Source organism: Astatotilapia calliptera, chromosome 22, assembly GCF_900246225.1.
Source record: "Astatotilapia calliptera chromosome 22, fAstCal1.2, whole genome shotgun sequence".
Taxonomy (NCBI): domain Eukaryota; kingdom Metazoa; phylum Chordata; class Actinopteri; order Cichliformes; family Cichlidae; genus Astatotilapia; species Astatotilapia calliptera.
Genome location: NC_039322.1, coordinates 30,217,119 through 30,288,469, shown reverse-complemented (window position 1 = coordinate 30,288,469; position 71,351 = coordinate 30,217,119). Strand labels below are relative to the sequence as shown.

The 71,351-nt window shown below is 41.5% G+C and overlaps 4 protein-coding genes across 4 annotated transcripts in view; 3 read left to right on the top strand and 1 right to left on the bottom strand.

The window, feature by feature from the left end:
* Positions 1-3,324, top strand: part of irx1b (iroquois homeobox 1b) — a 3,730-nt gene extending 406 nt beyond the window's left edge. The window contains exons 2-5 of the mRNA XM_026156206.1: positions 622-864; positions 1,229-2,021; positions 2,300-2,360; positions 2,956-3,324. Coding sequence (XP_026011991.1) covers positions 622-864; positions 1,229-2,021; positions 2,300-2,360; positions 2,956-3,004 — 1,146 coding nt within the window. The 3' untranslated portion in view covers positions 3,005-3,324. The remainder of the gene's footprint in view (positions 1-621; positions 865-1,228; positions 2,022-2,299; positions 2,361-2,955) is intronic.
* A 15,201-nt stretch (positions 3,325-18,525) lies between these two features.
* On the top strand, positions 18,526-22,590 carry irx4b (iroquois homeobox 4b). Its single transcript, XM_026156351.1, has 6 exons — positions 18,526-18,927; positions 19,250-19,435; positions 19,636-19,748; positions 20,061-20,217; positions 20,400-20,553; positions 20,668-22,590. Exons 1-6 carry the CDS (start codon positions 18,883-18,885, stop codon positions 21,252-21,254), a joined length of 1,242 nt encoding a protein of 413 aa, XP_026012136.1. The 5' UTR covers positions 18,526-18,882; the 3' UTR covers positions 21,255-22,590.
* A 6,439-nt stretch (positions 22,591-29,029) lies between these two features.
* Positions 29,030-32,015, bottom strand: ndufs6 (NADH:ubiquinone oxidoreductase subunit S6). Its single transcript, XM_026157027.1, has 4 exons — positions 31,796-32,015; positions 31,436-31,489; positions 30,630-30,752; positions 29,030-29,169 (listed from the first exon to the last, which is right to left on the bottom strand). The coding sequence occupies exons 1-4, from the start codon at positions 31,937-31,939 to the stop codon at positions 29,101-29,103; spliced, it is 390 nt and encodes a 129-aa protein (XP_026012812.1). The 5' UTR covers positions 31,940-32,015; the 3' UTR covers positions 29,030-29,100.
* Positions 32,016-38,149: 6,134 nt separating this feature from the next.
* On the top strand, positions 38,150-58,432 carry lpcat1 (lysophosphatidylcholine acyltransferase 1). Its single transcript, XM_026156907.1, has 14 exons — positions 38,150-38,443; positions 45,183-45,322; positions 46,901-47,115; positions 47,379-47,491; positions 47,624-47,684; positions 51,709-51,767; positions 52,864-52,898; positions 53,287-53,341; positions 53,458-53,540; positions 53,613-53,738; positions 54,105-54,258; positions 56,567-56,665; positions 57,217-57,355; positions 57,878-58,432. The coding sequence occupies exons 1-14, from the start codon at positions 38,357-38,359 to the stop codon at positions 58,009-58,011; spliced, it is 1,500 nt and encodes a 499-aa protein (XP_026012692.1). The 5' UTR covers positions 38,150-38,356; the 3' UTR covers positions 58,012-58,432.
* The last annotated feature ends 12,919 nt before the right edge of the window (positions 58,433-71,351 follow it).

Genomic DNA, 71,351 nt, shown 5'->3' with positions numbered 1-71,351 from the left:
ACTTGAACCATTTAAATGGCGGGTTGTTCGCTTTTTTATTTGTTTTTTAAGATAATTTTTGTGAATTTTATTGAGATAAATTAATTATTAATAATTAATATTTAATTGTCTGTGTGTTGGAGCTATAAATACTTGGGTGAATTGCAAAGAACTGAATAGCCACATAACACAAATGAACGATCTCTGGTAGCGTGACACTAAACTTCAGTTTCAAATTTAATTTGAGGTCATGGTTTTTGAAAGCGTGAACATAATGTTGTTGTTTTTGTTTGTTTTTTGCTTTTTTTTCTACAAATGTGGACCTGTCTACTGTGGTAGGCTGCACGTTTTAGCATAAAGGCATTTATCAATATTGAATTAAATAAAAATCAAAACAAAATAATATGGTAGGCCTAGATCATAGAAATTTGCAAGCGACCTAAAAATGAAGGATATTTGTTGTGATCTGTGTCTGATTACTGATTTTTTTTTTTTTTTCAAACTTGTAAGTTTTTTGTTTTGTTTTGTCACGCAAAACGTTTTTGCTCCAAATTTCCATTTTTTCTGAACTTGAGGCGCAAATATCTTTGGAGTTGCTCAACAAGTTGCCCCCATTTTTTTTTTCTCCCAACAACATTCCAGGGCTCACAGTATGAGCTGAAGGACAGCCCGGGGTCCCACCCAGCTTCTCTACCTGTTCACACCGCCCAAGGCTTCTACCCCTACGGCCAGTACCCGTACGGAGACCCGTCAAGGGCCAAAACGGCCACAAGGGAGACCACCAGCACCCTGAAGGCCTGGCTGCAGGAACACCAGAAGAACCCTTACCCCACCAAAGGAGAGAAGATCATGCTTGCTATCATTACGAGAATGACACTCACACAGGTGGGCAGCGTGATATGTTTTCGGAGCTCAATTTGTATAAAATGTTTCAGTTCAGTGGTCTTTCTGGCACCTTACAAGCACAATTTGGTGGGCATCAGCCTCCAGGCCCACTTAAAATAAATCTCTAATCATTATTTTAAAGGTTTTATTCTTCATTTTAATGTCCTTCAATAGCACTGCTATTTGTTATGAGAACTCAGTTGGCCCACATATGACTGTTTTTAATACACCTGCAGAGGGAAAAAAGCTCAGGAATAATAAATAAAATCAGATGTCTTTTTAAATGTTTTATAATTCCCCATCTACAGCTTTCAAACCACAGCATCTGAGTAATAATGCTTAAAAACGCGCTTTTCTTTTACAGGTGTCGACGTGGTTCGCGAACGCCCGCAGACGCCTGAAGAAGGAGAACAAGGTCACCTGGGGCCGCAGCGCTGAGGACCGGGACGGCCGCATCTTCAGCAGCGACAACGAGGACGAGCACGGCAAGAACGGCAGCGACGACGAAGATGAAGAGGAGGAGATAGATTTGGAAACCGTCGATATCGAGAGACCCGAGGAGCAGCGCGAAGGGGAGCGTGGCTCCGCGAGGGGGGAGGCCGAGGCGGGCCTGTCCGCCGCCGAGCAGGCCTCTGAGTCGAAGAGCTCGGAGAGCAGCAGGACGCTTTCTGCGGAGGCCCTGAGAGGAGCCGAGGCGGGTGTTTCTCTCGGTAAATCGCCCAGTGTCAAGCTTCCCGCGGATCATTCGCCCGGCAGGCAGGAGTGCCAGAGACCAGCACAGAGCAAACCTAAAATCTGGTCTCTGGCTGAGACCGCCACGGCGCCCGACAGCTCTCACAAATCTCCCTCCGCGGCCCTTGCGCACCACGCGGCTTTGGCCTCCACCGGACACCCGGCCTTACTCCCGGGTCACGGAATATATACGTGCCAGATTGGCAAGCTGCACAACTGGGCCAATGCAGCTTTTCTGAATGCCAACTCTCTTTTGAACATGAGGTCGCTCCTGGCAGGGGCGCCGGCCGGACACCTGCCCGTCCACGGCGCAGTGCCGGCTGCGCGTCGTGACGCACGACCGGCAACGGTCGGCACGGGAACGTCGGGTACGGAAGACGACAGCGATCTAGAGTCATCAGGGAGCTTCAGTCCAAAAAGAGATGGTATGGGCCTGATTTCAACTTCTTCTTCTTCTTCTTCTTCTTCTTCTTCTTCTTCTTCTTCTTCTTCTTCTTCTTCTTCTTATTATTATTATTATTATTATTATTATTATTATTATTATTATTATTATTATTATTATTATTCATAGGACTTGTTCCGTTGAATCACTCAAATGGCGACAACAGCAGCTCTCCTTCCTGCAGGGCAGTTTCACTTTATTTTCAAAGGTAATTTCACGAACACCTTGTCACTCACTAGTTTGTTTTCTTTCCTTCCGCAGATGAAGAGAGCGACCACAGGCCCGATTCCCTGAAGTCCCCCTTTCAGATGATCACTGACAGGTGATTTCAAATCAATTTTGGCATTATAACACCATCAGCCTCGATTAAATGAACCTTACAGCAAGAGGTAAACACTGTTACACCTGACTGGTTGGGGAGGCAGAACTCGGTACATAAATCATACGATTGAGTCCCCACTTTAACGCCTCGTCAGGCAGGAGTCTGATATATTCTGCGCCTCTCCCTCCCTCTCTCCCCTCCCAGCCTGCCCCCCCATCCTCCAACAATGAGCTATCGCCACCAAGTCATTTAAATAATCTGCCGCTATTTATTCACGCCCCCCCCCCCCCCCCCCCCCCCCTTGAATGAAGCTAATGTATGTCAAAGAAAGCCCTGATGGCAACATCATGAATGAAGCAGAGCGTGAAAAGACATAAAACAATTTACCTATAGTGGGGTTTTTAATTTGCATAAATACAGCTTAACACCGTTTGAAGGAAACAAACTCGAAGTGTTAAAAAAGTTGCTTCATTAGTTTAAACGAAGGATTTCTTTTTAAGAGTAAAATTGCCAAATTTGTTTCAGATAATATAATTATAATGTCTAGACTTTATTCACCTCTGAGCAATAGTTTCCTCTTCTTCTCTTTCCTCAGACCTCACCACGGGACAGCAGCACAGCGAGTTCTGACAACAACAATATGAGAAGAGAAAGAAAAAGAGGAATAATTTTATTTAATGGAGAACAGTTTAACGAAGGATATTTTTTGGACTGGGAGGCCTGTTGTAGTATTACTGTTTAGCTTCCACATGAAAAAGAGATGTTCGCGTTTTTTGTTTGTTTGTTTTTTGTTTTTTTTAGTCTCTGAATCACTTGTATTTCTCTTTTATGTCCTCTTATGTCCCCCCTCTGTTCCTCTGTTGTGAATGGAAACCTTGGAAAAAAAATTGTAAATACAGGATATGAATTTGTCTTTAAAGAATATATTTTTTGGGAACTAAATAAATGTCATTATAGCGCTTTATTACTGAAGAAAATCCCACCACCTGTATTTAATAAGAGGGGACCAATTTCCAGCCAAAGAAATCAAAGAAACAAGGGCAGAATGCAGATTAAGAAGCACTGTAAACTTCCTAAACTAAGCACACATTATTATTAGTATTGTTATTTATTTTTTTTTTTAGTGCCTGAATTTAGGATTTTTATAACATAAATTTCCAATAAGTAACCAGTACAATACAGAGAGTGCAATTAATGTATGCAGAGAAATTCTCCTTCAAGAGCTCAAGTGGATTTGGTATTTTAAGGGTAATTATATATCTATATTAATATACATATAATACAAGTATTGCAGTTAATCTCCAGCTGACCTCGTCGTCCCTGTGTCTAGTTTGTTTCACACGAACCATGCAGTGTCAGCTCCTTTATTTTTTTAAACTACCAGGAAAGTCAGTTTTATTGAAACCTGCACTCTCGCCAACAAAGCTCGAAGACTTATGCCCGTGCCTTGGAAACCACTGCAAACGCTGCGGAAATTGAAAATTGAAGATTTCCAGGACCTTGTGAACCTGCGCTTGTGCTTTCAGCCCAGGCCTCCTCGCTTTAATGTTGGATTATACCCCTCTGTGCCACCACTGCTGCCTCTGAAATATGGATCAGACGGAGAGGAAAGGCCAGCAAGCCAGTATGGGGGCAGCAGCTCACGGGGGAGGCGAGAGAAGGGGTTGGGGCGGCGGTGGTGGGCTTGTGTGTCACTTTGTGGCATCCTTGACGTTCACAGGCCCAAAGACAGGGGGGTGCATAGAGAGAAAAAGAGAGAGAGGGAGAAGATGGTGGGGGGTCTGAGAGCTGCTAACGGCGACTGCTTTCAAAGCTGTGGTCCGATGCTTGGTTTAGCGGCACAGTTTGGGGCCTCTCAAGGGGCCCAGACAGCTCCAGGTTTACGTGCAGATAAAATTTAGATTGACGTGTTTGTTGAAATCTTTGCTGCAAGTCTTTGAAAGTCTGGTATTTAAAATTATTAACACTTACTAGTTAGATGGAAGAAGGGAAGTGGCCTTAGCAAGGTGCTGTTAAAATGTGGCCTGTAAAGTGTATGATGAAGTTTAAGCAGTGAAGTACTGCTGAAATCTATAGAAGTACAAATTTTGGAGTAAATTTGGTTTTAAAAAATTACATATATTCAAAGGTGGAAAAATCTATATGTGGCAATATGTTAGATAGCTGCTTTCTGCCATCCAGTAGCTTAACACCAACAGTTGATAACAGGACAGCAGCTTGTGCATTAACTTTGATTTCTTTGTTAAACTGTTTTGTGGAATGGAAATTAATCTAAATGAGGTCCAGATTGGGCATCGAGCAAAACTACAGTTATATGGTGATCTGAATGTAAATCGTGCTCTGGAAGGAGACGAAAATAAAATCAGAACCACCAGATTTGTGAATCTGGAGATTGGCTCAATGCTGCCACCTGACTCTCAGAGAAAGTAAGAGCACGGCTGCCCCCACGGTGGTGTCTGCACCACCTCTCAGGTACGATACGCAAACCTTTGCTGCGGGATCGGGTTTTGAAAGCCGAGCAGCTCCTGGAACTGTTGTTTGCAAAGAGCTGACATCCTGACAGCCATCCAATCGGAGGCGAAAAGAACTAATTTGGTCATTTTTTAATTTTATTTTGATAAACTGGAAAGGTTTTATCTGAGATATAAAATATATGAAGATACACTTTTTTCTTTTTTTTAATTGACTCTCCACTGGACTTAGATGTAAAGCAGTGAGGAGTAACCCTAAGCCAGGCATCAAATACATCAAATTGGTTTAAAATGGAGCACTGTAACAAAAATAATTTCCCCCAGGGATCAATAAAGTATTCTGATTCTGATTCTGATTCTGAAAAAAATACTACTTATTATGAACTCCAGTTCAAAAACACAAGCACTATAGTTTTTTCATCTTTAGGACCACAATCTGAACAAAGACCAAAATTGCCCATCGCCATGGTATATATATGTTTTTCGAAGTCAGACTGTCTTAAAAAAAACAAGTAAAATACTTTATAATCACATTATAATTCTAAAATCCTACATTTGATCTATTGTGCTCAAACATCACAGTTTGTCTCGTCTAACTTTATTAGATTATCCTAAAAATTTGATCCACATTTAAAAAACAATATAGGCACAAGTGATCAAAATCTGAGATTTTACATTAGTCCTTTCTCTAATTAATTTTTTTACAATTATCATTATATTAATGGTCCAGTCCAGTTCAGTTATTCTATTGTCTCCGCCGAGAAGCTTTCTCGGGCTGGCTCCCGACAAATCATCCCCACAAAGAACAACATGAAACAGCACACATAATCCTCCAATAAGAATCACTCAAATTTATATGTATATAAAAAACACAAAAAAACGAAACCTTTCATTTTTTAAACTGACATGTAGCAAATTTTTGCATTTTCCCCATAAACAGTCTTAAAGGAATATGTTAGCCGTTAGCTGACTCAAAATCTCCCTTAAAAAACATCTTTTCTGATTTTGCTTTCCTGTGGACAAAATTATAAAGTGCTTATTTCCCTCAAAGAGATGCTGGCAGGCAAATTTTGCCACTCCTGGACAAAGGCAGGACATTCTTTTAAACCTGATTTTTAAGGTAAGCTACCAGGCTGCCGAGTGTGGTTTCATAACGATGTTGGAACCTCGCCGTAAATCTGACGTGCGTATGAGGTGTGGGGAAAAAAAGAGGAGCGTCGTGACTTGTGACGCTTTCTCAAAAGTCAGCACGGCACTCGTCTGTCCCTCTGCTTTCCCACCCACGTACCCAGAGTGTCAGCAAACGAGGGACGAAAAGAGCAAATTTAAGTCTAAAGAAGGCAAATAAGGGAGGGAGAGATGATGCAGCGAGGGTTGTCATTGATGTGAGAGTGGCGTGGAAGGGAGCCAGACACTTGAGGCCATTTTCATTTCCTCTGCCAGCTCTGACAGACTGCCATCAGCACCGCTGAGGAGAATATCAGCCGCTCCTCTCGCTCGCACCCCTTCACTCTTTCGAACAATATGTTATTCTGTCAGAGTTGGAAATCAGTGAGCTTAGCATGATGGGGCTGAAAATGACATCAAATGGCCTTTTTATATCTGTTACACGGCGTGTCCAAAACATGTTGCGTTATGAAAGGAGTGGAAAATGCAGTGCAGATCCAAAATATGATTAGGTTTTTCTTTTTTTCTCTCTTTTTTTTTGTTGTGCCAAAGCAAACTCCATCAGAGTTTAGGGTCCAAATTGTCCTGAAACTTTTCGACTGGTAGAATCCAACAGTTTATAAAAAGAAACACAACACAACACAAGAGTCTCTGTGTGGAGTTTTAGAGTCATATCAACTCCTCAAACTCTCAGTGTGAGCAGAGTCTTTATTGGTGCTTTGGTATTCTGATATAGGCTCTTTGGTGAGTTCTAATCCCCATTAATAAGGCAGATTATGGAAGGGATTTGGCTTTGATTTGCGTGTCCCACTGCTCTTTTCTGTCAGCGTCTCACTCTCTCTATATATATCCTCGCGTTTCCTTTCTCTTTGCTCCTCTGTCGTCTTGATGGGATGTTCAGGGATTGAACAATGATCGCCTCCATGTGTCATCCCCCCTTGCAGCCCCCCCTCATCACTCTTTTGCCATCCTCCTGCGATTATGCCCACATGTATGAGGGCTCCCGGTCGCCTGAATAGATTTGTTAAAGGCCCCCAGTGGATGAGAGAGGTCCAAGCCTCGAAGCCTGGCCCTCGTGTGCAGGTCTATCCCCTTTTCGAGGGACTCGGCATGGGGGTGAAATCCCCACCGGTTGCCCCTTCCTCCTACAGCGGTTACCCCTCTGCTCCTCCGCCACGCAGAGATAATCGGGCTTATGTAAAGACGACGTGCTCTTTTGACAGTCATCAGCTCATCAGTGATCCAATCGAGCCCAAATCCGCCATTGTTCACCCCTCAAAGTGTCTCAAATCCGCTTGTGCAGGAGAGAGGGCCTGCACTCTTTATCCTGCCAATCACTCCTGACATTCCTGCCACAGTTGCCATGGCCTAGGGTCAGAGGTCGTGAAAACAGAGAGCATGAGCTGACTTGCGGAGAATGGCGAAGCGCAGAAGGAGGGACTCTCTGCTCAACGGCTCCATTGGTCATCCAACGCAGGGGGTAAATGTAGACAAGTTAGGACTCTATAGCCCCGCTGAGAGGGCCAGCCGGACAGAAAGGGACATGAGCAGGGGAGGAGAAAGAAAGGGGGGATGATGAGGCAGAGAAAAAGGCCATGGGAAGAAAAAGAGGGCAAGAGAGGTGTGTGGGGGAGAAATGAGAGTTAGGGAGGGTCAGTGTTTGATTGCCAAATAGGCTTTACAGAGCTTGACCTCAAGGGGCTTGGAGAAGAAAAGGACTGACACGCGGTTAAAGTCCCTGGAGAAGTAATAATTAACATGGTAGTTAATATTTGTGGAATTTTTAATGGACTTTCTGCACGTAAAACTCTTTAACACTGCAGCTCAAGACCAAGCTACAGAAAAAAACAACACAAAACAAAACGGTGTGTGTGTCTGGATGCTAACTGCTGAGCTGTAATTTGAAATGGAAATGTACCTCCCAATGCAATGAAGCTAATGCATGTCATCGCAGGATAAGCGGGGCACTGGGTTAAATCTGTTGTAATGTTGTCAAAAGAATAATTTTCTGTACCCAGTGTATACGTAAGTGAGCAAATGTTTAGCCTAGACAAGATATCATAGGGAATTTAGACCATTCACTGTTCCTCCGCAGGGATTAGTGGAATTAGGCACAAAAGCAAAGTATCAAAACTCATGGGTAATTCAACAAGCTCCACAATACTGAGTTTACAGAGTGCTGCTGCTTAGCCTGCTTTATTGTCGCGTTGCAGCTGCGAGTACGGTACAGACAAACAGCAAACGTCGCCACTGCCTTTAAAAAGCAGACAAATTTAATATACAGGGGGAAAATACACACAACAAATGCTATGAAAGAGTGGGAGTGATAAGTCTTTTCTCTTGTTGTCTGCCCATTCACGGCAATAATCTGAGAGAGGAAGCCGATTAGGAGCGAAGGGGAGGTTTGCGGTACGGTGTTCGCATCGATGGCTCTTTTCAGCCATTTTGAAACAATGTTTATCCACGGGTTTGTTATAGCGTCGAAACTTAGCTTAGTTTACTGCTGGGAGAGTCCTAAAGGCGGGCTGAGGACTCACTGCGTCTTTGTTCAGCATCCATTGAGGCACGCTGGTGTGTTAGAGAGGGCGGAGAAGCTGCCCGAAATATCAGATCTTGGGGATTTCTGTAATTTGCGCCGTTTTCAGAATATCTGGGAAAATGTTGCGGGGAATGCACTCCGCGAATGCTTGTTGAGGGTCTATGGACTCACTGACTGGATATCGCGAACACCATTAACCCATGATTTGACATTTTTTATGTGAAAAATTACTTTTTGTAGCATGCAAACAGTTAGAAAACTATACTAATCAGTTTTTGTTTATTAAGCCATGAAAGCCTTGTGTACTTACTAAGAGTTTGTAAGAAAGTAAAAATTCCAATACAAACAACTTATGTCTATCATATTCTAGACACAGCATCAATTTAAATGGGTCTAATACTAAACTACAGAAAAAAGGCATCTTTATGAGTTTTAATTACCCAGATATTTGGTTAAAAGGGACCTATTAGTTCGGTGGCCCAAGCAGATCAAATGCACATGAGCAAAAAGAGAAAAATGCTGGAAAAATACACAAAACACAACAGAAGTTGAATAAAACAGAAGTGTTTTTGGAAATTCATCAACGTGATGGAACAACTGAAGTGACAGAGGCCAAAAGAATCAAAGGTTTGTACTGAGACATGCTTTCTGTCTCTGAAATCACTTTTGTTATGTTTTGTGAAGTTTTGGGATTTTTTTTTTATTTTTTGAGTTGAGTTGAGCAGTGAGTACCCCACAGACCAGTTGTACCACATATTTTAACCCTGCCTCTAGCTGACAATATACTCTCTGCAGGTAAATGGGCACTCTGTAGCTACCAATGAACAGATGAGCTGCTAGGACAGCTGAACCATAATTTCCTCTTTAGCTGGATTTTGATAAATGTAACTGATAAGAGCAGTGGCGCACTCACCTGTGTGTGAAATAATTGAAACCTGGAGTATGGTGAACATTGATTTTTTGCTTTCCATGTCAACCAACCTTGGGCAGCTTTTGCCATACTACTGTGGCACATTTGTAGAAGACAATGCTAATGTGGCCAGCATTTTTATACAATTATTCTTATTCATTTTCCCCAATGGAGCTCTTGGCATCAAAGAGAAACAAAAACTCATGAAAGCTACTAACACGCTAATCTGTAAAATATTTACCTGGCAAACATTAGCATTAGAGGTGTTATTACCATGGGAATTAAACATGAAAAACCAGTGATTTAATATAATCTACTGTGACTTACATCCATTTCAATGACTACAGCACTACACAGCAGCCTCGGCTTATCAACACATTTTATGGCTAATTAAGGTTAGCTGACTAATGCTAGCAGCATTTGACTTGAAAGTCAAATGCTGTAGCCAAGAAAAGCTACATTCTGGTTGCTCCCTTGCCACAACCCTAATTAACCCTCAAACATAACACAAGAAACATAGCAAGTGTAGTTGGTGCACTGAATGCCACATATATCAGTCATATTTGTTCACACTGCTTTTAGACAAGTTACCTGTTATAAAGTAAAATAAAATGACTGAAGATATTGATGTTAGCATTGTTAGCATTGTTAGCATTATCACTGTGAACATGTTAGCATGTTTTACCTCAAACTGCGGCACTGCCAAGGAAACACATAGAAAAGCTTTCCATTACCTCTAAAGGAGGTATCTTGGAGGTATCGAAAGATTTTTAAACAACATATTTTTAAAAATAGCTTAAAAATATGTTTAAATTCATAATAGAATGATATCATGGTATATGGTAAGATACACTAAGACGGTGAAGCCCCCCTCCCCCCCGCTGTCTTTACTTTGTGAATAATGATAGATGGCTCATGGGTCACATATCTTCGCAGATTAATTACACTTGAGATGCATGCACGTGCATGTACATACACTGTATCATTCTACCACACACACACAAAAACGCACACAAACAGTTGCAGAGTAATGTGAGTCCTCATTCATTTGCCCAAGTCGTTTAGGGTAATAGAGCTTAATGGAGTGTATTAACCCTGTCCAGCTTGCATTTCCCCTCCTCAGATGTGTGTGTGTGTGTGTTCACGCACATGCACAGGGAAAGGGGAAACCTGCCAACTGTTTATCTGCAAGAGACACACACACACACACTGGGGGAGTACAGATCTGGTTTCCCACTGTCACAGATGCTTACCCGCCTCTCCATTAGAGATGTGATTGGAGTGGACATAGAAAACCAGCAGCCTTGTTCCCATAGGGGCAATCTGAGGAAATTATTGCCCAGCTCCTCTCCGGGGAGTGTCAGCGCTCCAGAAAGAAGCACTTAATCGACTGCTATCACATGCGACTTCTCTGTTGGCTGCATTGCATAGCTTTTTGAGGCATTTGGTGTGGATTTATACTAGTGAAATGCGTTTGATGACACGTGATCAGTCATGGCACACAGTAAGGCTCTCACGGGAGCTGCTGAGCTCTCTAGATGTGGAATGCAGAGATCAGACAGTTAGCAGCATTTGCTGGGAAATAGATGATCAGTGGAAATGAAGATTGATGCCTTAGTTAATATCTTTTGTCTACCTTAATCCACATTTCTGTTTGATATATGGATAAAAACTTAAGATAGTGTCATTACTGAAGAAGACTATTTTTTTAATATTATCCTTACTGTATTTATTGTTTGGCCTCCTGCACTTTAATAGCATGATATGCTAATTGGACAAAAATAATAATAATAAAAAAAATGGTGTGAGCTCAGCTGGGGTAGACGCTGCTGGTGGTCAAATTTCTTGGGAGGTCCATCCATGGATGTAACATGAAATCTGCAACCACACCCAAGTGAACAGCATGCAGACAAGTAGATCTACTGTGTCATCTTTAGTCACTCACACAGTTGTGGCTGACCTCCTCACCCTGGTCAATAACAACTGCAAACCGAGCCTGCTGCACCCTCAGGCTTATACCACCACACACAAGCAAATACACACACACAGGCACCACCAGCATTGTCATAAGGGTGTAATTCTCTAGACTGCCAGAGGATGGCAGCTGAGGTCTAAGCTGTGGAACTGCAGAAGCCGAAACACCAGGGAAAATGTGAAATAGTGAATCTATTATCATGGTATTCCCCCTCATCCATGATTCTAAGGTGGACACATCAGTGCAGACTGATTATTCTGTGATGTTCTGATTCATTCTGAAATTTAGCCTCGGTTATCTTGTTTACCATTGAAATAATAACCAATATCCCAGGTTCTGTGTAGCAGCTCAAAAATGCTTCTAATATTTTAATTATTCAAGGTTATCCCACTTTGGTTTGAACCAACCTAACACACAGCTGGATAAAAAATCACATGAAATGGCTTTCCTTCAAAAGAAAGAAAGAGAACCGAAATATTTAAACTGAAATATTTGATTTTTGCACAGTTTTGATAAAGACTGTGAGATCTGTGGTAATACCAAATAATAATAATGAGAGAGTAAAGCCCGTCTTTAGAAAATACAAAGCTTATTTCAGATGATACTGTCGGTCACATATAGGTTGAGTAATTGTTTTGAGACCAGTAGGGAGATATAAATGAAGACAAACCAAAGCAGTCCACGAGAGATAATGGACAAATAAATACAGGATCAATGGGCGAGTTAAGGCAGGTTAAAGTGTTTGTTAAAGGCTCTATCGGTCCCTGTGGACTGAGGCTTGCGGAGTTGAATAATGTATGTCCGCTCCCGAAGTAATGAAGTGGAAGTGATAGGGAGGAATACGGCTGGCCTCCCAGGACTCAACGCAAACTGTACACACTCTTAAGAGCTTCCTGTAGCCTAAACCTGTCTCGCTCTCTGCCTGTGTCTGTCTGTGTCTACCTCTTAGACTCTCTCGCTCTCTCACAAACACACACACACACACACGCACGCACACACACACACACACACACACACACACACACACACACACACACACGCACGCACGCACACACACACACACATGCACATGCTGCACATTGGCTAAGAGGGTTAGCTTGTCTCTGTTCCTCTGTCTTACATCATTGATGAGGAAGGCCAGGGCATTTATAGTATCTCACTCAGAGTTCAGCAGCTCCAGATCTTCCATGAGCCTCTTATTAGACAGGAGCAGAGAAGCAGCACGCACAGATAGCATGGCTGCTACTCAGTGGTCAGACAGGTTACTTGGTGTTGGCAGCCTTGTTTGTGGATCAGATCGAGCCTGGCTTGCACTTGTACTTGGTTGGTGCCATCGTGCTTAACAAGAGGCAGCCTCTGTAGACCGTGTCTTGTGGTGGAAAAGAAAGGGCTATTTTCTTTCCTCATGATCCATTTATTGCTTATCCTCTTCTGTCCTCTTCTTCCTCCCTGAACATTCCTGCTTTTTTCTCAAAGAGCAGTAGCATGAATGTGAGGTGGAAACGTTACCTCATTTCACCCTGGTCTTGCTGGTTTAACACTGCGAGACAAAGAAGTCTAACAGGAAAATTTATTTTATTTTTATTATGTTTTACTTAACCTTACAGTATCTCAAGTTTTCCTTTTTTAAAAGTGGTTCAGATAAAACATTCCATATGATACAAACAGTATGTAAAGCAGCAGTGGCCTTCTGTCAGGGCAAGCAAGGCAGCAGCATTTGCCCAGTAAAATCTAACACACACACACACACATGCACACACAATTGCACACACACATGCACACACACCTTTTTCTGAGCTCATTAAAAAATCACATGATGTATAATAAAACACTGCCCGTGTGAATTCTTTCATTGTGTTTTGTAGTTACTTTTACTCAATGATTTTTTTCCTTAGCACTTGCCATTGTTAGTTAATTGTGAATAAGCCAAGTAGTGCAGCAAGGTGAAGAAAAAAAAAAAAAGACAGGCAGTTCAAAATCATTAAAAAGGTATGTTTAAGTCATTATCTCTTCTTGCCTTTCTGTAAAAGTCACTGATGTAAAGAAACATTCAATTTTTCTGTCAAACTTGTGAAAAAGGCGTTAAAATAAACAGCCTAACATTCAATGAGTTGTTTTTTTCCCTTAAATGTTAGCCTATTAACTAAAACAATTAAGCTGGTGAGCTTAGCCTAACAAAAACACTAGAATCTATAAAATGGGGAAACAGCTAACCTTGCTCTGTCCACAGCCCAGTGGTAAAAATGTACCTACAAGTACATTTCAAACTAGCTACTTAGCATGTTTACGTAGCAAATTGTTCATGTGGTCACTTACTCTCATTGTTTGGCCATGCAAGCATGACTGACATGTAGATGTACACTATAAAGACTCATATACAGCATTTTCATGTAACTTGGAGCTGATTAAAACAATTCGATTGGTTGCTAAAATTATTGTGCATTAACTGTTGATAACACAAAAAGGTAATTACACCAGGGCAATATTCTCTCTTCAGATTCTGCCAAATATGGCAAAACGGATTAAACAGCGCTTCACAGTCCAAACGGATACCGCGAAAGCAACCCGAGTGTTTCTGAAGGCAAGTCAGTCACCTGATACCAAACAGAGCAGCTTTTCAGTTATTAAATACAAAACGGAAGGCAGAGAGCTCCACAAACAACAAATACTCTGACAGAGCATCTCATGGGAGGAAACACAGTTTGTTGTGACGACCATGAGTTCTAGCGTTTAGGCATTCATTGGCTGCAAAGGATCCATGTATTAAAAATATGGAAACTCAATAGATTTATACTTAAAATGATTAAAGTCTGCATTTCTGTCACATCTTTGATTTTTGGTAAAAATCCTTGATTATAAAAAGTGTGTGTGTACTTGCAGGATGTACTTAAAGGATATGATGAAATTATAGCTGCAGGTGGCAACTGGCACATTTTTGCATGCAATGTCTACACCATGTAACTTCGTTATTGTCATTTCATTGAAGTAAAAGAAACACAAAAACGGTTGGGATCAGTAATTTGTTTGTGATGCAGAAATTCACAGAAACAAAGAGGAAAAAATATATATATTAAAAGAATATTTTGAGATAAACACAGAAAATTAATGATGAAAATTGGTGTGGCATTTACATGCATTTTCATGACCCTGCAAACTAATTATTTTAGTTTTCACTGTGGCGTAAAAAAAATGGATTAGAGGGATTCTGATTTCATTCTGGGACCTTCAGCACCAACCACTGAGAGCTAAAACCAAGTCGAAGGCTCAAAAGCATCTACATGTTAAACAGCGATTAAAATTGCATAGATTTCATACTTTAAGGTGGAAAATGTTCAAATGGGACGCGCTGTGATTGAAAGAAGTTGTGATTGTAGTTGTTTGGCCCTCCACTGCAAACACTTTGTGCTGTACTTAGCCCTCCTCCTCTCACATTAACATGCTTCTATCATTAACCCCCACGCCCCACCTACTGCATAATAGCTAGAGCTGCATGCAGGAGGGAGGAAATAAGAATGTTTCCTTTCTTTTTTTTTCCTGCGGAGCATCTTGAATGAATGATTGATGTGAGGGGAACGAGATCAGAAAGATATAATCACGGTCTAACGAACGCAGAGCCTTAAGAAATGTATACCACAGGAATGCCATGAATTTATAAACAGACCATATATTAATATATAAGTAGGTGTTTGAAATAACAGAATCTGTTGTGTCTATCTATCTATGTGCAGTTCATGCTTTATAATCATTATTTGTGGAATACTCTGGTACAGAGCTTTGAAAGTTTAATTCAGGCTCTGCAGAGTCTCTTCATTCAAATAAACGTACAAGTTATTTCCTCGTGTACCATCCCAAACAAACATTAAACACACCCGTGTTCATTGTCAGCGGATAAACAAATTGCCATTTTCCTTGAGTGACGTATGTTTTGTGTGAAGACGTGCAACGCCAGAGCAGGGAGATAACTTCATTTCCGAGCTTTGAGCATAGATGAGGGCGAGACAGTTAGTCCGTGTTCAGTATATGAGCACCTTTCATGGGACAAATGGAATGTCAATCAAGAGCCGGTACACAGATGCTTTCTCCCTTGTGGGGACTGAGATGCTTTCTGGTGATGCAGCTCTGTTGTTCCAGCCTTACTCTGGGTGCACTGGGAATATTTTGTCCTTTTACCCCTCCACATCCCCTCGCTCCATTTCAGATCCCCTGACTATTAACGATTTCTTTAGCTCTCCAAGTTTGCCTCCTCTGGCTTTTCCTCTTCTCCACATCCATTTTTTCAAGTTGGATTTTTGCACGGAAAGTTTTTGTTTTTTTAAAACCTCTCCTTTCTCCCAGTGTTAGAGACTGTGGGAAAAGAAACAAAAAAGGTGAAAAACCTGAGATCGGCACTGAAGATCTTGACATTCAGAAAATATGTTCATATACAACCAATATGCACAACAAATATGTTTTAAAGGGAATCCAATTTCTTCTTCTTCTTAGATTTAGGCTGACATTTCTTGCAATCTGTATCTGAATCTGTGACCCTCATGATGCAACATTTTTCACCCTGATTTGCTAAGATATAATTTTCAGCATGCATAGAACAAATCTTCAAAGTAGCTCCAAGCAAACCATAAAGCTGCATGTGTACGTCCACAAGGAAGTAAAAATGAGACATAACTTTGTATGAAAAGCTACTTCTGTTATTGTTGCTATGAACTCTAGACCCAGTTTAAGCAAGGTGATATTCTGAATCATTTTTTTTTTAGAGAATGTCAATCTCCTAGCTTGAAAATGTCGCTATAAATTTTCAGTCTGGCTAAAAGCAATTAATGTGGGTAGAAGTAAAAATCTGTATTCAAAAAGTGGACATAAGTTCTGTGTCTGAAAACCAATGCAGTTGCTTTTACGTTGTACTCTTTCTGATGGCCAGAAGGGGGCGACACCTGTCACCACAAAATTCATCTATGTGAAAGCGACACCTAGCTATCTTGTTATGTAGCCTTCACAAACACTTTCCTGACCAGTTTGTGGACTCGTTCAATGCTAATTTGTACATTACAGTGAAAATCTTGAGCGTTCATGTGATGATAAATGGATTAGCACAGTTGTCTAACACAGCGGTCTCCAACCTTTTTTGCGCCACGGACCGGTTTATGCCCGACAATATTTTCACGGACCGGCCTTTAAGGTGTCGCGGATAAATACAACAAAATAAAACTAGTACCGGTACCGAAAAAAAGAAGATTTATTCATAACACACATGAAAAGACCCAGGAAAACTGAGTTAACGATAAAAACGATAACAAAATAACACTGAAAACCCTGAAAACCATACATTTCACACCTGAGCCTCAACTTGCGCGGCCCGGTACCAAACGACTCACGGACCGGTACTGGTCCGAGGCCCGGGGGTTGGGGACCGCTGGTCTAACACACCAGAGATCACTGGTTCAAGAATGGGAGGGGACACAAATCCCTGGAAAGGTTGTGTAAAGATTATCCTCTTATATAGGACTATGTGAGGAGGGTAGAGTGATATTTTTTCAGGCTGGTACTGATACTATTATTTGGTGATTTTAAAATTGAGTGTTCCGATATGTCAGCAAATATATTTATATTTTGTTGATGATGTTGCTGATGATCCTATATAAGCACCATTATATTTTTCTTTTCTTTCAGACACACAAAACATAAACCTAATAAACCCTAATATTTGTTATGTGCAGTTATCCATTTACTCACTCACCAGGTCAGATGGTTGTTGTGATTAAGGCGTTCCAAATACGTGTTGCTAACAGGGAAGATGAAGAGGTCATCTGGTGGCTGGAATATTCAACATCATCATTTCTAACACGGCTAAGGGGTGTTTCTTCCATCTCTTCTTTATGTTTTTAATTTTAATTTATCGGCTGACACAAATGCAGATACCAGTCGATTGGCAAATGTCCAATAATATCTGCTTGCCTATAAATTAGTCAGGTTCTGCAATTTTTAAAATAAAAATGTATTTATCAATTACATAAGAAGATATTATATGTGTGATGTCTGTAAAGTCCTAAAGTTGCAGAGATGGTTATACTGGTTGCATTTATTAAAGGTAGATTCAACATCAAATGTAAACCTGTCTCATATCACTGCATGATCATTTGCAACATTTTCTTTTAGAGAAACAAAAGAAGAAAACAGAAAACAAAGTCACCACTCTTTCTGCCCCTTCTCCTATCCTAATAATTTGCATACAGTCCCTAATATCTGTCCTCCTTTTCTTTCTTGTACATCAAAAACTTCTGTTCTGCCGGTGTGCCACAAATGTGTACCCAAATATTTTGGTACAATAAGCCTCTCTGTTATCCTCACAGCCCTTTCACACCTGCCCTTTTCCTCCTCCTCTATGATGAAAACCTTAAAGTGGGTTGAGAGAAAGAGAGAGGAAGGGGAAAAAACGTTTCCACTTCGTCGGGGCAGCTTAAGAGTTTGTTATTAAAAACATGACAACCCATTCAGCCACTAAAGGTGCTTACTCAAGGGAATGCATGGAATGTTTATTCTTTGATTAATTTGCTTGGAGGAGACCTGAAATTCCCCCACTCATGAATATATGGGTGACAGCGAGATTTCTCCGTGGTGACAAGTTATCTAAACAACAGGGCAAAACGATTATGCTAATATCAGGTTGTAGTCATCAATCATCGCGTGTCAATGTGGTGTCAACGCATCACGTTCCCGATCCCACCCCCTCTGGCCATGTGTGCCAGTGTAAATGCGTGCGTGGACGTGTGCAGCTGTGCGCCTGTGTTTATTGAGAGAGAGGAGAATTGATCACAACTCTCTTTACGCCTGGGGACTCTCGGGAGCATCGCTGCGCAGAGCTGTTCTCTTGGATAAGAGGCGAAAGGAAACTGGGAGGGAATTAATTAGGAGTGAGTTTCTTCATCTTGATATGAACACCGAGTTACACACACACACACACACACACACACACACACACACACACACACACACACACACACACACACACACACACACACACACTCGCGCGGAGTCCAGGCTGACGTCAGACAGACGCGCCTTAAAAACCAAAGAGCGCATCACGGAGAGATGCGTGGTTTGATCACACACACAAACTGGCGTTGGATTGTAAGAGAGCAGGGACACTTTAAAGAGCAGGAGCAGTCTGGTGGATGAGGTGGAAACTGCGGGTGAAGCCGAGAAGTTACTTCGAAAGTCCGTCAGCGCTTGTGCGTAAAATGAAAGCGCTGCGTAAATGTCCGCGTGTCCACTTTTGGACGAGATGGTAGATGAAATTCTAATTAAAAACAAAAAAAGCTGCAAAGTTGACCGGAAAGTATCTCTGAACTAGTGTCAGGGCAAAATAATTTAAAATAATTTTTTAAAATCTGCGTTTGGTACGGATGCTGCTGGAAGTCGCTCCACATCTGCACTCCACTTATTTCCTCTTTGGTCACATTTGAACCATGGCTTACTCTCAGCTGGGATACTCCTACTCCACCACGCCACAGGTACGGGTAGTATATTGTTTTGTCTTTGATGTTATTGATGAGGGCCTGAGCTAAATAAGGAGGATAAATAGATTTTAACTGGTCAAAAAATAGTCCATCAACAAGTCCACAATGGAGAAAATGTGACAAAATCAGCACATCGGTGCTGTTTTATTCCAGCTTTTGTTTTGCTTTTGAGAAAATAACTGAGATTAAACATTTGCTCCTTTGTGAAAGTAAGGAGACATTTAAAGCGCCAGTGTACGTAAGAGAGTTTCTATACACACCAGATTCCCTTTCCTTTATGGATATCAGTGAGTTCGTTTCATACATTTTTCCTTAGTTTCTGATGACTTCAGGCTCCCTGGCCGGTTGCTTGGAGCCGGGAACCCCCCCGTCCCACCCGGTGCTGCGCTCACCGGGCCACCAGCTCACCCCAGGAGCAGGCATCGGAGTCTACAGCGGCCCTTATCCCAAGAGCCAGAGCTATTACAACACCTGCGCTACGGACGCCGCTCTCTATTCCAGAGTGAGTGTCACACTTCACTTCTAACTCTTTAATTCTCGGATTTCAAAGTGTTCACTTCCGGATTTTTTTTCTTATTCGTTTTGCCCTTACAGTAAAAACGTGTAAAGATTGTCTCTTGTGCAGGAACATTTCTGAAAACACATAAATAAATAAAAGTTTGTTTAACCTTGATTAGGCATTAATTTCTTCAATATTTTCAGGGGCCACTAGATCACAAAGAAGGAGCTGCATCTGTGCATGTGGGGACATCTCAGACTCCTGCCTATTATCCTTATGAATACACATTTGGACAATATCCTTATGACAGATATGGGTAAGTGAACAAGAATGTTTTCACTGCTCTTAAATTAAAACATATTTTTAACATGATAACTGTAAAATATCTGTGTCAGCATTATCATTTACTTCAGAATGATGGGAAAAACCTGTCTGTAGCAGGTTTATGGAGTCAGTGTTATACTATAATAAGATTTATTATATTTATAGTGTTTTATTGTAATTTACTCAAATTTAATTGTAATTTATAATACCACATTCTTACGAATATCGAGTTTTCTTTCCCTCTGTTTTTCACTTACTTTTGGTATGAGCTAACTGTTTATTTGATTCTCATAATCTGGCTCAGTTATTCCTGCTCAGACGGCGCTTCGCGTCGTAAAAACGCCACCCGAGAGACCACCAGCACCCTTAAGGCTTGGCTGCAGGAGCACCAGAAGAACCCCTACCCCACTAAGGGGGAGAAAATAATGCTTGCCATCATCACCAGAATGACGCTTACGCAAGTGGGTTCTTGTAAAATATTTGATGTTTATCGGGAAATTTTTGGGTTCTGTTGCATGATAATGTGTCTGATTTTCACCTTTTCCTAATTCCATACAAATAGTACATTTTCCCACATTTCGACTTTCCTTCTCCTCCTTTTCTAACTTTAAATTCGCTTCTGATTTCTCCTTCCTTCCCTCAGGTGTCTACGTGGTTTGCAAATGCACGCAGGAGATTGAAAAAGGAGAACAAGGTGACGTGGTCACCGCGGGCTTGTAAAAGCTCAGATGACCGAGGCTGTGAAGATGACAGTGATGAAGCTGAGAAGCCACTTAAAAGTGACAAGGAGCTTCCTGGTATGCAAGTCCTAAATCAGTCTGCCAGCAAAGTTTGCTTTGTTTCATGGTTTTCCGAGCTTTGACTGTTATGCACAGACTCTTTACTGTCGGTGTCGTTTGTTTTTTTCTCAGAGCAACAGTGCGCAGACCTGCAGAGTGATCTTGAGGACTTCGATCTGCTGGAGTCTGATGCTTCTGATTGTGATCCAAAGCCACAGTTTCTACCTGAGGACAATGAAGTGAACCCAAACACAGAGCTACCCCACGTGCATCTCGCACACAACCCAGATACACTGCACAGAAAAGAGAGACTGTCCCCTGACTGCCCCAAACTCACACCGGTCCAGCACCAAAGCAGCTCCTTCTATCTTAATGCAGACCTTCGAAGCACAGATGCCAAACTCAAAATCTGGTCCATCGCTCACACTGCTGTGTCTTTGGATGCCAGCTTGCAGTCTGAGTACCCGCCATGTATGCTGTCATCAACCGGTACTTCCTCGTCACCCGGGTATCCGACCAACATGGCACTCACCAAGACAGAAAGGCAACAGGAATCTCCAGTCGCCACACTCAGAGAATGGGTGGATGGCGTTTTCCACGGCCCTCCTTTCCAACAGCCCAAACCGGCTGAGGTATGGAAAGGCCTAAACGAAGCTACGATAGAGAGCAGAACACCTGGACAGTCCTTTGAAATTGGGCGGTCTGCTTCAGCTTTGTAGTTCATCAACAAGCCATCGTTGGGAGAGACTGACTTAAACTCGACTTAATGTGAAAGTCGATATTTTGACTGTGTGACTTGATCAGCTGACCGTTCACTAAGAGCCACTCCCTGTTTGCCTGTTGAAGTTTCCATTTTGTTTTAAGGCAGGACCGCCAGTTCTAGTTCAACAACTGTTTTTGCGGGCTTGAAGACAGTGGGTAAAAATGTCATGCTTAGAGTAAAATCTTAGTATCTTTACCAGCTCACAATCCAGACTGAGCCATGCTAACAAGCTTAAGTGAAAGCAGTGTCATCCCCCGTTGCACTGTTTTTCCTCGTTCAGAGAATGGTTTAAAAAAGACATTCCTTTTACTAAAGGCCCATGCACACTGCTTCAGGAAATCCAAAGCCCGGCAGACCCGCTCTGCATAGTCACAGTTGCTAAGCTTGATTGGAAAATAGTTTATTTTATTGAAGGAATTTAGTGAACGGTCAGTTATTGGTGTATGATCCTAATGTGGCAATTTGATATCCCCAATGCTCTCTTACAAGTTACAGACTGTTGCAAACTACATCAACGATCAACTGTCACGGCACACTTCTCTGCTCCAAGGCTGTATGATGCACACACATGAAAAAATACAGTGTTGTACACTTGCACGATAGCCTGCACATGCACTGAGTCACAGAAATAAAAGGCGTGTTACTTAGCATGGCAAAGTTCTCCGACTGTGCCCTTACATTAGCTGCCCACTGTCTGGAACCAATAGTAGAATCACGTTAGCTGATATAAATCCAGTTCAGGGGAAAGGGAATATACCTCGGCAGTTTTGGATGCGTGTGTGTGAGTGTGCCACAGACAGGGTATTTGTGTGTGTTTTGAAGGAAAGAAAGGGGGAATGTGAGTGGTATTCAGCCGTGACTAATGGAAACACACAGAGGAGGGTGCTGCTAAATTGTTAAATCGATGCCACTTCCACCTCGGCTCCAGATATAGCTGCAATCAGCGATGCGTCCCTTTTCATTAGACGGCTTTTGACTTTGTCAACCTGGGACTGCAAGAAAATCCACCACAAGCAAAATGCTTCATAAAAGCTCTTAAGTAATTTTAACTAAGTGTCACGTCTTTATCCCCTCTGGTGATTTCTTTTTCATGCAGGCAATAAATAGAAAAGATTGCTATAATAAACAGAAATCAGGCAGTTATCATTAGCCTAAATAACTTTTTTTTTAAGAAAAAATGCATTTTCATCAACTTTAATTATTAAAGGAACCTCCACAAATTTCACAAATAAAGCACAACAAGAAACAGTGAAGAGCTGTTGTCTTTTTCCTTCACCCCCCCAACAATATTTCTGCTCATCCTGTTTTCGATTTAGTAGCAGTGATAAAGTATTTATCAGAACAGAGGAGGGATCTGCCTGGGCTTTGTATGGAATTAACCATTTCAAATTAAATAATTCAGGATGAATTCAACCGAGAATTTCATTCTGTTTCTGCTTCATAAATAAGTAAGATCTAAGATGATAAATAATGACATCTGACGTTTTATTTCTGGAAAGTTTTCTTTCTCCTGCTTGCTGGCGACTGGGATCTTATTTTGGTAGGCTGCAGATATATCTTTCATATTTTCGCTCAAATTTTTACATTTTTCAGTCCAAATTTAATGAACCAGAACAGGTACAATTTTGTTTCTGGTTTAAAAACAATCTTGAGGCAGATTTGACTTCAAAAGAAGAAGTACTAGTGTTGTGAAGGACGCTGAATGACAGCCAGATAAGAGGTTGGCTTTGTGCTAAGTGGGGAAAGAGATATAAGGGTATACTTGCTCTCACCCTTAGCCGTTTGAGAAAAAACGTTTTTCCTCTGGTAGAGAGAACAGGGAGTACGGGGAGAGGAATATGCATTTTATCAAGTTGTGTCAATGTGACTTAGCTTTGGTTAGGAAAAGGTCCAGCTTCCCTTTATATGTTAATTGGCAATTGTTTTCAATACAGTGTTTGTGCCTGTGTTTTCATTATATAATTTCATGAATAATATGCAAACTTATTGTAAAATTCAGACAAGCAACAACACATTTATTGTCAACTAAGGGTCAGCAGCATGAAGCTGTGACCACAGTACTGACATGTACACTTAAAACTGACATGGCTAAAGGTTGCTTACTTACACATTCAATCACTGTGCAACATTAGCACTCAGTGGAAATTTACGGCCACCAGAAACTGAGCGCATTACTCATTTCCTATTGTGGTCTAAAATAACTGCTAAGAAAATGATTCATATTTTGCTGATAAACACTCCACTGTACTCGCTAGCTGGTTGCAAGTCTGCCTCACTAAAATTGGCTCATTTTTTTTCTTTGTTACTCAAAGTAGAACCAAAATAGTAGGTTAGAGCTATAATCTTAAAAACCAAAATCAAAGAGCTGGAAAACATTTCAAATAGTCCAGCTCTTGGAAAGTGAACAATCTATTGATTACATTAGCATAGCCTTAGTACAAAAAAAAAAGACTTGAAGCCATCATACTTTGGTTTCTGGACTGCCCTTTTTAAGCCTTTGGTAATTTTGGTGTTACAATCCAGATTATTTCTTTTTCTAATTGTTTGGGGGGGGGGGGGGGTCTTTTAATTTAAATACATTTTAACCCACATTTGGATGATAGAGTAGCTCTGGAGAGCTATTAGCTAACATTAGCTTGGTTAGCAAGGTACTACGGTAATTCAGTGCTAGCATATTGGATGGCAGTCTGATTTTGGCTAGCAGAAAACAGCTTTCAAACTGAATGAGGAACTGGAGAGACTGAACAACAAACATAGTGTGTCTTACGATGACTAAATGCTGAAGAAAAAACAACTGTCACTCAGATGCAGTTACAACTGATAAGATATAACTTTAAGCATAAAACAGGTTAGAGCAGGGGTGTCATACTCCAGTTCTCAAGGGCCAACATCCTGCTTGTTTTTGAGATATCCCTGCCCTACCAGCTGCTGAATATGTAGATCAGGTGTGCTTTGCCAATAAGAAGCTACAAGGGCAGTACAGTGGACCTCAAGGCCTGGAGTTCGACACCTGTGGGTTAGAGGACTGAACTGTGTAAATTCATCCCCCATACAATGGCCAGAAAGAACAAATTAGCTATTAGAAAAAGAATTAGCTATAGAGAGCAAACTGTTTTTTGTACATGTAAGAAAAGTTTTAATGTGGTATATCTGAACATTTTAAAAAAGGAGTCTATGAGGACTGACTACAGACACCATAAAACACTGATGTATCTTCCAAGTTAGGAAAACGAAGCCAATGCAGAAGTACCTTAAACTGCATTCTCTCTTATAGCAATGGTCCTACAGAATCTATGGGGGGGAAAGCTTTCAGCCTTGACCTCGTTAAACACTTTCCTGCTGAGCTTATGGGCTCACTCTTTTTTGGTCAGATTTAATAATAGTAAAAATTAAAAATTAACATTCTGCAAATGGTAAATGGAATGGTACTTACCACCATATAGCACTCACCACTTATAGCACCTTTCTACTCAGTAGAACAGTCAGGCTTTCTAGGGCAACTCTCATTCACACAGTGACAAACATACTCATACTGTGCTTTTATATATTCCAAAGCACTTTCTAACATTTACTCCCGAAAAATGCATCAGGATCCAAACTAGAGGATTCGGGGATTCAGCCAACGACCTTCTGATTAGCAGACAAACAGCTCTGTTGATGTGTTCCAGATTGAGTTCCACGTGCCAAGTAAAAATTTTCATCTGGAACATTCAATGATATGGGATTTCCAGTTTGGAAAGGTGGAGCAGCCCCACCAACCTAAAGTTTACATTCCTAAACGGAGGCAGCGGATGCAAACAGTAGTAAAACTGTTGAACCTTTAATCTGTTGTGGATCTGTGACTTGTGCCACAGGCAGAGCATTGACTTGGCTCTATCCATGGATGTGCTGCAGCAGTCTTTTTAACCCCCACCCTCAAAAACATATTATTGTCTTTGCTAGTGATGCTTGAATTGGTCTACCTTGCTAAGAAGTAAAAAAGGTTTTTGTGCCTGCTCTGACACACTAACTCAGGAATGATGTCACTCCCGAGTCACCCGAGTAACAATCAGACAACATCTTACTCATACTATGTTTAAAAAAAATGGAGGATTATTTGTGATATGAAACTGAAACTTCTTTGGCTAACAACTTGTCAATGAGGGGGCTTCAGTCAGAAAAAGAGAAAAAAGAAAAAAACGCACTTTTTGAGGTTCCAAAAGGAAAGCAAGGTAGCTACATCAATCTTTTATGCTGTCTATTGGACTAATTTAATTTTTTAAGCCAGCCTCAAGTGGCTTTCCAAGGAACTGCAGTTATTTACACTTCCATGTTAGCTTCATTTAAATAAAAAAGAGGAAAAAAACTTCACTTATAGAATATGAACAAACAATACATGTCAATGAAATTTGGGCAAAACATTTGTATTGTTGTTAGCTAAAGCTAACTAAAGGTTATCAATGAATGCGAAGTTGACATTTTAAAAATCTCAGCTAGGTCAGCATGAACTTCAATAAGTTTGCTGTTAACCAGTGCTCATTTTGTTGACCAATATTTTAAGTCACAGTTTTCATCAACAACCTTTTTTTCTGATAAAAGCAATTTTATAACTAACTAAAAACTAAGGTACAAGGCCAAAAACTATGATTTAAAGATGTTGAAACTTGCAACAGCAATTAAAAATTAAATGAAGATATTCTGGAGAAATGAGATCCAATGAAGTTGTGTAGAAAAGTGGGACTAGTTTGTAAGTGATCCAGTCAGAAGGGGATAACGGGATCACTTTTTTGCAAAATGGTACAACCAGCTCCCTGTTTTGTAACCCACGTGGCACAACTCTCACCAGCAAAACCACATAAATCAGCTTTAGATTTAATCTTCTTTAATTTTGTGGTAATGAAAAGAATTTAAACACCTAAATTATTACAAAAATGAAATGACATTTCAGTCAGAAGAATGACTGAAGATGAAGACTTCTTTTAATGGTTAAAGTATCAAATCAGACCAAAAGTTTTTTCAAATAAATGCTTTTGGGGAGGATATCGTGTGTAAACTTAACACTGAGTGAAATCCCAGTCAAAAATGTTAAAACTAGAAATGCAGCTAAAGTTTTGAGCATGAATCTTTTCCTCGTGACATTTCTCTTGTATCCCTTTTTTAACAGCCTGTTTTTTTCACGTTTCTCTTTTAACTACTCCAGCTATGTCGTGTCTCCTCTTACCTCCTTCCCCAACTTATTCCACCATTGTCCATATTCCCTCCTCCGTCTTCTCCCTCCCTCTGTCCCTCCACTTGTCTCACCTCTCCTATGTCTGCTGTCGACACAGTCGAACGACTCAACAGCCAGTCTGACACGCAGGCCTGCTCCCTGGGCCATATAATGTGATTAAGACTCAGTGTGTTGCTGCACAGGTCGGGGAATGTTAGACTCTCTGTTTACCTGTCTGTCTCACAGCACCGGGAGTTTTTTGGGCTCTTTGTGTCTCGAGGGATAGTTGACACAGAGACATGTGCGAAGGGCTTTTTTTGTGACCTTGGAAAGTAAGCTGCAAATGTTTTGCCCGAATTTCATCAACATGTATTGTTTGTTCGGATTCTGTTTCTTTTCTTCTTCCCTTCACAATCAGACCCTTTTTTCACAATCACTTTTATTTTTAAAATTTCAGGTGGAATGTCTGCACAGGAAGTATTGACAACTTTAAATTACTCCTCTCTGCACCTCTTGTCTGACACCTATTTCCTTTCAACACTATGTCTCTGGTGCGCACTCAAACACACACACGCAGGCATAGATATACACACACTTCTAAGTCGCTTGTGTCTTGTCACACACACTTTGGTTTTCCGGGGCTATCAAAGTGCTGAGTGCAAACTCTCTCCTCCAAAAACTGTCACATGTTGCCAGAGGTGTCTCGCTCCCTGCGGTAACCCTCTGAGCTCCTGGCACAAGAACAAGTCATTATTTCCATGGTAAAGGTCAGACGCTCTGTCACCTGACTCTAAAGTGGAGCTGAGTGGAGTCGCCCCGAGACAATGACCAAAGGTCAGTTTTCTGTTTTGACTCTCATACAGTAGGTGTAGATTTGAGGAGGACAGGCTGCTCCCAGATCTGCCTCTGAGCCCCTTTTGGTCACACTGGCTTCCAGACATGGAGGCTCAGATAATTGGCTGCAGGGAGCTCCTTAATGAGCCGCGGGGTCTGTAATGTGACACATCTTCAAGGAGAAATATTTTAATAGGGCAATTACAGCGATGAGGAGGATGTTTTGTGTGGAGTGAGTGATTGTTGTGGAAGGACGCCGTGCTAAGGAATTTTGTGGCATTTAACTCCATTATCTACTGTGAGGCTCGGTGGTGGGGACATTTTCACTGTGATTACAGTCTCATTTGAGCTTATCTTTGTCTGCATGGTCTGACCCGACACTGTAGGTCATAATATGCTTAAGGGTTTTATTTCCAATTACGATCTAATATTATGGAGAAGGAAAATAGGTAAGTGGATGTAGCGTTCAATCCCGCGCTGATTTGACAGTTGGAAACGGCACCCATGAATGAGCCAGTCTGCAAATTGGTTAAATCCACCTTTGCAATCTGGAGTTCCTTGATATATATATATATATGTATGATGCTGAAGAATATTACATTATGCTGGAGCAGCACATTTAAAGGCGCTGAATAATGAAGCAGTGCAGTCAAACCCAGGACTAAAACACTGTGCGATTCACACGCTCAGTTTCATCTGAAGATTTTGCCCCCGGCAATGCCTCCAACCCATCCAAGCACCGCCTCTGAACCACTCAGACTTACCAACCGCAAGACCAACCAGTCAGCTCTCTGACACTGACCCGGCTCGCCTGCCTCATTTTAACAGTGCACCTCTCTCCCCTTCAATCATCCACTGTGGTCTTGACTATAGATGAGGTTAACTACAGCGTAAGCCTCACTTCCAGGAGTCACCAGGGCCAATTATATCAGCCTGACAACTCTTCCCAACCTGAGCTCCGTGGTGTGGAAAATGCAGTTCCACTGCCTGCATCACTGGGGACAGAACAGGGTAGTGCTGTCTGGAGCCCGAGCCAAGCGCAGGCCAATTTGGCATGCAGAGGTCTATGGAGAATAAGCCTGATGAAATATATATATGATCTTCTTCAAACATGTATTGTTCCACGCTGCTGTGTCCTATCAGACTGCCCCTCCACCCCCACCCAACAGTATCCTGGCAGAGCAAGACCTTCCAGCTTGGATCGTCGGGAGCCGATGGAGGAATGTTAAGGTCCTTTCAGCGCTCTTCATTGTAAACAACTGACAAAAGTCCTCTATCTATCATCTCTTTCATGTACTAAAGAAATAATCATAACTTTAAAGCAGATAACACTTTGGTGCACTACTTGTATTTTCATTGATTTTAATTACAAGTTTGCATCACCTTTCAATGCATTATATTAGAAAAAAATGAACTTTGCTGTGTCCAAAGAAGAAAATGTAAAACTTGTCTTATTTCCTGAAAGAAAGCCCTTCAGCCTGTCTCCAGCCTCAGAATAAACACATATGCAGGACTCTGCTGACCTCTGGCTGTCACAGGGTGGAACTGCACCCTATTAACCAAACGTACAGCAGCATCGGGGAATCTACAGTAAGAGCAGCAACTTATTCAGAGCAATAATTAGAAACTGCCTGTACACATTTGACTGTCTACAAAACTTTGTGTAGTGCAGTCTTTGTCTTTATTCCAGGATGCTTAATTACAAAGAATGAACTCTCAGACAAGATATAATTTATTGAGCAATATGGCGATTTACACAGAGAAGCAAAGAGGAAATGTTTCAGTGATGATGCTTCTGCTTGAACTGCAGTCCACAGTAGCCGCACGTTCCCACTTTTGTGTCTTTATCCTGAAGACAAAAAACAAGAGCGTTTACAGTTTGGGAACATTACATCAAATAATCTTAGATTAAAACAACACTAAATAAAATTTTACAGATTATATGTGCAGAGTCAGGCTATAATCTCTCCTACTGTTCTACTCCAACCTACTGTTTGCCTAATGAAATCATAGAATTCGCTGAGTTTATCCATTTTAACAATGATGCCACACTGTTGGTAAAAGGTGGGGACATTATAAATCATTTGTATATTCTGCAAAGCAAAAAAAAAAAAAAAAAAAAAAAAAAAAAAAAAAAAAGGATCTTCATATTTTTCAAACCCTATTTAATATTTAACACACTACTGTACACATTCGGGAAGTGAAGAGAGCAGCTGTTCTAGTTTTGAAATCCTTGCTTGAAACAAGATTTCAGCTAAAGAGCCCTACTTTGTTTGTTTTTTTCGTTCAATCCATGCGGCATGTTAGTGGGGTTAGGTTAACTGGTGATTTTAAATTGGCCATAGGTGTGTGTGTGAGCACTAATGGTTGTCAGCCTCTTTGTGTGACCCCTGCAACAGACTGGTAACCTGTTCAGGGCGTACCCGCCGCTCTACTTGTAGCAGCTGGGATAGGATTCAGCCCCCCCAACCAGGAAATGGGTAAGTGGAAGAAAGACTCAGAAAGCCATGCTGCTAGAATACATGTACACTTTGTCCTGCTTACAAGTCTGGATAGCATCAGTAGCTTATTTTTGTTTCCAGAGACGGAGCCATCTTTACTATTAGTTTATGGCCTCGTCCTGTGCCTACAGAAATGGCCAATCAGGTAGAAGCCATTGTGAGATAATGGTTTCTGGTTCTTACGCAACTTTCAAGTCTTTTGTTTGGCCTGTTTCAACTTTGTTCCAAAAAGAAAGAAAGAAAGAAAGAAAGAAAGAAAGAAAGAAAGAAAGAACGAACATGAAAAATGAAATTGATCAATTTTATTTTCAGATAAAATCATATTTTTCCCAGGTTTGTATACCATCATGAATCAAATATTAAACCAAATATTAAACTGAATTTCATTTACATTTTATACAGCGTCCCAACATTTTGGGAAACGGGGTTTGACAGTCTTTTGGAGTCATCACTCAACCTCAGTGCTAAATAAACTTCATCGTTCCATCTGTCTATTTTCTTTTTCTTATCTAGTTCATGGTTTTGGTTGGCCTGGAGGCTGTCTTAGCTGTCCGAGGGTGAGAGGCGGCACAGAGGCATCAGGCAAACTCTACACAGAAAGGAGGATTCAGAGCTAGGAGCTTCTTGCTGTGAGGCGATGGTGCTAACCATCATGCTGCCAGCTTCATCAGTGCAACAGCACCTTTGTGTTTTCTGAGATCCCTCACTGCACAAAGCTGCTAGGTTTAGGAGATTCATGCCTATCCCAGCAATATGAATACCAAGCACTTGAAATAGTTTTATCTTAATGGTGTCTGCAGGGTCTTACCAAGTTGATGTAGACTTTGGGGTGTCCCAGCGCTCCTCCGCCCCCATCGCAAGATACCACTCTGACTTCGATGTCAGACACTGGCTCCTCTGCCACCAGGTTGATGGCAAAGTTCTTATTCACCTTTAAACAACAATACAAAGCAATTGTGTAAGTACTTTCCAAAACTCGGCGAGGAAGTCGCTAGGTGTGGTATGGGGACTCTGCACTGATGTGCATGTTTTCGTTGTTTTTTTTTTAAAAGTATTTTCCAAGTGCTACTTAAAACAGCTTTTCCAAACATCGTAGTTTTAGTTTGGATGCTTACATTAATTTACTTTGCACACAGAAACAATTATTTCGCAAAAAACAAAAACTGGCATTGACCTCTGTCTTCAGTGGGATTCAAATCAGGGCTTTGTGCAGGCCAGTCAATAACGTTCACTTTGGTATTTTGGGGGCAGTTCTTCACCAGGAGCAACATATGTTCTGACTCGTTGTCATGTTTGAAGACAAAGCGATGACCCACATCTGACCTAAGGACGTGCTTCCAGTAAGCATTAATCTTTCTCCAGGTTGTCTTTAGCATACTTCAGTCTGGTTTAAAGTTGTATCTTCTGAAAAACTGAAGTTTTTCTTGGTCTGCAACCTCACAGTCTATTCAGGATTCCAGTGCTTGTCTTCTTTGAGACTACAATTCTCAATTCTTGATTTGTTATTCACACAGTTTTGGCCTTGGATCTGAAAGACCTAGGCCCTAAACCCAGTTAGCAGGGGTTACACTAAGCTTAGCCAAATGAATAAATTGTTAAGTGCTTATTTCTTACCTCTTTCTGTTTGCCAACAAATCTGGCTTTCCTGTAATCATGCTCATCATACACCTAGGAGAAAAACACAAGTTACACGCAGCAGTTTACAGGCATCCTGTTATTTTGTTTATCTGTGATTTAACATTGTGGTCCTAATATGAGAACTGTTTTAAGAGCGGAACTAAATGAAACTTTTAGATTTATTGCATTATATTGCATATTGTGTATGCAATATAATCAGTGACCAGCATTCAAACATCAAACATCTTATAAGCAGAGTAATTTGGAGCTGCAGGCGTCAGTAACACTATGCTAAGGTTAGCTAACGTTGCTCCATGGGGTAAAATAACAGTAACAGAGAGGTAGTTTTCAGCTCACCTGTCCGGTGTGAGTGATGGGCTCGCCGGTAGTGGAAACATCTACACTATAACGGTGAGCAGGTACTGCAGAAAGCTTCAAAGGCGAAACGAGCAGCTTAACATTTTTACTGAAGGACAGAACTCTGCCCACTGTGGCCGCCATGTTTACAACAATCTGCTTTCCCAGACTGCCTCGCAAAGGACGCTAATACCGAGATTAATTTCGCCCCGAGTCTGGCTTTTCAGGCTCAAACAAACTTTACCGGCGGCAAGCCTCAGCAAGGTGCCTTTCTTTATTTTGACATATATTATAAAATGTAAAATAGTTCAAATTTAAAAAAGACGGAATCCGAGACTGTTAGTATGGAGAAAGGGAAGTGTTCTCCCACAAAACTAGCGAGAGGAAACTGCCTGAAAGGCAAAAATAAGGGCCTCACTATCCTCCTATACACCGGAAGCTGTTGTATGTACTTGAAGAAAGCAGTGTGGTTCTTGTTGTGGCGATTAACACGTACTTACAGGGGCATAAATGAATTCATGAATTCAACTTTCTAGTGATTTCTGAAAGGTTTGTTTGTGTTGTTTGACTTTGTAATGTTTTCTGCGCAAGCATTCACACAGTGTGAATGCTTATTCGGTCTAGTGCTAGCAGGTCAGCTCTGACATGCTCGTCTCCTTGGCCGTTACATAGTTCTGCTGTGTGGACACCGGGTGGTAATTTTTACATGTACAGAGTTTTTTTGTACAAGGAAGGTAGTAGCCTATAAATATATCATTTTTTAAAGGCCCATGGAAGATTTTATTAAATTGGTGTGTAGCTGGTTAATGTGTTACGTACTAGGCCTCATGAGTAGTGCTTATTCTGCAATATGTTGCTGACTGTATTTTAAAAAACATGTTAATATGATTACCTTTGTTAGCCCAGGCTAGTTTGTTCATCTCAAATAGTATTAGAACGTTATTTAAGGCGGTGTATTGTGCTTTTTGTTATTTCCTCTCATTTGTGTCATGTTGCAATGGGTGATGCTTGTGTTATAAAGGCCGAGGTTTCAAGTAAAGAAGTCGGCATATGTGCAAGAATTTACTCTGACCAAAAAACTCAAATTTGATACTTTTTTTTTCTACTCTAAACATTGTATGATGTCAGTTAGGACAGGTATTCCAAATGTGGTCATGTCAGGCACGCAGCTCCACCTCATGTTTAAACTTTAGGTTTGTGAGGGGCAGCCAATTAGATGAGTGCGGGCTCAAAGGGAGGGGCGAGGGAGCCAAAACAGGATGTTTTAGACAGATGAGAAACTAAGGACCCCAGGATAGGTCCGTATGAATGAATGAATGTTTTGTGATTTTGTGTGACCGTTTGATTCCCAATGAAATGTCACCTTCCCAGACTAAGATGACCTCTCTGGATGCCCTGTTTCACCTGACCAAAAGATTTTGTTGCACTTATTTTAAACAGATGGTGAATCCACCCAATTAAGAACGTGGAGTTTCAGTAACTGTCACATTTTCAATAGTTTTTGCTTGAGGAATGGCTAATACTTGCCTAGTGAAAAAATTAAGTAATCTTTTCAGCTCTGCATCACAACGTGAGGAACTAAAAAATATCCTTTTTTGGAATTCTCTTTGCAGCTTTTCCGCCATGGCCCCCCTTCTGCTAAAGCATCTGGCTACCTCCTTAGCTAGGCAAGTGGCCCAGATGAGCCACTGGCGTCTGACCTTGTCCTCACCGGCAGCCTTTGTTCACAGATCTCTCTTTATGCTCACCGGCGGTTCTCGTGCATTTCTCCCATCATCGGCCAGCATCAGCTCCATCCAGCGCCCTTCTTCTGGCTTCCCGGCTCGTCGTGAAACCTCTCTGTTGGGACAGTGTTGGCATGTTCCCTGCGTTCAGCCCTCTGCAGGAATGAAAACCAAAACTGCCCTGAAGAGGCGCTGCAAGGACTGCTTCTTTGTTATAAGGAGGGGACGTTTGTTTGTGTTCTGCAAGACAAATCCAAGACACAAGCAGAGGCAGGGCTGAAGTGTTGTACGAGCGTGGGGGTGACTGCACCCAAGGCGTGGATATTTACGAAAACTGTGCTGAAGTAATAAATTGTTTGGGTGAAAAATACGTTGAAGTCTTCTCACCTCTCTACAGTTCCTCTCCTAACAACAAAAAAGACAAATTTTTTACGCATACTGAGCAAAACTCGTGAGCCGCCCTGTGTTTCTGCATGTTTTGATTCTAAAGCCAGGTGGGTTTTTGGGGGGGTTGTTTTTTTTTGTTTGGGGTTTTTTTTGTCATTTACAAAGAAAATGTGATCTTGAGCGATCGTTATCAGACTTTCTGAAGGTCTTTCAAAAGTTTTTCTTTAGACAGTGGCCTTGTTTTTCACTTATTTTCAGTCCAGTTCTTGTACCTGACCATTTTCAGGTGAATTATTATTTTATTTGTTTAAACACTTAACACTGACCTATCAATCATTCAACCATTAAAAATGCACAAGTGTTGCTTCTATAGCAGACAACTTAGCAAATAAACTGTAAACTGTGTCTTTAGGCACTTTGTTACTAGCAGCCTGTCTCAAAAGACATAATTACTTCTCACTTCTTTAGGGTAAGTGACTCAACTAAAGAAATGAGAAGTAATTATGTCTCAACTTGACTCAACTCATCTTGAGTCTATTAAAAAATGCCAACGATAACAAAGTTTTACAGGAGCAGAAAAGTATTTTTGCATCAACAAGGTCTGAAGCAGCGTGGGATCATCCTGATGGATGAACAGAACGAAACGTAGCCAACATCCAGAGCTTTAAATGTCCTTCAAGAACCCTGGAGAAATATTCCTAATGACTAAATAAAGGCATGACAAGAAAGCTGACCTAAAAGAGTTCAGGCTGTGTTGAAGAATAAACGTGGTCATGCCAAGTATTGATTTTAAAGCTTGTGAGAATTGAACAATGATATTGCCTTATATACTGTATTTACATTTATTTTTGAACCTATTTCCCATTTTTTTCCAAAGAAAATATAAATCAATGAGGGTTTGCTCAAGACATTTGCGCAGTACTATGGACAGATACATACATACTCAATGGCCACTTTATTAGGTAGAGTGATTCAGCTGTATGGTCAGAAAATCAGATAGCGGCAAGTAGTGATGTAGAGATTGTCAAGATGACCTGGTTGTTGGTCCCAGGCGGGTATTTCAGAAACTGCGGTCCACTAGCAATTTCCCTTACTAGGGTTCACAGAGAATGAAAAAAGACAAAATATCCAGTGAGCAGCAGGGTGAAAATGCTTTGCTGATGCCAGAGGTCAACAGAGAGGGTCAGACCTCTAATAGTAGGATAACACACCCGTACAGGAGAGCATTTTTAAATACACAGTAAAGTCTGACCTTGAGCTAGATGGGCTACAGCAGCAGAAGCCCACATCAAGTGCCATTCCTCATCTAAGAACAGAAAACTGAGACTACAGTTCACATAGAATCATGAAAATGAGACAACAGAAGATTGTGTTGAAATGTTGCCAAGTCTGGTTAGTCTCCATTTCTTCTGCAACATTTGGATAGTGGGGTCAGAATTCAACATAAACAAAATAAAACTATGGCTCCACCCTGGTTCTGGCTGGCAGTGACGGTGTAAAGAGATGTTTTCTTGGACTCTTAAGTATAAATACCACAACCCACCTAGTGCAGTGCATTATGTAAAAATCATTAAAAATACAAACAAAAAGAAAAAAAAACGGGAAGATCTGTGTACTAGGTTTTTCTATGCTCTTTAAAATCAGGACCCAAATGAACTGACCAAAACTTCCACCACCGTCTTCTTTTAAAAAATATCTAAAACAAAAACACAAAATGAACACTGCACAGCATACACTTACTGATAACATGGTTTATTTTTATGAATACAATTTAAAATCATCATTTATTTTTTAAATGCAATAGAATTAACCAGTTAACACCTACAGGGGCATTGAAAACCCATTTATGGTTACACTTACTGACATTTAGCACCCCCCAAAAGACAAATACAAATGTTTCAAAGGACTAAAATCCGTTACACACATCCCAGCCTTTACACATAAAATATAAAACAGTGCATCCGACAAACTGCAAGTGTTCAAAATCTCTGCCAAACAATGCTGGTTATTCAGCTGCGAGGGCTGTCCAGAGGTCGGAGCGCTGTGTGTGAGCAAGATGTAGATATTTCATGTATTTGTTTGGACAAATATGCAATATTTAAGGCACTTTTTTTTTTTATGGCGGCCAATAACAGGAAGAAGATGGAGACTTTGATTTTCAATCAAAATTGTTTGTCTTGTTTTTAAATGGAAAAGTTTTTTTTTTTTAAATCTGTCATTATGCAAATGTTCATGCCTTTTTTTCAAGCATTTTGATCAATCCTGGTAGATTATGACCAATCTACTGCAATGTCGCTCCTCTTATGACCTTTATGGTTGCTTCCAGCAGCATAACACACCATGTTACAAAGCTCAAATCATGTCAAACTGGTTTCTAGAACAGTGAGTTCAATGTACTCAAACAGCTTCGACAGTCACCAGATCTCAACCAACAGAGCACCTTTGGTGGAACTGAAGTTTCTAACAACATCAGGCTGAGTTCCATCATTCTTCCACAAGAGGGAGCCAAAGTGTGCATCATGGACGGTCGCTTTTCAAACTCCCTGTCACTTTTAAAACCAGTCACATTCAAAACTTTGGGCAAATTCTCAGCCACTGTATGTTTACTAAAGGTCAGAAAAAGGGCCATGAAACGCTCTGACTGACTGCAATACTCAGTCCCAAGTGCCGAAGAAACCAAACTGGTTGAAAGATGTTTGGCAACAAACACTGAGTGTACGCTGGCTTTGCTCGAATAAACTAAAGGTTAATATTTGCTGATGGAGGATCAGGGATTCGGAAAACGTGTGTACATGCACATATATTATTTGAACACTTCTAATTTCGCAAAAGCGCGGCAGGAAGATTTGATCCAGTGTTTGGGACCGTCCAATTGCTTTCCACTGAAGCATTTGGTCAAAGAAACACAGATTAAATGTCTCCTTTGTTTCTGTGTGAGCTGTGGAAGGTTGTCAAATAGGTAAGTCTGAGTTCAACTGGCAGACTCAGCTAGTGATTTCTGTGGGTCAATAAACGAGTCTTAATGCAAAGCGTCAGCCACAGGATACAATGTAAATCAGCCATCTGTGGCTTTGAAGATCAACAGAGTCTGTTTACACGGGCATTTACTGGCATGTAGAAAATAAATGACAGCAGAAATGGATGGGTGGATCAAATAGAGACAGAGGAAACAGGACTTCAAACGCCTACTGGACTTCATTGAAGGCAAATCACCCGAAGCATCTCAGAGGCGCCTTCCACAGCTAGTGAGACCGTGCGGTGTGCGAGCATCAGCAAGTGACGGTTTCAAACGTCCCCACAGCAGGTTCAGGTTCTTAGAAAAGGATGATCTTGGATTTCTTTCGCTACTGTGATTATGATTATCAATTTGATTTTGATAACTGACCAAATAAATTAATATGCTACAATCACTTGCACATCACTTCATCTAGATCATACTACTCATTTCTTAGTTCTTTATTGAAGTAACAGCCGCTCGATTGCTGTAATCTGGCGAACATGTTGGTGGGCCTCAAAGAAGCAGTGGCTTTGATTCTTAATACTCCTCTAATCAAAATCATGTTGGTGTATTAGTTTTAGTAGAGGTAACGTGCAATATCTCTCGTTACATTGGTAAGGAGCCTTATTAAAGTGTTATATATGAAATAAAGAAATTACATGTTTTTGCAAGTATATTTATGACTCTTTGTGTTTGTTTCTACGATATAATCAATTCAGTCCTTTAAGTTAAGTATCTTTATAGAACTATTTCGTCATATTTGTTGCAATTTATGCTGTCCTCTTAACGAGATCTCACGTTTTTTTTTAAATGTGAGACTGGTTTAAAGAAAAATACTGTTTTCATTCACGTGAGATATGCTTGGCAGATTATAGGCCTATTTACAACAGTTTAAATATTTATATATTATTTTTGCAATCACCGGAGGTTTTTTGGCCCAACTCAGAGTCTTCTGTTATAGATGACCGATTATAAGAAGGCAGATGTGTCAAATTTGATTGCCCTGCACTGTCGTTGCTTTCAAAGTAAAAGCTTCAACACGATGGTTTAAATAACAAGCTCGATGTGAGCTTCCAGCTTAAAAGACTAAAAAAAAAAGCAATGATTTTTTTTCATGTGCGGTAAATAGCATGGTGTTCACCTCAGTTCGGTTTTATGAATTTTTTTTGTTCACTTTAGCGTCATACAATGAGGAGGAATTGCGTTCGTTTTATTTTGAAACCCACAACGGGAACACAAACACAGTCGCTTCTTCCGGTTTCATCTAGCTGGCTTGATCTGAAGCATGAGGTGAGCGGCACACCTTTCCACCCAGTCAGCATCATCGGTGTCCGTGACAGAGTGACAGACTGAGGGGGAAGACTTCTCCAGCAGAATAAAATCAGCGAAAGAGTAACAGGACACACTGAGGCACCATTTTTCTTTTATTATTTGCGGGTTAGGTCGTTCACCATGAAGCCTTCAAACAGTCGCCCTTCAGGAGGGGGTAAAAACCCCTTCGTGCACGAGCTCAAATTGACCATGACAGAAAAAATAAAGGTAAGACAGTAAAGATAATAACAAGTTATAAACTGTGTTTGTCTAAGATGATGTTAGATAGACATATTCCTCCGTCCACAATGTGCTGCTTGTTTAGTGACTTTCCTACTTTCCTAAACTTTACCGACGCTTTAATGACGCTGTTTTTTCATGACTCTTATTCGTTAATGTTGACTGGAATAAAAACGGACGAGGAAAACACAGAACACGGATAGGGTTTCAATAACCGACAGCAGTGTTATAATGCTGTGTGGCTGTCTAGGAAAAAAGTTGTTTCCTGGTTCAGGTCCGACACTCAGCTGAAATGACGACAAACAGGTTAAAAGGACAAAAACCGTGCGGTGACAAATCTAGTTTCTGTGCCCCTTTTTAAAAAGCAAAAGTTGTGTCATACCGGATTTAAAAACATGCTGTGAATTCATTCAGTGTTGAGGAAAATCATGCAAGAGTAAGAGCTCCTTTTTTGTCTTTTTAAAAAAAAAACGTTTGAATGAACTCTATTTTCTCAGAGATAAACAGCAGCACCTGTTCAGTCTTACCCACACAGCAGCACCTGCCATGCAGACCCATTTCCTGCATTGTTGGTGTTATCTGAAGCTTTGTGGGTTCATTGTGGAGTCAGCCACTTTCCTCACATTTTCCTGGATGGGTGTGTAAAGCCAGTCTTGAATCTTAATTGACCGTCTTTTGCATATCAGACATTTGCATTGTTTGTTTATTTAATGTTTTGTTTAATGACAGGCCTATTGTGGATGGGAAGACCTTGCAAGACCGAAACCCTGTGCACTATCATATTGACCTGATTAGCTGGCACAGTGACACATGCTAATCAGCCCAACATACACTTCACTTCTGTTAGGCCACAGTTCTGCATTTCCAGCTGCTTCCTTTCACTGAGTGCACACACAGTTGGGCTGTGTTTACGCTTGAGTTTTAGCCGACGGCTAAACAAGCTGACAGCTAAACAAGTTTAATGTGTACTCAGATAGTCCTCATTAGGCTGCCGGAGTGGTGAAAGCCTGCACAGCAGTAAGAAAAGCAAAGATGGGAAAAGTACAGTTTAAATAAGGCATGTGCTCTAAAGCATGGAAATGTAGAAAAGACAGGACAGCTGTGGCTTCATTCCTGCATCAGTTGGCTCGCTGCTGGAGGAGAGCAGTATGGCTGAAATGATTCCTCATTAATCAAGCGGTTCAGCAGATTTTCTGACTTAAGTGATTTAGGGTCTGCTGACAGCATGCCATTGTCCTAAACACAAGTTACTGATCAACTGAAAATCATCTTATCTAGTTAAAGGTTTATGTGAAAACATGAAGAGAGCCCTGATCGACCCCCTCAGGTTACCTCTCCCATAGCTCCAGGGCCCAGAGGTGTCTGCTTTCATGCTCAACGAAACATACAACGGTCTGAAAATTGGTTCACTGCTGCCTAACCATTAACAAATCCACCGAGATAAGATGACTGAAAAAAAAAAAGGCCCGTGTGTGTTTATTATCAACCACTTGACATTGGCTTGCTGAAAGCTTTTAACTCCACCGGCCCCTCTTATTAGTGCCTGAGTGTGTCAGTTTTTCAGTCGGCGTGTGCTTTAAGTTGGAAGCGTGTCTGTGCCATATGACCGCAGCAGGTCATCGAAGGTAAACTTGACCGTGTGTGTCTGTGTCTGGTTCACACCTCCTGCTGCTCTGCTTCCAGAGGGACGCTTTTCCACTTGCAGAACCTGTGAAGGGTTTATACGCTCGTGTAAACAAATACACGTTTTGCCTGAAGGAAAACGAGGAAAGCGACAAAACGCAACTTCCTCAGTGCTTTTGTTTCTAGAGATATGGCTGCATGGTTGCTTAATGCTTATGAATCTGTTTGCTATAGGCAGTAGATTGGTGCTGCTCTTCCTGGTATGTCTTTTCTAACTTCCCAGCAAACATGATCACAGCACCGTAAACCAACCAGGTCAGCAAATGAAGCTCATTCCAGCTGAGTCACGCATTACTGAATGGCCAACAGCTGCCAGCTCTCAAGCTCACAAACAAAATGCCTGTGACATTAAACAGAGCTGCGATGTCCGGCGAATGGATGGGGATTAATACCAGACACGGCTTTAACAGTGCGTGTGTGTATAAAGTTGTGTTTCTTTTGGCTTTGATCTGCTACTGCCTGGCTTCAGTTCCTGCTGCACAGGCAGCCGAAATATGACAAATGGTAGGACAGGTTAAGTGCTTCCTGGGTACGCATTCACTGCCTCAATGAAAACAATTAGCCAAGAGCAATTACCTTCCTAACGGGTTAAAACTGTAGTGAGCCACAATACACAGGGGAGCAATGTATCTTGGGAAAATGGTTTGTCAGCGGAAGTGTTAAAATATTTTAGTGGATTTAGATCCGTTGTAATCGTCATCAAGTTTACCATTTATATGAGGATTATTTTTTCTGAAATAGGTGGTTTGTTGAACCTCTAAAAATTGAAACACCCATCATGATATCCCAGTATCAGTCACTCTTATGGCCTCAATCACACAGGCCCAGAGGCCGAGCCCTGAGACTGCATATTCCCCTCAAGTGGTGTCTTGGGGTTTCTGGCTATTGTGTGAAGTTGGTCACAAAGAGGGTGCTAGACCAAAAACTTGCTTGTGATTGATTTAGGGACTATCAGATTGCTGCAGATGCCACTAGTCTGCAGATACTTGCTAACAACCACTAGTAGTGAAACTTTTAAAAGTGTGACGCTGTGAGGTGCAGACAAAATGTGCACATCTGCAGCTCTGCATGTCAATTCGTGCAGCACAACCTGTAGAACATGGTCTCAAAATAATTTTTAATATTTCTTTGTACAAAGGGGAGCCAATAACTACAAATTCTGTGTTTTCACCTACAAATGACACGTTTTGCCACATGTCAAGCAGAAATAAATATTGTAGCTGTGCATCTATAGAGCCAGAGGTCGAGGGACTTTAGGTCAGAAATAATAAAACAGTTCAATCTTGATGGCAGTGGTCTCTACCGGGATGACATTTCCCCGATCTATAGGGCATAAGAGGTCACTGCAGGGCATAAGAGGTCACTGACTGGTTCAATGAATATGGAAATGACATGAATCATGTGCTATAGCCTTCACATTCACCAGATCTTAACCTAAGTGAACACCTATGGGAGAATACTGTTCCATCACATCGAGCTAACTTTCTGCTGCCTGGCCAGACCCCTGTGTGTTTTTTGTTTTTTTTGTCACATTTAAGGTACGTGCCAGATGTTTTGCTTTGTCTTTATATGTGTAGAAAGTGAAAGTAGTGAGAAGTAAGAGACTGAGTCACTACATTCCTTAAATGTCTCCTGAAAGTGTTAACGCAACTATACATAGCGCCTTGAGGCGACTTTTGTTGTGATTTGGCGCTATATAAATAAAATTGAATTGAATTGAATGTACACGTATGCGTGTCAAGACTGTAGATTCCTAGAATCTCTTTAGCATTAGGTACAACAGAGCAACCTCATCAGTTACTATGACATGACAAAGAAATTCAGTGACTGCTTTAATCTGAGTTGTTTATACATTTTTTTTAGTGGGTGAAGGATTAAAACGTTCAATATTGAACAAATTGTGCGTCAATGTACAATAAGAAAAAAAATCTACATCTGTTGATCTGTAGTCACTTTTATTCTGTGTGCTGTAAGTGAGCTCAGTGCTCTTGAAGTGCATTTCTACTGCAAATTTCAAATCTTTAGTCAAGGATCAGCCGGCGTTCTCCTAAAACACTGGAAATTGCACCCCTCTGCCCCGCCCCTGCATTTTCTTATGCCACCTCTTGAGAAAATGTCAGCAGATCCTCCCAGATGGACTTGTTAAGCTCTGATGGTGACGCACAAGCTCGGATGGGTGGAGAGAGGCGTTCGAGCATTATAAATCACCCCCATTGCTGTTTATTTATTAATGCAGCCCTGAAGAGTGCACCTGGGTTCCTGCAGATAGACAACTACACAGGGAAGAAGAGAAAGATGGAGCAGGAGGGGAGGGGGAGGTTACATATGACTCCCTTGAGGGGTGACAAAAAACACACCAGTGCAAAGTAGGAGGAAAACTATAAAAGGAAGAACAGCAAGATAAATGAAGGTACAGCTGAGCGACTTGGAATAGAGAGTGAGAGACTGATGGATGGATACGCGAGAAGCATGATTGTAGATCACTGTAAGGCAGGCTTGGAGCTCAATGAGAGGGGGAGCGCAATAAATGTGTAGAATGAAGGGATCAAATAGAGGTCATACGAGCAAAACGAAGGAGCTTTTAAATGTTACACAGTTTGAATTTGCCCTTGAGGCCGTGACTTTGCCAAATCTTTGTCATTACACAGTAAGAGAAGTCATGACAGGTCAGTCAACTCAATTTATATCCTTATCATCCTGTAGTTTTATCCTTTTTACCTTCGTATTTATGTAAAATTATTGCGAACTAAACCCAACACATGTGAACTTTTGTTGGCTAAACCCAATGAGAGTCATCCATTCACCACGAGTGACCTTTACTAAACAGAAACACTAACAGAATCCTTTATGGTCATAACATTAGGCAATAGAAGTAGCAACTGTCAGATCTGAGGCTTATTTAAGGTAATTCATGAGTAATCCCAGAGATTTGATGTGTAGTCATTAGGGCTGCCACAAACGATTATTTTGATAGTCGACTAGTCACCGATTATTTTTGCGATTAGTCGACTAATCAGATCATCATCCATTAGACTTAAAACTACAGCTTATTGCACCAGCAGCATCTGCTCTTATATAACTATCATTAGCTTACAGCTTTAAGTGTTTAAGGTCTGTGCTAACTAAAAATAAAGACAAGATGATAGTTTATTAAATTTTAATGAAGTTTTCAGATTGTTTCGGTGAAGTTTAATAAACTCCTTGCTATCTAAAATATAACAGGACACTGGAGTATATTCTGGAGCATCTCACACTTCTGATAATCAGCTGTCTGCTTGACGTTTATTCAGCTGTGTAAAAACTATAACTTTAATCTCAGACAAACTGATTTACTCAGGAACAAATAAAATACTAAAAAAAAAAAGCCAAACAACAACATTTTAAGTTATCTAAGTGACTCATATATATTCAACCTGAGTAGCGAAAGACAGCGGTGGGTTTGAAAACGATTTGCGGGGAGTCCGGTGTTCTCACGGCTCTAGTGAGCCTCGCCCCCGGCTCGCTAACGAGCTAGTGGGTAATAGACGTCTCTGAAAACGTCGGAGCGCTTTTGAAAATATGTGGTGTCCTGATAAACTGAGCAGATATTTGAGGTTTACACAGCTACATTCTCGCCTGAAAATATGTTAAACGTTTATTTTGTGACCCAGAAAGAATAATAAGAGTAACATTAAAACTAACTAGCTACCGCCATTGTTGGAAACTGCGCTGGGCCGCGCTATGAATTCTGGGACACAGCTGCTGCTTCTTCTTCTTCTTCGGGGTTTAACGGTAGCTGACATCCTTGTACATGCAATGCTGCCATTTTCTGTTTCAGTCCGTTATTACACTCTTAAATCCTGCCACTTATTCCTGCGTCTTTTGTGATCTTACAAAGCTTCAAACGACGCGTCGACTATTAAATCAGTTGTCGACGATTTTGATAGTCGACGTAATCGTGACTAGTCGACTAATCGTGGCAGCCCTAGTAGTCATGAACTCTGGTGAACAAACAGAATTTTCACGGGTTTTGTCAGAAAAAGGATGTGCGGCACAACCTTTCCAGGAGTGGACATCCCACCGCATTCAAAGACCAGACTGTTGAGTGCTCAGGCTACAGGCCTCAGTTAGCATGTTAAAAAACAAACATGTCAGCACATCTCAGGTTTGTAAAGATGCAACTGGACAAACCACAAGACTTCTGGAACCTTGTCCTTGTACAGATGAGACCAACTGGTTTAGATCAAACACAGCATATCAGCACACCTAATACCTCACACCAGCTGAGAGGGGTGATTTAAAGCACACGATCTAGACACATTGTCATCATTGAGTCGACCATGAAGTCTCCTGTATACCGAATGATTCTTCAGTCTTCACTGCAAGTAGAAGATGGCTTTAGTCAGCATGGTTCAATTGGTTGATTTGGGGACTGCTGTTCTTTAAAGCTTTGATATTAGCGATGTTGGAGTTGAGGTTTTTTGTAGGAACAAAGATGTAATAAGCAAACGCTGGATCTGACTGAGAACCTGAGGATGCCGTGTATACTCATTCAGTAGCAAATTGCGAGTCACGGGCTTGCCACACCCAAAAACACACAAATAATGGGATCTTTTACATAGAGTCTGGTTTCAAACGACACCAGCACTAGAAAGGGCTGTGTGTGAATAAGAGTATATTTTAGGATGATTTGCTGTTAATATATTGAAATAAACGTTGTTTAGATGCAAACACAATTAAGCCTATATCCTCCCTTTATTCTTGCTTTAGGTAATCGGCGTTGATAGTGCAAACCGCTGATGTGTGTTGGGCCTTTAAAGCGCGATTAGACAAGCACAGTTAGTGTTAATTATGTGGTTTTGTGTTCTGCTAAAGGCACAGATGGAGTGTTGACACTGTAAAATGTAATAGCATGTTTCTCAGCTGTATAGGAATGTATGCTATGCTAATTATTGTTTTTTTGACAGTTGGCTAAAACACAGCAGGGATGTTACAGTAAACAGCAGGTTGTTGAAGTGCAGCAGAAGTGTGACTGTTTGTGTCTCTGTGTGTTTTGTCCCTGCAGATAGGACTCATGTCAGTTACAGTTTTTCCGGTGCGGCTGCTGCTGGTCTCTTTCCTCATGCTGCTGGCGTGGCCCTTCGCCTTCACGGCTTCTCTGGGACGTTCGGAGTTTGCGATCGAGCCTCAGTCGTGGTGGAGGAGGTGGGTTTGTGTGAAAGCACCCATGTGCTACTAAGACTTATGGGATTAGACAGAAATGTGTGAAAATCTCAGCATCCTGTAAATTGTATTGCAATATATAATTATAAATTGAGATGCTGACTGTTGCCCACTGTCTGCTCAGTATAACATCAGCTGGTATGCTTTTATACAAATGTTAGTTGTGTGAATAATTAGAGTGCAGCACTCTGTCATTTTTACAGGTTCTTCGTTACTGACAACCTCTAAAAAATAAAATATTGAGCCCATTGTTGTATTTAAAACACAGAAAACACAACATTAGTGAAAAAGACTGCGGATTAATAAAAATTGTTGCTAAAAACATGAACAGATTTAGCCACTCACTCACATTCTGAAGATAAATATGTCTATAGCAGGGGTCTGATGATGAGTGTCATATCAACCATTGCATTAGCAATAAATTTAATAACGCTCTATATCAACAGTTACACACTATACAGAACAACTTTATAGAATTATATTTGTTCGCAGGTGTTGGCAAATCAGCTATTTTGAAAAAAAAACTCCCAAACAAACACTTTTTATCAATAACAAGAACACCAACAGCAAAGGAACTATACAACAGAAAACGCAATGCTATTTATGGTCTCCTCACAGCACTGATAAGAAAAATAAACTGGGCCAACACGGCATGTTTGTTAATACAGAGACACACATGTTAATGTGATCTCTGGTCTCCCACTCAGAGACACAGGTCTCCGAGTGTCCAGCATTCAGAGGCTACCTGAGGACACTCGTGTGGAGCCAAATACTGTCAATAAGGCCTCTGCAGTGTTCTTAAGACAGTAAAACTTGTCAGGTAGTGACGTCCAGCAGGTGAGAATGAAAGCTCTGTGAACACGCACAGCTGTGGATTTCTGGTTTGATCAGAAAAGAAAACATTGGTCCAAACACCTGAAAGTCTTCGAATGTATCCATGTATTTCCGTGGTGTAGGGCTGTTCGATATAACGATATATATCGGATGAGGATATAAAAACATCTATCGTTTCGTTTTACGCTATCGTTTGTTTCGTGGTGTCGCAAAATAAACTGTTTACGGCAATATTTTTTTTTCATCGTTTTGATGGTCACTGTAGTGGCTATATTCATTTCTTAAAGTTCTCTCTTTCTCTTATATTTTTTAATATAACCACACTATGGACGGACAAGCGACTGTTTTTATGCGTTGTGGTTAGCATCAACGACTGTAACAGCATCGCGTGTCCGCTTGTTTATGTTCCACATAGACCTTTCACAATAAAACTCAAGATCATGTGAATCACGTGAAAGAGCCGATTATTTACGGATGAGAAGTAAAAAAAAGAGCTGCCAGGTGCTAAAACATAAACCTTAGAGTCAAACGTTAGAACAGGCTTTTCCCCGCAGCACGTCGTGTAATAAATGCTCACAAAGAAAACGGCGGCCGTTACAACTTATGTCTAAAAATGTATAGTTTCATGCATTGGGTGAAGTGTCGGGAAGTGTAAATTTCAACATCGCTTGAAAACTCTGCCAGCTAGCAACGTCCCTCTGCAGCTGTCTGTGTGTCCTTCGTCAGGTTTATAGACCTGTGTCTAAGAGCGATCATGCGAGCCATGTGGTTTTGCGGAGGTTTCCACTGGATCAAAGTGAAGGGACAACGGGTAGAACCCTCTGAAGCGCCCATCCTCACTGTGGCACCACATTCTTCTTACTTTGATGCCATCCCAGTCACTATGACCATGTGCTCCATAGTCACCAAACTGGAAAGCAGGAGCATCCCAGTCTGGGGCAGTAAGTGCACATTTACTGAAATTCCTATAATAATGTACAGCATATGCACAATGTAACAGAATGCATTCAGACAGGTAACTAAATAGATTTAGCTGAGCTATAGATGCCTCCAGATTTTCTTTCTTTCTTTCTTTCTGTGTGACAAAGACTGTGCATTCTGTTAAGTCAACTCTCCATCAGTTTTCTTTTATTCAGTGTTTTGAACATTAATTCACTTGTTGTGGCTTACTTCCAAAATCCACTTCTTCATCATCCTCTCCCAGCTTTGATCAGCTACATCAGGCCAGTGTTCGTGTTTCGGTCAGACCAAGACTCGAGACGAAAAACTGTCGAGGAAATCAGGCGGAGAGCGTGCTCTGGAGGGAAGTGGCCTCAGGTAAACTACATGCATATACGCATAAGGGCACAGAGATCTGATCTCAGCTGACACCCGGGAATTTAAAGGTGATAAATTAAAAGCGAGAGCAAATTCAAACAAGAAATGAAGAGCGATTTGTGTCTGTTGCAGATCATGATATTCCCGGAGGGGACCTGCACCAACAGGTCGGGTCTAATCTTATTCAAGGCTGGTATGTATTCAGTCCACTTCCTGCTTTGGCCTGACTGTAAAGATAGTCTTTTGTGTGTTTATTCTTACTGGTTCTCAATAAAACTGCTCTGAACTCGTCATGCATGCAAACTACCTTGATAAAATCTCATTCATTTCCATCTAGACCCACCATCAAGTCAGAAATTTTCACTCGATGGTAAAAGGCTCACTATTGCACTGTAAATGAACCACGGCAGACCCGTTCATGTTTGCTTGCATTTTAGCATCTACGTTTATTTCCACAGTTGTTGGTGCTGTAACACTGCAGTGTTAGGCTGCGGCTTTCCAGCCACCAGCTTAACACACACCAGTAACAACAACCAGACTTTTAAGCCAGTGAGGCGTGATTGCGGATGCCGCTCAGGTGTGTCCGCCTTCCCTGTAGCAGCACTGCAGACCACGCCCCGCTACATACCCGCATCGCCCAACTGAGGCCGGGGAGCCATCTGGTCGAATCAGCCCTGACCGTCGGCACCCCTGGTCCAGCTACCGGGAGGTGTCCATTCAGGTGACCACCCACGTATCCAGTGGGGCTGGTGACGAGGTGGGTCTGGGGACCAGCAGCTTGGCGGGCGGCTGCTGCACAGGATCACACAATGCGCCAGCCTCTGGTGGAAGTGAGGCCGGTCCGGACAGCATGTGGACCTCTGGTTTGGCAGGAGCCTCGCGCGCCTCGATCTCCATCTCCAGCTTGGCAGGCGCCTCAACCTCCATCTCTGGCTGCGCCGATCTCTCACACACCTCGTCCTCCACCTATGGCTGGGCAGGTGCGTGGGCCCGGCGGTTGCTCAGAGGCCCTCCTTTGGGGAGCAGGAACGGGTGTAGGCCCCTGCCTGGCAGCAGCCACTCCCACCCATGGAGTGGGTATGGGCGCGGTGGCTGGCTGCATCCTGCCTGGCCTCACCCTGGAGGTCAGGATGGGCGCCAGAACAGTCTGGACCTCCTCCACTCCCTCGCTATCGGGGAATGCCGGTGGGGGTGGCAGCGGTGCTGGCCAGAACCCGATCAGAGCTGCCAGATTTTCAATCCTCTGCCTCCCACGTTCGATCCGGTCCGGGAGTTCTTCCTGCTGGCAGCGTGACACCGCCGGCTGCAGTTCCGCCATGCCGCCTGCTGGGTTTTGGCACTACTTTAAATGAATCATGGCGGGCATGGCACCACAGACCATACCCCGCCACATACACCATCTTCCCCTTTTGCACAACTTCCAAACAACAGACTAACCGACTAGTTGCAAGCAGCGTAGTCGAGTAAACTCATTTTACCTACAGCCGACTTTGAGCGTAAGTGGGACCGACCGGTGAGACTACATGATTTAATGTGTAAAATTTCAGAAAAGGTTCAGGTAGTTCACTGCGCAGACTATCGTGTAATCACAAAATAGAAAGTTGTCGTTAATTCACAGAAAAATATCTTTTCTTTCTTTTTTTTTTTTAAAGTAAACATTAAAATGCAGCACGGTGGCACGGCGGTTAGCACTGTTGCCGCACAGCAAGAAGGTCCTGAGTTCAATTCCAACATCAGGCCGGGGTCTTTCTGTGTGGAGTTTGCATGTTCTCCCCGTGTTTGCGTGGGTTACCTCCGGGTACTCCGGCTTCCTCCCACTGTCCAAAGACATGCAGTTTGTGGGGATAGGTTAATTGGAAACTCTAAATTGCCACTAGGTGTGAATGTGCGAGTGAATGTGAGTGCGAATGGTTGTCTGTCTCTGTGTGTTGGCCCTGCGACAGACTGGCGACCTGTCCAGGGTGTACCCCGCCTCTCGCCCTATGACAGCTGGGATAGGCTCCAGCGCCCCCCGCGACCCTGAAAAGGAAAAGCGGAAGCGAATGGATGGATGGATGGACTTTAGTAGATAAAAAAAACAAAAACAAAACACCCCAAATAGTTGCTAAAATCCAATGTTTGGTTGTTTTTTTTTTTTTTTGTTTTTTTTTAACATGTAATTGTTTATCTATTAGTTCATTGCTCATGTTGTAGTACGGATGGCACTGGGGGGTGGAGGTGATAATACAGCTAAGTTCAAAACCTATGTGCTCCTTCACATTTTCTAAAGCTGTCTAGTGGACTAGATTGGATTCTGGCCCCCGCACCTTATGTTTTACTTTTCTAAAAGGATCAAACAAATACATGAATAACTTCATTTATCCCATTAAAACATTTGTGACAATTAGGTTCATTGTTGCCTTTGTTGCCTGAGGACTGTGTTTGGTTATAGTTCTTAGTAGTGGGTGTGTCTGTTAATGGAGACACTTGGTCTGTTTGCTTTGTTCAGTATACATTTCACGTAGTGTGCGTGGACTTGTAAACGATTATGTATGAATGAGGCTGACTCCATAGCTGCCAACTGGAGGTGTAGATGTCTGGTTAAATGAATTTCTCTTTTGACACAGTGAGTCTGGAGGTTCGGTGACTTGCTTCAGGACACAGAACTGTTGCACTCATCTCTTTATATTTCTGCTCACATCCCGTGTGTGTGTGTGTGTGTGTGTGTGTGTGTGTGTGTGTGTGTGACGTTGTCAGCCATTGTTCCCTGCCTGCTCTGTCTAATCCCCTTGCTTCCAGTCCATAATTCGGCCATTCGCAGTGAGCCTTGTGGGTCACACTCTGTCCTGCTTTCACTCACTGTGTGTGTGTCTGGTTAGATCATTGTGCGATGTGTTACCGGTCCTCTCTGGATGTGTCTCCTCTTGTTACATCTCATCACTGGCTCCCAGCTCAACAGATAAACTGTGTGTGTGTGTGTTAATGTGCTTAAGCCACCTGTGTGTGTGAATGCACACTGCAGTTATGTCCTTTTCTCGTTTCAGTCTTTTAATAGAGCGTTTCTTTCCTCATCTGTCTGCCTGTCCTCTTACTATAGTCTCGTCATTATCATTCAGATGCTGCAGATCTCTTTCACTCCTCTTCACGTTCTCACAGTCTCACGAGAAAACCGATTAATTATAACTTTATTCATTTTAAATGCAGGTCTCAGCCACTCATCAGTGTTTGTTGGCGGAGACTCTTTGTTGATTTACACTCTAGTTAATATGCCAGCTCTCCATCAGCCTTTCCATCACTGATATTAAACAACTATTAAAATCCTCCTCGCCCTGCCTCCAGGGCTTGTTATTCAAATACACACTGAGCTAGGTGATTCATGATGCATGCGTCTGGTTTTCTTTTACTTACTTACTGTAATTTTTTCAGGTTGTTGTGTAGTTAGCTTTATGTGTTTCATTTACAGGGTACAAGGAACTTGTTATATATTAGATATCTCATTTCTATTTCTTTTTTTCTAGCAACATTTTCTTGAATCTTGGAAAAAGAAAACCCGGTTTTAAATCTACACCAGCTGATTATAGGACAGTTTTGATGATTTGGTGACTTTCAGCTTGAGCTACATGTTCACTGTTTTGCTGTGATATAAGCAGCTTCATTCACAGCAGCATCAGGCAGATGTTTTATCCATCAAAACTCTAAAAACCTATTGTATGGTCTGTGGCCAGCATTAAACAGCAGACACACAAAGTTGGTAAACTGAGCCTGATGCTCATGTGTAATATTTGTAACCCTTTGCAATCCATTCATAAGTTACTGAATAGCTTGAGTAGGTCTTTGTCCAGTGATAAATATTGTATGTAGCTTTTATCAGCCTGCCCATCATCAGCAAGATATAATAGAATTCAATGGAAACGCTCTGTCCCTGTTCCCGATGTTATTTTGAGGTTATGATCTTATCACTCACTAAACCAGTTGATGCAGTCCAACTCTATTCTTTTTCTGTACTCATAAAATCTATTTGGAAACCCCCTCCCCATCATTTTCCATCAAATACTGCTAATTTCTCAGTTACTTTGACTCTATAAAAACAAATAAATTTGACGTGTGACATGCCTGACACAAGATAAAGAAGTAGGATTCAAATAAAAGCTTTGAGCTGGGTTTGGGGACAATCGATCACGTTTAGCAAAAATACCAGATTGTTCTCATCACCTTCCTCCTCCTCTTGTCTTCCTCAGGTGCTTTCATCCCAGGACTCCCAGTGCAGCCAGTGATACTACGCTACCCAAACAAACTGGTATACACCATAAATCTTGTCCTCTTCCTTTTGATCCTATTCTGTGGCTCCTCCCATACCTGCAGCTTTAGACGTAGGTCACGTCTATAGTGACTCCACGTACACTGTACACACCCACACTGACACGCCTGTGATGCAGTGAGTTCTTTCCTTCACATTAGTGTGTTCCTCTTGTGTTGAATGAGCTCATGTTGTAGTGGGATGATATTTCATCCTTTGTTTGTCTCTCACGCACACACGCATCGTACATACGTGCGCATGTACACATGCACACAGAGGTGTCATGTCTCTCTCTCAGCACCTCTCCCCGCTCTTTCATTAAACATGCAGCTCCTGTTACCTCGTTTTTCTTTTCATTCCCTCGAAAGCCTTTGTCACCGTTTCCCGTGGTGCTCGGTGTACTCACTGCGCTGACGTCTTTGACACCGTGGCACCGCAAGACGGTTAAGTGAGGCAGAGAAGGTGAAAATAAAGGACAGGGTGACTGCTTCTTAGTTTGTTTTTTCTCTGCGCACCACAAGATGTGCTTCCATTCAGTCTCTTTGCATTTGTTAATTTAGTGATGGCCGCCTTCTTTGATGCGAGGTCAAGTCAGGTCATGTTTGGCAGCTCTCACGTTATGAGACTGAGTGTGGAATAGCAGCACGCAGGAAGTGTTGTGGAATTAAGGGGGTTTTATGTTTTGTGTTTTTTTTTTATTTTTTATTCTTCTCTCGGTTGGGGGTGAGGGGAGGGTCCACAGCTTTATTTCAGTCGTCCTTCCTTCAGGGGAGCGTCGCTATTGGTTAATGCAATTTTGAATCGCAGCCTACATTGTGTCTGACTTTTAAATGTGATGGCCATGACCCTTGCCTTGAACAATATATTAGACTATTTCCATCTTATAAAATAGAAAGTGAGGTGTTTTGCTTTCACAAAGCAAAGTTGAGGCTTCAAAAACAATATTCTGCAAACCAACAGGTGGTTTTTCTATACAGGCTAGGATCTCTGCTATGTTTCACTGTAATAAGTGTGCCTCACAGTGATTATGGATACATAAAGAGTTTGTGGATTTGTATAAAACTGCTTCATGGGGTGTTTGGTTCTCTCTCCACAGGATACCATTACATGGACGTGGAAAGGTCCCGGAGCGTGAGTGTTTCTTTCTCTCACACACCTTTACAGTCACTGTGGGAATACGCTGGGAATATGTCTACGAGGCTGTGTGTCCAGGACACTTTTGTTCCATCAGGGAGCGTTAAAAAAAGCACAGCATGCAAAAAAAACACACCAAAAAAGGGACCAGGTGCTGTTTTTTTTTGTTGTTTTTTTTAGCCGACCAGAGCAGAGAGGTGCATGTGTAACGGGCTGGTTAAAAGCAAACATCGTCGTCTGGTGTGATCGACTCCAGCGCATTCCCAGGGTTACATAGAATATACACAAAACAACAACACACACAGTCTCCCACTCTGTGTTATTAAAGTTACAAGCTGTTTGTTTCCATCAGGGTGTAGATGAAGCTGTTTGTTCTGTCTTCCAGGTTTCACATTTTGTGGCTCACTCTGTGTCAGCCTCATAACTCCATTGAGATTGAGGTGAGCGGTTTCGTATGACAGAAGTCAGCAAACTGACTTATTGCAATTCATTATTATGTTGCCGAGCAGTATGATCAGTGTCACAACAACAAGACTGAGTTGAACTCTCTCTTTAGTACTTGCCTGTTTACAGTCCATCGAACGAGGAGAAAGAAAACCCCGCACTGTTCGCCAGCAACGTCAGAAAGCTCATGGCCAAGTAAGTGTCCGATGATCAACGCACGCTTGCTTTGGATGTTCTTGACTCAAAACTTTTTCTCTGTCCTCGTAGGGCGTTGGACCTGCCGCTCAAAGACCTGTCCTTTGATGACATTGAGATCAGCCTATCGCGCGGCCCTCTGGGCATATATGATTATCGCAGCCTCCTAGAGTTCAACCAGCTAACATGTCGTTTAGGGTAAGTGGTGGGAGACTGGAACGACTAGTTAAACTGCTTGGTTGATGGGTGCTGAGTCAACACTTTGGGAAAAGTGTGTAAACACTGCCACCTATTGGTGGCTGAGCGGAAACACACACCAAAACCAAAAGCCAAAATAAAAAACCCCAATGAACTTCAATTTACGAGTATAATTATAACCATGTTGGACCTCCTTTTTTTTTTTTTTTTTTTTTTTTTTTTTCTTCCCCCTGGATTTGTTTTAAAAAAGGCTGAGGAAACTCCACACTTTGTACTGTCTTTTTTTTAGTGTTGTTTCCAGTATGACTTACTCTTATTTAATCTGGCTTCTTTGAGGTTTTTCCTTTTTTTGCTTCGTCCTAACAGACTGAGAGCAGCAACAACAGACAGGGTGCTTGAAGAGCAGGCCAGGAGAGCCAGGAAGCTCCAGGGAGACAAACTGGGTTTGGAGGACTTTGCCCAGTTCCTCAACCTCCCTGTTACAGACACACTTAAAGAAGTTCACAGCTTCTTTGATGAGGTAAACATGAAGGAAGCACAAGATATAGCAAAGGGAAATGTATAAACGTGTATTTAATGTTAAGAAAAGTTGATAAAAAAATGTTTTTTTAAAAAGATCCAGCAATGCTCAAATAATCACACAAAGTTATAAAATGAGCTTTACAGAAAAATACATAAAAATCTGTTCTTTTGTTTCTTTCTGCAAAATATAAAAACGATAAAATTCTTAAAATTTGTTTCAAATTCACGAAAATCACAATAAAATAAAATAAAGTTCTCATAGCAGAGAATAAAAAAAGGTAAAGTCAATGAATTTTACTTCAGAGTTAATGTGTTTGCAGGGTGAAGGGAAGCGGCGAGGCATTTTGGGCAGGACTGATGGGCCACAGAGGAATGTTTAGGATATGAGGAGAATGTTTGGAAGTTTGGAGGCTTTTGGAAGAAATTGCAAAGTTTTCTTCTCCTGCATTTTTGATAGAAACTAGTTGTAGAGTTTTAGATTTTTGTCATTGAATCTGTTTTTAGTGTTGTGACCATTTAAAATGAGCATAGTTTAAAACCAGATCTGCTGCCTTTAATATTCCACTTTATCGGTAACACAACACAAGCTTTGTGTGGTTTAACTCTGCCTGTATGTATCCTAAAAATGTAAAAGATACATTTCTAATAGTGAGCCACAGTTGGAACAGTGCTTTTCTTTGTGGCATCCTGATACATAAATCTAATAATAAACAGAGGGTTTTACAAGGTGCTCAAAGGAGCGACAATTTTTCAGAAACTCCTTAAAAAACAAAACAAACAAAAAAAAAAACCAATTTCATGAGCTGAATCCTTAAATTAAGACTAGATGGTTTTCTCTGTACTGTGTGAACAATCACACAGTTACAGTCTGACGTTAATATGGAGGCATGAACATTAGGCATTGTGATGGTCCACAGGCATCAACAAATAGATGTTTTTCTTGCTAGTTGTGAGCTCAGCAGCTTCATCTGTTTGTAAGAAGCAGCCAACCATAAAGAAGCTAATTTAAAGGAAGGGGAAAGGCAACCGAAACAGTGTTATGTCACAGGCTCAGTATAAGCTAAATAAGGATTATTATGAGCTATGAGTCATCCAAAGCTTCTCTAGTAAAATTCTTCAGGAATAAAAATATGCAGCTGGAAAATTGTAATGAGTCCACTTTAAATTTAAAAATTGGGCGTCTCTGTATGTAGACTGAACTTTGTGTGGCTATCTAGTCCTAAATGCAGTCAAATACCATCATAGCCTCTTTAAAATAATAAAAATAATTTGATATTGATAAAATACTTTAATTGGTTGGGCTTGATAGTTAGCTGGGTAGATTCTGTCTATGCTGACCTCTCAACAAACGTCCATCCATCCATCCACCCATTTTCTTCTGCTTATCCGGGGCCGGGTCACAGGGGCAGCAGCCCAAACAAAGAAGCCCAGACCCCTCTCTCCCCAGCCACCTCCTCCAGCTTGTCCGGGGGAATATCAAAGCGTTTCCAGGCCAGTTGCGAGATATAATCTCTCCAGCGTGTCCTGGGTCTGCCCCGGGGCCTCCTCGTGGTGGGACGTGCCCAGAACACCTCACCCAGGAGGCGCCCAGGAGGCATCCTTGTCAGATGTCTGAACCACCTCAACTGACTCCTGTCGATGTGGAGGAGCAGCGGCTGAATGGCTGAACTTCTCACCCTATCTCAAAGGGAGAGGCCAGTCAACCTTCGGAGGAAGCCCATTTCCACCGCTTGTATTCGCGATCTCGTTCTTTCGGTCACTACCCGCAGCTCGTGACCATAGGTGAGGGTAGGGACGCAGATCGACTGGTAAATTGAGAGCTTCGCTTTTATACTCAGCTCTCTCATCACCACAACAGCGTCCGCATCACTGCGGCCACCGCACCAATACGTCTGTCGATCTCCTGCTCCCGTCTCCCGTCACTCGTGAACAAGACCCCGAGATACTTAAACTCCTCCACTTGGGGCAGGAACTCATCCCCGACCCGGAGTGGGCACTTCACCCTTTTCCGGTTGAGGACCATGGCCTCACAACAAACATGTTATATTTAAATAAATTAAATAATTAAAGTGCTTGGGCTAAAAGTGGTCTATGTTTAGTTTGAAACCTTGTCTATATAGGAGCTATGACACTGCCACAAAGTTAAAATCAGGGTTAGTGCTTAGTAGGTGAATATACTAGAGACTTCATATGTACACCACAGTCCTCCATTTCAATCGATAACATGGTCAGATCAATGGATACTTGTGCTGTAAGTGTGGGGCTTATCCTGCTCCTTTTGTTCACCGAGGTGTTTTTGTTCCCAGCATGGAGATGGACAGATAGACGTCAGGCGCTACGTTATCGCTCTGTCGACCGTTCGTCGACCCACAAAGTCCATGGAAACCCTCAAACTGGCCTTTAAGGTAAGTTTTTATACTGCTTACTCCGGTTTAACATACACTGACCAACAGCTGAGCAAGTACACCTTGCTAGTATCAGCTTTCACCCTGAGAGATGCCTTATAGCATAGATTTAACAGGGTGCTGGAACCATTCCACAGACACTTTGGGCCATAGTGACATGATGATGCAGATTTGTGAGCTGAACATCCACAGTGTGACTCTCCTGTTCCACCACATTACAACATGTTTTCTATTGGATTGAGATCTGATGACTGTGGAGGCCATTTGAGTACAGAGAACTCATTGTCAAGTTCAAGAAACCAGTTTGAGATGGTTTGACTGGAAGCTAATCTGAAATTCTCAGATCAGCCTGACTGGACCAGCAGCCAGCAGCCACCCTTCTTCCTCATTCTCATGCTGGTTTGATTCCAGCCGGTCCCCTTGACTGTGTCTACAGGCTTAAATGCATGGAGTTGTTGCGCTATGATTAACCTGTGCTCATTAACCAGTTTAACAGGTGTACCAGCGTAGGTTTCCTAGCATTGTGCTAACGCTTCGTGCCGGGTTCGCAGATGTACGAGAGCGAGGAGAGCGGGGAAATCCTGGAGGAGGAGCTAGCCGGCATCTTGGAAATCATGTTAGGAGTGAAGGAAGTGCGACTTTCAAGTGTGTGCTTAACGCTCGGACCCGACACAGGAAAGATCACTTATGGTAAGACCCTGTTTCTGTTTGTAACATGTTTTAAGCATTTTAACACATTGACAGAGATGTCAAATTATTTATAGGACCATTGTACTAATGAGCCCACGTTAGAGATGATTGACAGCATCTGTCAGTGTGTCCCCCACTTCGTCTGTGCTGTCACCGTCACATTTGATTTCTTCTCGGCTTTACTGAAGAAAATAAATACCATCTGTTAGACGAGATTTTACATCCACCATCTGCCTTTTCTAGAAACTGTCAAAGCCTCTGTGAGCATTCTTTTCTTGTCCAATAAAAGAACCTTTTTATTTTTACCATAAAACAACCCATCTGCACAAAATAGCCACTTTCAGTCCGATCTCTAATGATCTAGAATGATCAGAGTAATTATGCTAATGCTGCTAAACAAAAGAGCTAATTACATATGCTGTTTAGATGCCACATATTACATGTTATATTTAAGTTTAGTGTTTTGATTATTAAGAATGTAAAGTTAACATTTGTTTTAATCTCACACTCCATCTCTGCCAGATGATCTTCTTCATTACATCCAGCAGTTTCCACACTTTGCTCTGGACTGCCTCCACTTTAAAGACCATCCACGGGATTTCTGCACAGGCCGATCTCCGAGCTGCAACGGCCAGAGCCGCAGCAAAGACGACTAACTCACAGACTCAAGCCACTTTTTTACCTTCTCTATCAGACCCCATCAATGCTGTCACAACGGTGCCTTCAAGTGCAGGTAGAGAAAGGGCAAAACTTTTAGGAAGAGTATGAATTCCTGATCCAGATAATGTTTTTATTTTTTTATTTCTTTCTTTGCCTTCCTTTATTTTTAATGCCCACTATAATATTAAGATACATTTTGTGTGCTCCACAAATATTTATATATATGTTTATAAAGAACAGATTGAAAAAGGAGGATTTTATGTATCCTTATGTATTGGAAGGTTAGCATTGTTGTTATCTCAGGCTAATGGACACTAGCACAATACCTGCTGTCGTGTTGACACTTTGCATCTCGGCCCATATTTATGTGTTTATATTCCCAGATTACTGCCATTAAAGTTTCACACGTCACCAGCATATTGCAGTACATTTGCATAACCATTTGCATTACAATGTCCAGACTGTGTTGCTTACTGTACAAGTACCTTTGAGGGTGTTACTGCATCTCACCACACATTCAACAACAAGCTTGTTCATTTAGGTGTCTGCTTTATGCAAAGTCAGAGATAACAGCTGTGGTTTCTGAGCTGTAGCACCAGCATCGTTCTCCTCCTCCTCCTCCTCGTTGGGCCTCACCACTGGGGTTTTTGTGCTGTGTTTAGATTGCAGGGGCCTCTTCAGTGATTCTCTCCCCAGCAGAAATAACATGGAAACTTCCACAATGCATCGGCTCTTGCCTGCTCTCCTGACAGCAGGATTGGATGCGTTCTACTAGTAAATAGCAGGATTATCTGTTTTTCTTTTTTTCCTCCACAATAAAAAAGTTTTCAGAGTACTCTCGGGTTCAAAAACTGCTCTTAGAGATTAGAATCCAAAAGGTTCCTCATAAGAGAAAAACTATATACAAATTAGAGCATGATTGAAAATACTGACAATTCTCAGCTTTAAATGACATTTCAGATGATTTTTCATGTGGAGTTTTAGTTATTAGTGAAAATCTGGATGAAATGTCTGCATTTACCCAGACTGAAGTTAAAACACTCCCTCAGTGCTTTCACTCCTGATTTTCAAAAGCACGACTAAAGAGGTGCCAGCGTGACAGCTGTCTGATTTCCTGCTCCGAGAGTCTTAATGAATGTGGGCCCAGATGTTAGACTGCTGCCTGCAACTACCGTCATACTTTTGTTTGTGCATGAACCTACAGTTATATGATGAGCAAAACAATTTCTCCACCTCTGCGTTAAACAGTTCATAAAACACTGCAAAGGACGACTGCTCGGTATTTGGATGAACATATCTTTAAAAACTTGATAAATAACATGTCTTCGCTTTCACGCATCTATCTCTCTCTTTTTTTTTTTTTTCTTTTTTTTTTTGGTTTGTTTTTCTGCAGTTTGAAAGTTGATCTGTGATGGTCACATTTCATGCCTTATGCCTAGTTTCCATTATGTTTTAAAATTCAAAGCAGAAATCAAAGTTTTCTGCTTTTTATTTTACAAATACAACCTTCTGTTTTGTCATAGTCACTTACTGTGTGTACCCACTAGGGGGAGCTCTGCTTTTATAGTTGTATCTTAAGATGCTTTGAGTTCTCTAAAACTGCCTGACAGTGTTTGTATGAATCAATGCAGTGGGTCACACTTACCTTAAAGCTATCATCAGTGGATTTTTGTCCATCTTTATCTGTTGTCACGTTCTCTGTGTTTTTCTTTTGATCATTATTAGCGAGTTAATGAAAAGGCAGTTCTGTTCATGCTCATCCTATTGCTTTCGTAAGACCTCTTCTCATCTCGGTCCACGTGGTGGCACTAGCTCCGTATGCTATGTACACCAGAGAGCTCATGCACCACTGCCCACCTGATGGACAGCAAAAGCATTACCTCATCCCTTGCTTTCATTCCTTGAGGTAAAAATAGACAGATTAAGCCTGGGCTTTGATGAGAGAAACCTACAGAGGAGGTGTGGAAGCAGGGAGAGAGGGATAGAAACGGAGGAGAGAAACTAAATGGATCGTTCTGCTCCAAATCCAATTCCTAATAGCTGCAGGGAGGGAGGGTGGGTGGGAGGAGAGAGAAGAAAAAACAGTCAAAGAAAGCAGAGAGGGAGAGTGGAGATATCACGTCTAACAATTAAGACCTGCCTTCGGGGTCTAAAGAAGAAGCTTTGTTGAGGACATATAAATTGCTCATTGAGCAGCGCCTCACTGCAGACTCCTTCAGATACTCCTGCCTCAAAGGAATATGCCATGAAAGACAACAGCAGCAGCAGCCGACCACATAGCAGGGCTGGAATCTGTTCACCGTATTTGGGGATCCATCACCAGCCCTCATCCTGGCCAAGCAAATATCCCCCCTACAGTAAACACAACCCTGGATTTAATCCAGGTGACTAAGGAAACATCACCGCGCATCCACTGGAGATCCTTTGTAGTACCTCTGCTTTGCAGGGCCAAAGAAGCAGCTCACATAACATTTACTTATTTTTGTCGTAGAGACAAAGTGGATGATCCTCGTGGTCCTCTGACTCAGGTTGTGGATGGCGCTACTGCCAGCTATAATGTTTAGAGTCAAAGGTTTATAAATAAAATAAAAGTCCACAGTTCATCTTGAAAGTATTGACAATTTGAAAAACATTTGCTTGAAATTGTTGCAAATGTATTTAAAAATTAAAAACAAAAATATATCATGTTTGTAGGTACAGTCTGAGTGCTCTGGAGCAGGATGTCTCTGTACATTCCTGCATTCATCTTTCCCTTGATCCCAGCTAGTGTCCCACTGCCAAAAACATCCCCCAGCACGATGCTGCCACCACCATGCTTCACTGTAGGGACAGTATTGGCCAGGTGATGAGCGGTACCTGGTTTCCTCCAGACGTGACACTTTGCATTCAGGCCAAGGAGCTCAATCATTGTTTAATCAGATTGGTGATTTTTTTTTTCCTCATGGTCTGAGAGTCCCTCAGGTGCCTTTTGACAAACTCCAGCTGGGCTGTCATGTGCCTTTTACTGAGGAGTGGCTTCAGTCTGGCCACTACCATGCAACCCTGATTGTTGGAGAGCTGCAGAAGTGCTTTTCCTTCTGGAAGGTTCTCCTCTCTCCCCAGAGCAACACTGTAGTTCTGTCAGACTGAAAACTGGGTGGTTGGTCACTTGCTTCAATAAGAAGGTAGACATTCCAAACTTCTTCCATTTACGGATGATGTGCTTCGATACAATCCTGTCTCGGAGGTCTACAGACCAGAGTTCTTTGGACTTCACGGTTTGGTGCTCTGACATACACTGTCAACTACAGCTGATGTAGGCAGGTGGCCTTTCCAAATCATGCCCAATAGACTGATTTACCACAGATGGGCTCCACTCAAGTTGTAGAAGCAGATGACGGATGATCACTGGAAACAAGATATACCCGAGTTAAATTTTAGTGTCATGGAAAAGGCTGTGAATACTTTTGTACATGTTTTTGTTTTATTTTTAATAAAGTTGATGAATTTCAAGAAAAGTTTTTCCACTTTGTCATTGTGGGATATTGTGTTTAGAACTTTGAAGTGAAAAATGAATGCAGTTTTGGAAGGATGCTGTACCTTGTTCTGGCGATACGTACAGCTAATGGAGCAGAGGTTAAAAATTCCTCCACACAAACCGTGGATGAACTGGGCTCCTGGATAAAGGAAGATATTTAGATTCAGATTCATTTCTGACATTTTCTTGAACTTGACTTTTTTATTTAATTTAATTTTTTTTAATTGCTTGATTTTGTGATGCAAAATGCCCAGTTTACTCCTATATCCCAGATATCTTTTGATTCTGGGATCTGTATCTGAATAAACAAGCATTTATCTGCTCCTCTATTCAAACCAAACCAATCACAGGCCACGATTTATCCACTTGCGTAAAGTGATGGATAAATGTGAGATAAATTAAGTTTCTCTTTACATTTTATCTGAAACAAAGGCAACCTGAGCGAATACAAAATACAAATTTTAAATCGTATTTGCATTTAAAGAAGCTACGCGGTTATCCAATACGAGAATCATCAATCAAACCTGGCTGTGCTACCCACACCTCTGAAAACATCTGCAAACAGTGCCACGTCCAATATCTTGATGTGGTTCAGACGTCGCTGTGATGAAATTTTATCCAATTCTTCTTTCAGAAGTTCTTTACTGCAGCCTCATCAGAGGGTGAACTCCTCTTCTCAGGCACTTCCCCAGCATCTTAACAGGGTTCTGGTCCAGACTTTGAATATTTTTTTTTTATTCTCTGCCAGTTTCCATTTTTATTTTTCATTCCATTCACAGGTGGACTCACTCATATGCTTGAGAATGATTGTCATGCTGCAGTGGCACTTGAGCTTCAATTGACATACTGATGCTTTCCTCTCCAGACCTCTCTGTTAGAGAGTGGGATTCCTTCAATTATTGCCTGAACCCTGGAGCGGGAAAGCATCCCCACAACATTGTGCTGCTTTTTGTGGAATATAACAGGACCCCGATGCCTGATATATATGATTTGGATTTTTTCTTTACATTTAACAGATTTTTTTTTTTACCTTACATGTGTGTTCTGTGCCTCTCAGAGGACATAAAAATAGTAAAACTGTAACTTTTGCCCTTAATGGTTTGTTAGCCTCCAGTGTCTTTCACACAGTGGAGTTGTGACTGCAAATATTTGAAAAGAGGTTAGATTTTTGTGACTTCCTGCATTCATTCTTAAATCCAGTTATTTTATACGAGTCATAGAAATGGTTATCTCAAAATAGAGACAGAAACCCACTGTTCCAACAATCATCTGTGAGAATAAACTGTGTGGGTGGGGAGGAAAATCTCCCCTTTGGCAAACCAAGTGCAACGAGGGCAGCCCAGTGCCACCACTGGATGGGAGAATGGGAAAAGAGAAGAAGGAAAAAAAGTATACAGAGATAACAAATGGAGCAAAAGGCAAATTATAGAGAGGAAACACAAAGTTAATGACGTCCAATAGTGTATAAATACATGGTTAGGGAAAGAGGGGAAAGGCAGTTGCTCATTGCACGATCAGAGGTCCCAGGCCAATGTGAAAGCTGGGAAATGCTTCAGGACATAGCCTGTACAGATGTAAAATTGCATGTTAATTTTTAAACATCAGTGTTAGCATTTTTTGTTTTGTTTGTTTGTTTTTCTTTTTTTTAAAGGCAGAAGTGATGATTGTCAGTAGTTCTAAGCCAGGGGTGTCAAACTCAAATACACAGTGGGCCAAAATTTAAAACTGGAACAAGGTCGCGGGCTAACGTTAATATTTATTGAAAAAAAGATCTTCCTCCAGATTTAAGAATGAATCTCTTCTTATGGACTCAAACAAGTTTTGCTGAAAAACTGAACATGGAACAAGCAAAGCTTAATACTAAACAATATATATATTAGCTGTATAATACCGGTAGGCCAGCTCTAATGATAATTTGGTATGGCTTCGCAGGCCAAATGTAATTAGGCTGCGGGCCAAATTTGGCCCGCGGGCCAGAGTTTGACACCTATGTTCTAAGCTATGGTCTAATGCTAGCAAGCTTGGTTAGGGCTTTTACAGGGCCAATGTGCAGACATGGACACCTGCTAAATAAGAGTAATGAATTACTGCACTTTCAGCCAATAACACATAATATACATCATATTTCTTAGATACTAAAAGCCATCAACATTTCAAACACAGGTTTAGCAGATGTCAAGCTTAGGAAATGGCACACCTGGCATTGAATGCGATCATGACCCAATTTCTAAGCTTTAACAACATTCAAATGAGTGAGTTAATTAGGGGGAGGGAAAAAATCACCCGCTATACATTGCCTATGAAGGCGGAAACGTATATTTTTTTGGTATCAAGCTAAAAACCTGCTTTGTACTGAGTTGGCCCTCTTAACATAGGGGTTCTTTTTTGGTCCAGGTTAAAGTGGCTGTTAGATGAGATGGAGTCTAATCACTCAGCATTTGTACACGAGAGGAAGGTATATAAAGATTTTAAATGTAATTCTGGATTTCAAAAGAAGACGGTGAAGAGAAGCTAATATGGGAGAAACTCCCTGTTAGTGCTCTCAAGAGCAGGCTTTCATGGAGTAATGAGTTTTTCAGCATCACCAGCTTTGCTAACATTACACAGATATAAAGGACAGCCGTGCTGTGCGATCAGCCTGGTTCTGCAGGAGTTTGTTTTTTTTTCCTGTTAAAAAGGAGTTTGTCCTTCCCACTGTCGCCAAGTGATTTCTCTGATATTGTCAACGCGTTAGCACGTTTAGCTGGTTAATGTGCTAGCGCCGTGCAGCCCCACGCACAGGGCGATCCGTGCCAACTCGCTAACGGAGATTTGCCACGTTAATGCGGTTGTGGTGTTAACGTCATTTTAACGAGATTAACGCTGACAGCACTACTTACAATATAAAGCACCTCGAGGCAACGGTCGTTGTGATTTCAAGCTATATAAATGAAACTGAATTAATCGAAATGAAGGGAAAGGTTGGCTGAGGTTCAAAGTACTTCATAGATTTTCTGTCTTTCTCTGGATTTTTGGACAGTAGACCCTTGAAAATGTAGTTTGGAGGGAAAAAAAGAATCAGGAGGCACTTGAATACTTTTTCATTGCGCAAAAACAATTGGACAAATCCAGTTGAACTGAAGTCTCTTACTCGAAATGGCAGCTAAAAGGATTGAGTACATGCTAAATGTACTCGATAAATACTTGATGAGCTGTGGGGGTGCATCAAACAGAATTGTTTGGAACCACTGATGTGCCACATCTGAAGGCCATTGAAAAATAGTTATCTCTGTCTTAAGGTCCAAGTAGAAGTAGCATAATCTCTGTTGCTGTCAGTCAGTCTTTCCCACTCTCATAATCGAAGCTGCATTTGTAGCTACGTGTTGGCTTTGATTTCACTGTTGAGCTCCTCTTCAGTTGGCATTATTTAAATACCCTGCATTTCAGCTGGGTTTAGTTGTGACCTCATTCTGCTTAACTATTCACTGCTAAAGTGAAATGTGTTTTTTGGGGCAGTGACACATCTGAGCAAACATGTCAGCTGCTTCTGCCACTCAGCTTCGTGTGCTGGTTTCATCATGCTTATCTGCCCACGGAGTTCACTGACAAAAATAATAAATGAAATCATCACCAGTGAAATTTTCTTTCTGCCGAGGCGTCACCAGCTTACAGTTTGGCTCCTCTGCTCAAGAAAGAAGTCGTAAGTATACAAAGTAAACATAGAGTATGTCACAAGTAATTACACAATTGTATGCCCATTTTCAATTGTTCGCACAGAGTTCAGTCCGTAGCCTTAGCTGGCAGCGACAGAAAGAAACACAATGGCCTGTCAGGGAAAAAAGCATTATAGTGTTGACTCATTTTTAAATATATCTAAGTTGTTAAAAACTGAGATGAAAGGATTATATTTTTTTTTAGCAAGACTAGTTCCTCTTAATTGTTTCTGAATGTCTGTCTCACCTCCTAACATCCCGGGAAGTTTTGGTTCATGTACAGTTGTCAGTACTGCCTCCCAGACCTGCTGTTTTGAGGTCTACTGCTGCCCACCCTCATAGTTTCTGTTTTAGGGAGTCTCCACGGGTTCTCATAGGTTTAAGGTCAGAGTATAGTGGCAGCCACACCATGACATTTTTTTTCTTTTTATTCCCATAGCAACCTATGAGTCAGTGGCTTTCTGTGTAACATGGGATGGTGCTTTGCCCGGAATGGAAATGATTTCCTTCCACATGGCTCATTTCTCAGGAAATGGTCAGTTAAGAACTCCACATACCTCGTAGAGGTCATTTTGAGACCCTTGAGGATCCTAAAGGGACTGACCATCTTGGTCCCCATTATTTCTGCACACATCCCCACTCTGCCTCTCCACCTGACCTTGGTAGAGCAAGGTACACTAAGTGGAAACCTCAAGGGCTGAAAATTGAAGCCAGTGCAGAAGAGTCAATAACTGCAGTTCATCTGATGACCATTTGGGGCAGTATAAAAGATGGGCCTCGCCCACTGGTTTCTGAAGACCTACAACACAAATTTTTGGATGCACCTTCTCATTTAATGGTTTTTCTTTATTTTTACTACTATTTTTACTGAAGACATCAACTATCAAATGTTCATGGGCAATGACTCACGATTCCCACCCCCTCCGTAACACACTCGACAATCTGAAGAGCAGATTCAGCAACAGATTTCTTCAACCTCACTGTCTGATGGAATTAATCCACTTGGGTCAGATCCACACATGCAGAACAGGATTAAACACACCTCGCTGCACTCTGTTACTTTTATATGCCATGACATATAGTTTTCTCCTTTTATATTTATGTTTATATTTATACCTATATCTTTATATTAGCTATATATTTATCTTTATTTATCTATTAACATCTCTCTATTCCTACACTTCATTTTATATGAGTGCTTGACGTCTATTGTATGAATAACTAACTTCATAAATAAATATAAATATGTGTTGCAAACCCTTGGCCTTCAAGATGTAGTCTGTATGTCAACTGTTCAGAGGAGACTGTGCGAATCAGGCCTTTATGGTCAAATAGCTGCTAAGAAACCACGACTAAGGAAAAGAAGCAGAAGAGTTTGTTTGAGTCAAGAAACACATTAGACCAGTGGAAATCTGTATTTTGGTCTGATGAGTCCAACTTTGAGATCTTTGGTTCCAACTGCAGTGTCTTTGTGCGATGCAGAAAAGGTGAATGGATGGTCTCTACATGAAAGGTTCCCACCATGAAACATGGAGGAGGAGGTGTGATGGTGTGGGGGTGCTTTGCTGCTGACAGTGTTGTGGGATTTATTCAAAATTGAAGGCTCACTGAAGCAGCATGGCTACCACAGCATCCATGCCATCCCATCCAGTTTGCGCTGAGTTGGACCACCACTTATCTTTCAACAGGACAATGACCCCAAACACACCTCCAGGCTGAGTAAGGTCTATTTAACCAAGAAGGAGAGTGATGGAGTGCTGCACCAGATGGCCTCCACAGTCACCTGACCTAAACCCAGTTGAGATGGTTTGGAATGAGATGGAGCGCAGAGTGATGGCAAAGGGGCCAACAAGTGCTCAGCATCTCTGGGAAATCCTTCAAGAAAACCATTTCAGATGACTCCCTCATGAAGCTCATGGAGAGAACGTCAAGAGTGTGCAAAGCAGTAATCAAAGCGAAGGGGCTATTTTGAGGAATCTAAAATATTAAACATGTTTTGAGTTATTTCACACTTTGTTTACAAAATAATTCCATATGTGTTCATTCATAGTTTTGATGCCTTCAGTGAGCGTCTACAATGTAAATAGTCATGAAAATAAAGAAAAGCCATTAAATGAAAAGGTGTGTCCAGACTTTTGACTGGTAGAGTATTTTGAAGCCTTAACTGCAGAAAAAAAAGGCAACATATTGAGGCAATTACTGTGACAGTAGTTGCCTCAATGTGCTTTATGTTGTAAAGTAAAGATGCTACAATAATAAAAAGCAAACTGAGAAAACCCCAATAACAATAATGCAAGCCCCTATGACCAAACGATTTGGCGACAGTCGGAAGGAAAAAATCCCTTTAAACAGGAAGAAACCTCCAGCAGAACCAGGCTCAGTCCATCTGCCACGACCAGTTGGGAGGAGTGGGGAGGAAGACAGGACAAAAACATCCTGTGGAAGAGAGCCAGAGATTAATAATAATTATTAATTAATTAAATGCAGAGAGTGAAAAAGAGCGTGAAGAAGAGGAAATACTCAATCCATCATTGGAATCTCCCAGGATCCCTCACCTACTGCAGCGTAACTAAGGGAAGATTCAGGCTCACCTGATCACAAAGAAAAGTTTTGAGCCTAATCTTAAAAGTAGAGGTAGTGTCTGTCTCTGGAAGCTGGAAGCTGGTTCTAAAAGAGGGACCTGAAACCTGAAGACTCTGCTTCTTGTTCTGCTTTTAAATTCCTTTGGAGCCATACGTCAGCCTGCAGTCTGAGAGCTGAATGCTGTATTGGGGCGATATGGTACTTTAAGGTCATTAAGATATGATGAGGCCTGATTATTCAAGACCTTGTGGTTTCATACCACAGATAATCTTCTATTCTGAAATATGGCATAAACAAGATTTACAAAACAGACTCAAGTTTTTTAATCACTATGACGTAAAATGAGCACAAAACCTCACCTGGAAGGTGTTTAAAGAGGTCAAAACGGAAGCCATCTTCCTTCTACTGGACTAATAGAAGTTAACTGTAGCTATCGCCATCTGGTGACCTTCACATAGAATGCAGATTCCAGGTACTTCTGGATTGGCTTCATGTTTCCATCCCTGAGGTTGCATCCATGTTTTATTCTGTCTTTGTTCCAAAAACTAAAGTTTATTTGTTTAATGACACAGGTGACAGTAGCCTCACCATCTGCTCAGCTTTCCCACTGCTCAAGATTCTCAACACTAGGAATAAGTCGTTGGTATCTTTTAGAGCATCTCTGTGAATGTACCTGACAAATATTGTGACTTACAGCCCATGTTTGTGAAGTCTGTGCTCAAGTTTTGGTGATCACACCTGCTAATTAGCACAAATGAGCAAGTTTATGCCTGTAAATGAATGCTAGTGCATGACCAAACTTGTTAGCATTATTAGCTGATAGCACGTCACCCTCTTCTTCCAATTACAGCTTTAAAAAGCCAACATTGTGAGATTAGCATTAAGGCTTTAAAATTAGGAGTCAAAATAGCATATGTATGTATATGTATGCAGGTTGGCTGCATACATATACAGTCTATGCTCACTTACCAAGTCAAAGTCCATTCACCTGGAACACCAAGCACAGCATCACAATACTGAAAACATCTTTGTAAGCTTTGGTTAGCAGTGGCTACCAGGCTTTAGAGGATTGTGCATGAAGAGGTTGTTGAGATTGAGACCAGCAGTCTCAAACAACAAGTTGCTGCTTTTCTTTTCTCTTCTTTTCTTAAAGCTGTCGATTAATTTGCTTGATGGAAACTTTCTTTAGTAGGTCAGAGACAGAGGCGTTCAACAGAAATCCAAGGTGGCTTTCATTTATTAAAAGTCATACATGGTTACAAATCTGTGAGCGAACCAGTCTCATGGTGCAACATTTGTGTAATGAGTGAACCTCGTGAAGCTGCATTATTCCTGCTTTATCTTGGCACCCGGGATGATAAATGAACTCACATCTGTGCACAGGACTATCATCTGTTGATTTTCCTTAATTAGCCTTTATCTCACCAAATTTATCTCGCAAATGTTTTCACGGCCCCGTTATCTTCTCTTCAGCTTTCATGCCTCTTGTGAGACACTGATCTTTTCCACGCTTTTCATCTTCTGAAGATCTTTCTCTCTCTCTTGCACAAGAAGTGGGTGTGCTTAATAATATGGAGAAACCTCTTTGCATAGGTTTCCCTTAAGTAAAGCATACACTGCAAGCTAATTGGGAGTGTCTTCTGAGACAGACAGCAGCTGTTGAAATACATAGAAGATATCAAACAATTACTTGTACAATATAGAGCGCACAGTGTCTTCTGGGGACTATGAATGTAATAAAACTATCACTCGATAGTTACTGCTGATTGAAAATAGTGAATCAGCATCTCCAGTGTAAACACCTTATGCCTGCTGCAGAGCTGGGATGCCTCCGCTCCTTGTGTCATATTTCTCTTTATCTATTGTTTTGTCAATGGTGCACTGTGGATTTAATAAAAGTAGGCAGCATTGCAGCTTTATTTGATTGGCTGCCAGTTCGATCCACTCACGCCGGTTGGGTGTAAGGAGCGGCGCGATATCTGTGGGCTGCCTGTGGAGGTTTAACACTCCTCTCCTCGTTTGGCCTGTTTGGCATCCACAGTTCGTACTCTCCTCTTCTGCCTCGTGAGGGCTTCATGCAGTGGCTGCTCCCAAAAAAACAAAGTGATGTAGGTGTTGAAGTAGTGATGCATGCAGCAAATTCTTCTGAGTCACTTTTCATGTTTTCATGGTCCAAATTTCTCACTTTTGAACATCCATCCTCTATGTTATATCCAAAGGTGTGTGAGAGTGTGTGTGTGTGTTTTTAACACGTCAAATGTCAGAAGCAAACTGCTAAAAAAAGAATAAAATGTATTTCTTAGAAAAAGGAACAGGCACCCTGCTGTTTGAGTCACAGTGATTCTGTTACATTCACATCATGCCAAGAAGCGAGCACCACAGGCAGTGCTGCTTTTTAAAGAACTTTGCGTTGCTTTTTCATTTTCGGTTTACATTACATTACAGTGATTAGATCTATTTTCGATTCCAGACCGCTAAGCTAGCTGTATTGACAAGCTTTTGCAATTTGGAGGGAAAAAAACCTTTTATATATCTGCCATTTAAAGAAGTGTGGAAGTAAAAAGCTGTAGAAAATGGATAATGTGCCTGTGCTACTCTGAGTGCTACATATTGATGGCCGATGGGTTGCATCCATAGAATATTGCCACATCCTTTATGTTTCCCCCTCTTTGTTGCATATATAAGCCATGGAAACGTGCACTTGATCGAGGGACCCTCGCCATAAAAGACACCGCATGTCTGTATGGAGTCCATTAGGCATTTAGACAAGCGGGGACAAAACACAAGCATTACGAGATGGAGAGATGCAACGAGAGCGAGACTGTGGCTGAAAGGTTCAAGGCAAGTACCAAGAGAATAAATCAGGGCTCGCCTAGCGTGATTGTCAATGTGTAAACAGGATGTAGCACCTATCAGGTAGAACAGCCTGTCAGCAGCATCGGAGCACGGAGCCGGGGCTCTATGGAGGAGAAAGAGTAGGACAAGGACATTTACAGTGATGACAAATGTTACAAATGGAAGATGGGACATTGTGGAGCTTTGAGTGAGGCTGTTTGAGAAGCACGCCTTTTTCTCTATAGTGTTACCATCAATCATGAGTTCTTTCCATTACTGCTGACTGCACTGAAAAGTGTTTTCAGGTTTATTTCCTATAAGCTTTGATGACCCATCACATTTAATCTCCAATTGTTGATTTCATTATTAAAAATGTATCCAGTAAATAATCATTTTGCTTTAACTGGGATTTTATCTGCACAGCATAAACAGTTATAATAGAAAGGCAAATTTACTTTTAACCATGGCGTCAGGGAAAGACCCCCCCCCATCTCTGCCTCTCCCACACAAAGACCAGGGGCATATGCATTTTGAATGGCCACAGCTGCAGTCATTAACAGATCTGAGCATCAGCAATATTCAACATCTGCTCTATCACGTCTGTGCGGTTAGGAGAAGAATGCTGGCTGTGTAAAATATACCCATATACTACATGTGTACTCCTTTACCTAAAGGAGGTTGCAGTATGTAATGTCTGTTAGAGCTGTTC

Coding starts and splice junctions, on each gene's coding strand:
- irx4b (XM_026156351.1), top strand. CDS start 18,883: ATGGCTTACTCTCAGCTGGGATACTCCTACTCCACCACGCCACAG. Junction 18,928..19,249: donor CCTACTCCACCACGCCACAG/GTACGGGTAGTA, acceptor ATTTTTCCTTAG/TTTCTGATGACTTCAGGCTC. Junction 20,554..20,667: donor AAGTGACAAGGAGCTTCCTG/GTATGCAAGTCC, acceptor TTTTTTTCTCAG/AGCAACAGTGCGCAGACCTG.
- lpcat1 (XM_026156907.1), top strand. CDS start 38,357: ATGAAGCCTTCAAACAGTCGCCCTTCAGGAGGGGGTAAAAACCCCTTC. Junction 38,444..45,182: donor CCATGACAGAAAAAATAAAG/GTAAGACAGTAA, acceptor TTGTCCCTGCAG/ATAGGACTCATGTCAGTTAC. Junction 45,323..46,900: donor CCTCAGTCGTGGTGGAGGAG/GTGGGTTTGTGT, acceptor GTCCTTCGTCAG/GTTTATAGACCTGTGTCTAA.
- ndufs6 (XM_026157027.1), bottom strand. CDS start 31,939: ATGGCGGCCACAGTGGGCAGAGTTCTGTCCTTCAGTAAAAATGTTAAG. Junction 30,753..31,435: donor TTGTTGGCAAACAGAAAGAG/GTAAGAAATAAG, acceptor TGTTGTTTAAAG/GTGAATAAGAACTTTGCCAT. Junction 29,170..30,629: donor CCAAAGTCTACATCAACTTG/GTAAGACCCTGC, acceptor TTTTGTCTTCAG/GATAAAGACACAAAAGTGGG.